Source organism: Cricetulus griseus, chromosome 5 (assembly GCF_003668045.3).
Source record: "Cricetulus griseus strain 17A/GY chromosome 5, alternate assembly CriGri-PICRH-1.0, whole genome shotgun sequence".
Taxonomy (NCBI): domain Eukaryota; kingdom Metazoa; phylum Chordata; class Mammalia; order Rodentia; family Cricetidae; genus Cricetulus; species Cricetulus griseus.
In genome coordinates this window covers 173,811,304-173,882,261 of record NC_048598.1, presented here as the reverse complement: position 1 = coordinate 173,882,261, position 70,958 = coordinate 173,811,304, and positions in this window count along the sequence as shown.

Sequence of the window (70,958 nt, the reverse complement as noted above, 5' to 3'; positions counted from 1 at the left end):
TGAGTGTCTCACGGTGGTTCTGTCATGTCACCTGAAAGGTATCTCTGGGTCTCTGTGATGTTAACTGAAGTGTCGATCTGTAGCTCTGAGATGTCACCTGAAGGGTCTCTCTGTGGCTCTGTGATGTCACCTGAAGGGTGGCTCTGTGGCTCTGTGATGTCACCTGAAGAGTCTCTCTATGGCTCTGTGATGTCACCAAAAGGGTCTCTCTGTGTCTCTGTGAGGTCAACTGAAGGGTCTAATTGTGCCTCTGTGATGTCACCTGAAGTGTCTTTGTGGCTCTGTGATGTCACCTAAGGGTCTGACTGTGGCTCTGTGATGTCAACTATAGGGTCTCTCTGTGGATATGTGATGTCCTCAGAAGGGCCTCTCTATGGTTCTGTGATGTCACCAGAAGGGTCTCTCTGTGTCTCTGTGATGTCACCTGAAGGGTCTCTCTGTGGCTCTGTGATGTCACCTGAAGTGTCTCACTGTGGCTCTGTGATGTTACCAAACATGTCTCTCTATGGATTAGTCATGTCTTCTGAAGGTTGATTCTGTGGTTCTGTTATGTCACCTGAATGATATCTCTGTGGCTCGGTGATGTCACCTAAGGGTCTCTCTGTGGCTCTTCGTTGTCACCTTAAGAGTCTCTCTGTGGCTTGTGATGTCAACTGAAGGGTCTATCTGTGGCTCTCTGATATCCCCTTAGTGTCTCTCTTGGCTCTGTCATGTCACCTGAAGGGTCTCTCTGTGTCTCTGTATGTTAACTGAAGGGTCTCTCTGTGGCTCTGTGATGAAACCTGAAGGGTCTCTGTGATGTCACCTGAAGGGTCTCACTGTGTCTCTGTGATGTCACCTGAAGTGCCTTTCTGTAGCTCTGTGATGTCACCTGAAGGGTCTCTATGTGGCTCTGTGATGTCACCTGAAGGATCTCTCTGTTTCTCTGTGATGTCACCTGATGGATCTATCTGTGGCTCTGTGATGTCACCTGAAATGTCTCTCTGTGGCTCTGTGATGTCACCTTAAATGTCTGTCTGTGGCTCTGTGATTTCACCTAAAGGGTCTCACTGTGTCTCTGTTTTGTCAACTGAAGAGTCTATCTGTGCCTTTGTGTTGTCACCTAAAGTTTGTCTGTGGCTCTGTGATGTCACATAAGGGTCTCACTGTGGCTCTGTGATGTCACCTGAAAGGTCTCTCAATGGATTAGTATGTCATCTGAAAGGTCACTCTGTGGTTCTGTGATGTCACCTGAAGGATCTCTCTGTGGCTCTGTGATGTCACATAATGTGTCTCTCTGTGTCTCTGTGATGTCACCTGAAGTGTCGCTCTGTGGCTCTGTGATGTAACCTGAAGGGTCTCATTTTGACTCTGTGATGATGTCACCTGAAGCGTCTCTCTGTGGCTCTGTGATGTCACCTGAAGGGGTTCTCTGTGGCTCTCTGATGTCACCTAAAGGGTCTCAATGTGTCTCTGTGTTGTCAACTGAAGAGTCTATCAGTGCCTCTGTAATGTCACATAAAGTGTATCTGTGGCTCTGTGATGTCACCAAGGGTCTGACTGTGGCTATGTGATGTCACCTGAAGGGTCTATGTGTGGAGTTGTGAAGTCCTCACATGGGCCTCTCTGTGCTTCTGTGATGAAACATGAACCATCTCACAGTGGATCTATGATGTCTCCTAAGTTTCTCTCTGTGGCTCTGTGATGTCACCTGAAGTGTCTCAATGTGACTCGGTGATGTCACCTGAAGGGTCTCTCTGTGTCTCTGTGATGTCACCAGAAGGGTCTCTCTGTGTCTCTGTGATGTCACCTGAAGGGTCTCTCTGTGGCTCTGTGATGTCACCTGAAGTGTCTCACTGTGGCTCTGTGATGTCACCTGACATGTCTCTCTATGGATTAGTCATGTCTTCTGAAGGTTGATTCTGTGGTTCTGTTATGTCACCTGAATGATGTCTCTGTGGCTCGGTGATGTCACCTAAGGGTCTCTCTGTGGCTCTTTGTTGTCACCTGAAGAGTCTCTCTGTGGCTTGTGATGTCACCGTAAGGGTCTCTCTGTGTCTCTGTGATGTCAACTGAAGGGTCTATCTGTGGCTCTCTGATGTCCCCTAAGTGTCTCTCTTGGCTCTGTCATGTCACCTGAAGGGTCTCTCTGTGGCTCTGTATGTTAACTGAAGGGTCTCTCTGTGGCTCTGTGATGAAACCTGAAGGGACTCTCTGTGTCTCTGTGATGTCACCTGAAGGTTCTCTCTGTGTCTCTGTGATGTCACCTGAAGTGTCTTTCTGTAGCTCTGTGATGTCAACTGAAGGGTCTCTCTGTGGCTCTGTGATGTCACCAGAAGTGTCTCACAGTGGCTCGGTGATGTCACCTGAAAGGTCTCTCTATGGATTAGTATGTCATCTGAGGGGTCACTCTGTGGTTCTGTGATGTCACCTGAAGGGTCTCTCTGTGGCTCTGTGATGTCATCTATGGGTCTCTCTGTGGTTCTGTAATGTCACTTAATGGGTCTCTCTGTGTCTCTGTGATGTCAACTGAAGGGTCTCTCTGTGGCTCTCTGATGTCACCTGAAGTTTCTCACTTTGGCTCTATGATGTCACCTGAAGTGTCTCTCTGAGGCTCTGTGATGTCACCTGATGGATCTATCTGTGGCTCTGTGATGTCACCTGAAATGTCTCTCTGTGGCTCTGTGATGTCACCTTAAATGTCTTCTGTGGCTCTGTGATGTCACCTGAAGTGTCTCACAGTGTCTTGGTGATGTCACCTGAAAGGTCTCTCTATGGATTAGTATGTCATCTGAGGGGTCACTCTGTGGTTCTGTGATGTCACCTGAAGGGTCTCCCTGTGGCTCTGTGATGTCATCTATGGGTCTCTCTGTGGTTCTGTAATGTCACCTAATGGGTCTCTCTGTGTCTCTGTGATGTCAACTGAAGGGTCTCTCTGTGGCTCTGTGATGTCACCTGAAGGGTCTCACTTTGGCTCTATGATGTCACCTGAAGTGTCTCTCTGTGGCTCTGTGATGTCACCTGAAGGGTCTATCTGTGTCTCTGTGATGTCACTTCAAGTGTCTCTGTGGCTCTTAATGTCACCTAAGTGTTGCCCTGTGGCTCTGTGATGTCACATGAAGGGTCTCTCTGTGGCTCTGTGATGTCAGCTTAAGGGTCTCATTGTGGCTTGCGATGTCAACTGAAAGGTCTCTCTGTAGATTTGTGATGTCATCTGTAGGGTCATTCTGTGGCTCTGTGATTTCATCTAAAGGGTCTCTCCGTGTCTCTGTGATGTCAACAGAAGGGTCTATCTGTGGCTCTCTGATGTCACCTAAGGTTCTCTCTGTGGCTCTGTCATGGCACCTGAAGGGTCTCTCTGTTGCTCTGTGATGTCATCTGAAGGGTATCACTGTGGTTCTGTGATGTCACCTAAAATGTCTCACTGTGTCGCTGTGATGTCACCTGAAGGGTCTCTTTGTTGCTCTGTGATGTCAAATGAAAGGTCTCTCTGTGGATTTGTGATGTCATATATAGGGTCATTCTGTGGCTCTGTGAATTCATCTAAAGGGTCTCTCTGTGTCTCTGTGAGATCAGCAGATGGGTCTATCTGTGGCTCTCTGATGTCACATAAGGGTCTCTCGGTGGCTCTGTCATGGCACCTGAAGGGTCTCTCTGTTGCTCTGTGATGTCATCTGAAGGGTCTCCCTGTGGTTCTCTGATGTCACCTAAAAGGTCTCACTGTGTCGCTGTGATGTCACCTGAAGGATCTATCAGTGGCTCTGTGATGTTACCTGAAGGGGCTCTCTTTGACTCTGTGATGTCACCTGAAGGGTATCATTGTTGCTCTGTGATGTCACCTGAGGGTCTCTTTGTTGCTCTGTGATGTCAACTGAAAAGTCTCTCTGTGGATTTGTGATGTCGTCTGAATGGTCATTCCATGTCTCTGTGGTATCACCTACAGTGTCTCTCTGTGTCTATGTGATGTCACCTGAAGGGTCTATCCGTGACTCTCTGATGTCACCTAAGTGTCTCTCTGTCGCTCTGTCATGTCCCCTTATGGTACTCTCTGAGTCTCTGTGATGTCAACTCAAGGGTCCATCTGTTGCTCTGTGATGTCACCTGAAGGGTCTCTCTCTGTCTCTGTGATGTCACCTAAGGGTCTGACTGTGGCTCTGTGATGTCACTGAAGGGTCGCTCTGTGGATTTGTGATGTCCTCAGAAGGGCCCCTCTGTGGTTCTGTGATGTCACCTCTAGAATATCTTTGTGGATCTGTGATGTCCCCTGAGTGTCTCACGGTAGCAGTGTGATGTCAACTGAATGATCTCTCTGTGATTATCTGATGTCATCTGAATGTTCTCTCTGTGGCTCTGTGATGTCACATGAAGTGTCCCCCTTGGTTCTGTGATGTCACTGGAATGGTCTCTCTGTGGCTCTGTGATATCAACTGAATGGTCTCTCTGTGGCTCTGTGTTGTCAACTGAAGGGTCTCTCTGTGACTCTGTGATGTCACCTGAAGTGTCTCTCTGTGGCTCTGTGATGTCACCTGAAGGGTCTCTCTGTTGCTCTGTGATGTCACATGAATGGTCTCTCTGTGGTTCTTTGATGTCACCTGAGTGGTCTCTGTTTGGCTCTGTGATGTCAACTGAATGGTCTCTCTTGGCTCTATGATGTCACCTGAATGGTCACTCTGAGGCTCTGTGATGTCACCTGAAGGATCTCTCTGTGGCTCTGATATGTCTCCTGAAGTTCTCTCTGTGATCTGTGATGTCAACGAAAGGGTCCCACTGTGGCTCTGTGATGTCACAAGAAGGTTCTCTCTGTGGTTCTTGATATCACCTGAATGGTCTCAATGTGGCTCTGTGATGTCTACTGAATGGTCTCTCTGTGGCTCTGTGATGCATATGAAGGGCCACTCTGTGGCTCTGTGAGATCACCTGAAGCGTCTCTCTGTGGCTCTGTGATGTCACCTGAAAAGTCTTTCCTGTTACTATGAGATGTCACCATTAGTGGCTTTCCGGTGCCTCTGTGACATCACCAGATTTGTCTATCATGCGCCTCTGTCATTTCACCAAAATTGTCATCCCTGTGGATCTGTGATGTCTCCTGGAGATTCACTCCTATGCCTCTGTGATGTCACCTGAAGGGTCTCTCTCTTTGTTCAGTGATATCACCTGACGAGTCTTGTAGTGGCTTTGTATAATCACCTGAATGGTCTCTCTGTAGTTCTGTGATGTCACCTGAATGGTCACTCTGTGGCTCTGTGACGTCACCTGAAGTGTCTCTCTGTGGCTTGTGATGTCACGTGAAGATATCTCTGTGATCTGTGATGTCACCTGAAGGGTCTCTCTGTGGAGGTGTTATGTCACCTTAAGGATCTCTCTGTGTCTCTGTGATGTCACATGTAGGGTCTTTATAGTGGCTCTGGGAGGTCACCTGAAGTGTCTTTCCTCTTGCTCTGTGATGTCACCAATAGTGCCTTTCCTGTCCCTCTGTGACCTCAACAGAAGGGACTATCATGCACTTCTGTGATATCACCAAAACTGTCATTCCTGTGTCTCTGTGATATCTCCTGGAGATTCACTCCTATGCCTCTGTGATGTCACCAGAAGGGTCTCTCTCTTGGTTCAGTGATGTCACCTGAAGAGTCTTGAAGTGGCTTTGTATTGTCACCTGAATGGTCTCTCTGTGGTTCTGTGATGTCACCTGAAAGGTCTCTCTGTGGCTCTGTGATGTCACCTGAAGTGTCTGTCTGTGGCTTGTGATATCACCTGAAGTTCTCTCTGGGATCTGTGATGTCAACTGAAGGGTCTCTCTGTGGCTCTGTGATGTCAAATGAAAGGTCTCTCTGTGGATCTCTGATGTCAAATGTAAGGTCTCTCTGTGGATCTGTGATATCAACTGAAAGGTCTCTCTTTGCCTCTGTGATGTCACGTGAATTGTCTCTCTGTGGCTCTGTGATGTCACATGAAGAGTCTCTCTTTGGTTCTGTGATGGCACACGAATGGTCTCTCTGTGGCTCTGTGATGTCACCTGAAGGGTCACTCTGTGGCTCTGTGATGTCACCTGAAGTTTCTCTCTATGGCTCTGATATGTCACCTGAAGTTCTCACTGTGATCTGAGATGTCACCTGAAGGGCCTCTCTGTGGCTCTGTGAGAACACCTGAAGGGTCTCTCTGTGGCTCTGTGATGTCACTGAAGGGTCTTTCCAGTGGCTCTGTGATTTCACCTGAAGTGTTTTTCCTGTTGCTCTGTGATGTCACCAATAGTGCCTTTCCTGAGGTTCTGTGACCTCACCAGAAGGGTCTATCATGCCCTTCTGTGATATCACCAAAATTGTCATTCCTGTGGCTCTGTGATATGTCTTGGAGATTCACTCCTATGCCTCTGTGATGTCAACAGAAGGGTCTCTCTTGATTTAGTGATGTCACCTGAAGAGTCACAAAGTGGTTTTGTATTGTCACCGGAATGGTCTCTCTGTGGTTCTGTGATGTCACCTGAAAGGTCTCTCTGTGGATCTGTGATGTCACAAGAAGGGTCTCTCTGTGGCTCTGTGATGTCACCTGATGGGTCTCGCTGTGGCTCTGTTATAACACCTGAAGTTCTCACTGTGATCTGTGATGTCAACTGAAGGGTCTCACTCTGGCTCTGTGATGTCACAAGAAGGGTCTCTCTGTGATTCTTGACGTCAGCTGAATGGTGTCTCTGTGGCTCTGTGATGTCAACTGAATGGTCTCTCTGTGGCTCTGTGATGTCACCTGATGGGTCTCGCTGTGGCTCTGTGAGATCACCAGAAGGGTCTGTCTGTGGCTCTGTGATATCAATGAAGGGTCTCTCTGTGGCTCTGTGATGCCACTGAAGGGTCTCTCTTTGGATCTCAGATGTCAACTGAAGGGTCTCTCTGTGGTTCTGTGATGTCAACTGAAGGGTCTCCCTGTGGCTCTGTGATCTCACCTGAATTCTCTCTGTGGATGTGCTATGTCAACTGAAGGGTATCTCTGTGACTCTGTGATGTCACCTGAAGAGTCTCTCTGTGGTTCTGTGATGTCACCTGAAAAGACTCTCTGTGGCTCTGTGATGTCACTTGAAGGGTCTCTCTGTGGCTCTGTGATGTCACATGAATGGTCTCTCTGTTGTTTTGTGATGTCACCTGAATGGTCTCTTTGTGGCTCTGTTATGTCACCTGAATGGTCCCTCTGTGGCTCTGTGATGTCACCTGAAGGGTCACTCTGTGGCTCTGTGATGTCACAAGAAGGGGCTCTCTGTGGTTCTTGATATCACCTGAATAGTCTCTCTGTGGCTCTGTGATGTCAACTGAATGGTCTCTCTGTGGCTCTGTGATGTCACATGAAGTTATCTCTATGGATCTGTGGTGTCTACGGAATTGTCTCTGTGTGGCTCTATGATGTCACCTGAAGAGTCAATCTGTGGATCTGTGATGTCACCTGAAAATTCTGTCTGTGGCTGTGTGATGTCTCCTGATGTGTCTCCCTTGTCTGTGGGATCTCAATTGATGTGTTTTCTGTGGCTCTGTGATGTCATCTGAATGGTGTCTCTGTGGTTCTGTGATGTCACCTGAAGGGTCTCTCTGTGGTTCTGTGATATCACCTGTAGGAACTCTCTGTGGTACTGTGATGTCACCTATGGGACTGTCTGTGGCTCTGTGATATCATTAAAGCATCTCTCTCTGGTTCTGTGATGTCACCTGAAGGGTCTCTGTGTAGTTCTGTGATATCACCTGAAAAGTCTCTCTGTGGCTCTGTGATGTCTCCTGGAGATTCACTCCTATACCTCTGTGATGTCACCTGAATGGTCTCTCTGTGGATCTCTGATTTCAACTGAACGTTCTCTCTGTGGCTCTGTGATATCAACTGAAGTGTTTCTATTTCTCTGTGTCTCTGTGATGTCTCCTGAAGTTCTCTCTGTGGTTCTGTGATGGAAACTGAAGTGTCTCTCTGTGTGTCTGTGATGTCACCAGAAGAGTCTCTCTGTGGTTCTGTGATGTCACCTGAGTGTCTCTCTGTTGCTCTGTGATGTCACCTGTAGAGTCTCTCTGTGGATCTTGATGTCAAAAGAAGGATGTCTCTGTGGTTCTGTGATGTCACCTGAATGGTCTCTCTGAGGCTCTGTGATGTCACTTGAAGCGTCTCTCTGTGGATCTTGAATTCAACTGAAGTATCTCTCTGTGGATCTTGATGACAACTGAAGGATCTGTCGGTGGTTCTGTGATATCACCTGAATGGTCTCTCTGTGGCTCTGTGAGATCAACTAAAGGGTCGGTCTGTGGCTCTGTGAAGTAATGAAGGGTCTCTCTGTGGCTCTGTGATGTCACAGAAGGGTCTCTCTGTGGATCTCTGATGTCAACATAAGGGTATCTCTGTGGTTCTGTGATGTCAACTGAAGGGTCTCTCTGTGGCTCTGTGATCTCACCTGAAGTTCTCTCTGTGGATCTGTGATGTCATCTGAAGGGTCTCTCTGTGACTCTGTGATGTCACCTGAAGAGACTCTCTGTGTCTCTGTGATGTCACCAATAGTGCCTTTCCTGTGGCTCTGTGACGTCAACAGAAGTGTCTATCATGCACTTCTCTGATATCACCAAAACTGTCCTTCCTGTGACTCTGTGATATCTCCTGGAGATTCACTCCTATGCCTCTGTGATGTCACCAGAAGGGTCTCTCTCTTGGTTCAGGGATGTCACCAGAAGAGTCTTGAAGTGGCTTTGTATTGTCACCTAAATGGTCTCTCTGTGGTTCTGTGATGTCACCTGAAAGGTCTCTCTGTGGCTCTGTGATTTCACCTGAAGTGTCTCTCTGTGGCTTGTGATGTCACCTGAAGTTCTCTCTGGGATCTGTGATGTCAACTGAAGGATCTCTCTGTGATTCTTGACGTCAGCTGAATGGTGTCTTTGACTCTGTGATGTTACCTGAAGGGTCTCTCTGTGGCTCTGTGAGATCACCAGAAGGGTCTGTCTGTGGCTCTGTGATGTCACTTCAGGGTCTCGCTGTGGCTCTGTGATGTCACTGAAGGGTCTCTCTTTGGATCTCTGATGTCAACTGAAGGGTCTCTCTGTGGTTCTGTGATGTCACCTGAAGTGTCTCTCTGTGGCTCTGTGATCTCACCTGAATTCTCTCTGTGGATCTGTGATGTCAACTGAAGGGTATCTCTGTGTCTGTGATGTTACCTGAAGAGTCTCTCTGTGGTTCAGTGATGTCAACTGATGGGACTGTCTGTGGCTCTGTGATATCACTGAAGGTTCTCTCTGTGGTTCTGTGATGTCACCTGAAGGGTCTCTTTGTGTTTCTCTGATATCACCTGAAAAGTCTCTCTGTGGCTCTGTGATGTCTCCTGGAGATTCACTCCTATACCTCTGTGATGTCACCTGAAGGGACCTTTTGCGCATCTCTGATGTCAACTGAAAGTCTCTCTGGGGCTCTGTGATATCAAATGAAGTGTTTCTGTTTCACTGTGGCTCTGTGATGTCTCCTGAAGTTCTCTCTGTGGCTCTGTGATGGCAACTGAAGTGTCTCTCTGTGTCTCTGTGATGTCACCAGAAGAGTCTCTCTGTGGTTCTGTGATGTCACCTGAGTGTCTCTCTGTTGCTTTGTGATGTCACCTGAATGGGTCTCTCTGTGGATGTTGATGTCAACTGAAGGATCTCTCTTTGGTTCTGTGATATCACTTGAAGGGTCTCTCTCTGGTTCTTGATATCACCTGAATGGTCTCTCTGTGGCGCTGTGATGTCAATTGAAGGATCACTCTGTGCATCTGTGAGATCACCTGAAGTGTCTTTCCAGTGGCGCTGTGATGTCACCTGAAAAGTCTTTCCTGTTGCTCTGAGATGTCACCAATAGTGGCTTTCCCGTGCCTCTGTGACATCACCAGATCTGGCTATCATTTGCCTCTGTGATATCACCAAAATTGTCATTCCTGGAGCTCTGTGATGTCTCCTGGAGATTCACTCCTCTACCTCTGTGATGTCACCAGAAGGGTCTCTCTCTTGGTTCAGTGATGTCACCTGAAGTGTCTCTCTGTGGATCTTGAAGTCAACTGAAGGATCTCTCTGTGGATCTGTGATGTCAACTGAAGGGTCTCTCTGTGACTCTGTGATGTCACCTGAAGAGTCTCTCTGTGGCTCTGTGATGTCACCTGAAGGTCTCTCTGTGGAGGTGTTATGTCACCTTAAGGATCTCTCTGTGTCTCTGTGATGTCACATGTAGGGTCTTTCCAGTGGCTCTGGGAGGTCACCTGAAGTGTCTTTCCACTTGCTCTGTGATGTCACCAATAGTGCCTTTCCTGTGTCTCTGTGACCTCAACAGAAGGGACTATCATGCACTTCTGTGATATCACCAAAACTGTCATTCCTGTGGCTCTGTGATATCTCCTGGAGATTCACTCCTATGCCTCTGTGATGTCACCAGAAGGGTCTCTCTCTTGGTTCAGTGATGTCACCTGAAGAGTCTTGAAGTGGCTTTGTATAGTCACCTGAATGGTCTGTCTGTGGTTCTGTGATGTCACCTGAACGGTCTCTCTGTGGCTCTGTGATGTCACCTGAAGTGTCTCTCTGTGGCTTGTGATGTCACCTGAAGTTCTCTCTGTGGCTCTGTGATGTCAACTGAAGGGTCTCTCTGTGGCTCTCTGATGTCAACTGAAAGGTCTCTCTATGGATCTGTGAAATCAACTGAAGGGTCTCTCTTTGGCTCTGTGATGTCACCTGAATGGTCTCTCTGTGGCTCTGTGATGTCACATGAAGTGTCTCTCTTTGGTTCTGTGATGTCACCGGAATGGTCTCTCTGAGGCTCTATGATGTCAAATGAATGGTCTCTCAGCGTCTATGTGATGTCACCTGAATGGTCTCTCTGTGGCTCTGTGATGTCACCTGAAGGGTAACTCTGTGGCTCTGTGATGTCACCTGAAGTTTCTCTCTATGGCTCTGATATGTCACCTGAAGTTCTCACTGTGATCTGTGATGTCACCTGAAGGGCCTCTCTGTGGCTCTGTTAGATCACCTGAAGGGTCTCTCTGTGGATCTGTCATGTGACTGAAGTGTCTTTCCAGTGGCTCTGCGATGACACCTGAAGTGTCTTTCCTGTTGCTCTGTGATGTCACCAATATTGCCTTTCCTGTGGCTCTGTGATATCTCCTGGAGATTCACTCCTATGCCTCTGTGATGAAACCAGAAGGGTCTCTCTTTGGATCTCAGATGTCAACTGAAGGGTCTCTCTGTGGTTATGTGATGTCACTTAAGTGTCTCTCTGTGGCCCTGTTATGTCATCTGATTGGTCTCTCTGTGGCTCTGTGATGTCATCTGAAGGGCCTCTCTGTGGCTCTTTGAGATCAACTGAAGTGTCTCTCTTTGGCTCTGTGATGTCACTGAAGGGTCTCTCTGTGGATCTTTTATTTCTCCTGAAGTTCTCTCTGTGGATCTGTGATGGAAACTGAAGTGTCTCTCTGTGTGTCTGTGATGTCACCAGAAGAGTCTCTCTGTGGTTCTGTGATGTCACCTGAGTGTCTCTCTGTTGTTCTGTGATGTCACCTGAAGGGTCTCTCTGTGGATCTTGATGTCAAATGAAGGATGTTTCTTTGGTTCTGTGATGTCACCTGAATGGTCTCTCTGAGGCTCTGTGATGTCACTTGAAGCGTCTCTCTGTGGATCTTGAATTCAACTGAAGTATCTCTCTGTGGATCTTGATGACAACTGAAGGATCTGTCTGTGGTTCTGTGATGTCACCTGAATGGTCTCTCTGTGGCTCTGTGAGATCACCTGAAGGGTCGGTCTGTGGCTCTGTGATGTAATGAAGGGTCTCTCTGTGGCTCTGTGATGTCACTGAAGGGTCTCTCTGTGGATCTCTGATGTAAACTGAAGGGTATCTCTGTGGTTCTGTGATGTCAACTGAAGGGTCTCTCTGTGGCCCTGTGATCTAACCTGAAGTTCTCTAGGTGGATCTGTGATGTCAACTGAAGGATCACTCTGTGCATCTGTGAGGTCACCTGAAGTGTCTTTCAAGTGGCTTTGTGATGTCACCTGAAAAGTCGTTCCTGTTGCTCTGAGATGTCACCAATTGTGGCTTTCCTGTGCCTTTGTGACAACACCAGATGTGTCCTCATGTGCCTCTGTGATAAAACCAAAATTGGCATTCTTGTGGCTCTCTGATGTCTACTGGAGATTCACTCCTCTACCTATGTATTGTCACCAGAAGGGTCTCTCTCTTGGTTCAGTGATGTCACCTGAAGTGTCTCTCTGTGGATCATGAAGTCAACTGAAGAATCTCTCTGTGGATCTGTGATGTCAACTGAAGGGTCTCTCTGTGACTCTGTGATGTCACCTGAAGGGTCTCTCTGTAGCTCTGTGATGTCACATGAATGGTCTCTCTGTGGTTCTGTGATGTCACCTGAATGGTCTCTTTTTGCTCTTTGATGTCAACTGAATGGTCTCTCTTGGCTCTATGATGTCACCTGAAGGGTCACTCTGAGGCTCTATGAGATCACCTGAAGGGCTCTCTGTCTCTGTGATGTCACCTGAAACGTCTTTCCTGTTGCTCTGAGATGTCACCATTAGTGGATTTCCTGTGCCTCAGTGACATCACCAGATTTGTCTATAATGTGCCTCTGTGATATCACCAAAATTGTCATTCCTGTGGCTCTGTGATGTCTCCTGGAGAATCACTCCTATGCCTCTGGTTTGTCACATGAAGGATCTCTCTCTTGGTTCAGTGATATCACCTGAAGTGTCTTGTAGAGGCTTTGTATAGTCACCTGAATGGTCTCTCTGTGGTTCTGTGATGTCACGTGAAAGGTCACTCTGTGGCTCTGTGATGTCACCTGAAGTGTCTCTCAGTGGCTTCTGATGAAAGGTGAAGATCTCTCTGTGATCTGTGATGTCACCTGAAGGGTCTCTCTGTGGCTGTGTTATGTCACCTTAAGGATCTCTCTGTGTCTCTGTGATGTCACATGAAGGGTCTTTCCAGTGGCTCTGTTATGTCACATGAATTTCTTTCCTGTCGCTCGGTGATGTCACCAATAGTGCCTTTACAGTGGCTCTGTGACCTCACCAGAAGGGACTATCATGAACTTCTGTGATATCAGCAAAACTGTCATTCCTGTGACTCTGTGATATCTCCTGGAGATTCACTCTTATGCCTCTATGATGTCACCAGAAGGGTCTGTCTCTTGGTTGAGTGATGTCACCTGAAGAGTCTCCAAGTGGTTTGTATTATCTCCTGAATGGTATCTCTGTGGTTCTGTGATGTCACCTGAAATGTTTCTCTGTGGATCTGTGATGTCACCTGAAGTGTCTCTCTGTGGCTTGTGATGTCACCTGAATTTCTCTCTGGGATCTGTGATGTCAACTAAAGGGTCTCTCTGTGGCTCTGTGATGTCACCTGAAGGGCCTCTCTGTGGCTCTCTAATGTCAACTGAAGGTTCTCTCTGTGGTTGTGTGATATCAACTGAAGAGTCTCTCTGTGGCTCTGTGATGTCACATGAATGGTCTCTCTGTGGTTCTGTGATGTCACCTGAAAAGACTCTCTGTGGCTCTGTGATGTCACCTGAAGGGTCTCTCTGTGGCTCTGTGATGTCAACTGAATGGTCTCTCTGTGGCTCTGTTATATCATCTGAAGGGCCTCTCTGTGGCTCTGTGAGATCACCTGAAGTGTCTCTCTTTGGCTCTGTGATGTCACTGAAGGGTCTCTCTGTGGCTCTGTGATGTCACATTATGTTATCTCTGTGGATCTGTTGTCAACTGAATTGTCTCTGTGTGGCTCTATGATGTCACCTGAAGAGTCAATCTGTGGTTCTGTGATGTCACCTGAATGGTCTCTTTGTGGCTCTGTAATGTCAACTGTATTGTCTCTTTGTGGCTCTGTGATGTCACCTGAAGGGCCTCTCTGTGGCTCTGTGAGACCACCAGAAGGGTCTCTCTGTGGCTCTGTGATGTCACTGAATGTTCGTTCCAGTGGCTCTGTGATGTCACCTGAAGTGTCTTTCCTGTTGCTCTGTGATGTCACCAATAGAGCCTTTCCTGTGGCTCTGTGACTTCACCTGAAGGGTCTATCATGCACTTCTGTGATATCACCAAAATTGTCATTCCTGTGGCTCTGTGATATCAACTGAAGGGTCTCTCTTTGGCTCTGTGATGTCACCTGAATGGTCTCTCTGTGGCTCTGTGATGTCACATGAAGTGTCTCTCTTTGGTTCTGTGATGTCACCGGAATGGTCTCTCTGTGGCTCTGAGATGTCAACGGAATGGTCTCTCTGCGTCTCTGTGATATCACCTGAATCATCTCTCTGTGGCTCTGTGATGTCACCTGAAGTTTCTCTCTGTGGCTCTGATATGTCACCTGAAGTTCTCACTGTGATTTGTGATGTAAGCTGAAGAGTCTCTCTGTGGCTCTGTGATGTCACAAGAAGGGTCTCTCTGTGGTTCTTGACCTCAGCTGAATGGTGTCTCTGTGGCTCTGTGATGTCAACTGAATGGTCTCTCTGTGGCTCTGTGATGTCAACTGAAGGGTGTCTCTGTGGCTCTGTGATCTCACCTGAAGTTCTCTCTGTGGATCTGTGATGTCAACTGATGGGTATCTCTGTGACTCTGTGATGTCACCTGAAGAGTCTCTCTGTGGCTCTCTGATGTCACATGAATGGTCTCTCTGTGGTTCGGGGATGTCACCTGAATTGTCTCTTTGTGGCTTTGTCAGGTCACCTGAATGGTCTCTCTGTGGTTCTGTGATGTCACCTGAAGGGACACTCTGTGGCCCTGTGATGTCACCTGAAGGTTCTCTCTGTGGCAATGATATGTCACCTGAAGTTCTCACTGTGATCTGTAAGGTCATCAGAAGGGTCTCACTGTGGCTCTCTGATGTCACAAGAAGGGCCTCTCTGTGGTTCTTGATATCACCTGAATGGTCTCTCTGTGGCTCTGTGATGTCAACTGAATGGTCTCTCTGTGGCTCTGTTATGTCATCTGAAGGGACTCTCTGTGGCTCTGTGAGATCACCTGAATGGTCTCTCTGTGGCTCTGTGATGTCACTGAAGGGTCTCTCTTTGACTCTGTGATGTCACATGATGTTATCTCTGTGGTTCTGTGGTGTCAACTGAATTGTCTCTGTGTGGCTCTATGATGTCACCTGAAGAGTCAATCTGTGGTTCTGTGATGTCACCTGAATGGTCTCTTTGTGGCTCTGTAATGTCAACTGTATTGTCTCTCTGTGGCTCTGTGATTTCACCTGAAGGGCCTCTCTGAGGCTCTGTGAGACCCCTGAAGGTTCTCTCTGTGGCTCTGTGATGTCACTGAATGTTCGTTCCAGTGGCTCTGTGATGTCACCTGAAGTGTCTTTCCTGTTGCTCTGTGATGTCACCAATAGAGCCTTTCCTGTGGCTCTGTGACTTCACCTGAAGGGTCTATCATGCACTTCTGTGATATCACCAAAATTGTCATTCCTGTGGCTCTGTGATATCAACTGAAGGGTCTCTCCTTGGCTCTGTGATGTCACCTGAATGGTCTCTCTGTGGCTCTGTGATGTCAACTGTATTGTCTCTCTGTGGCTCTGTGATTTCACCTGAAGGGCCTCTCTGAGGCTCTGTGAGACCCCTGAAGGTTCTCTCTGTGGCTCTGTGATGTCACTGAATGTTCGTTCCAGTGGCTCTGTGATGTCACCTGAATGGTCTCTCTGTGGCTCTGTGATGTCACCTGAATGGTCTCTCTATGGCTCTGTAATGTCAACTGTATTGTCTCTCTGTGGCTCTGTGATTTCACCTGAAGGGCCTCTCTGAGGCTCTGTGAGACCCCTGAATGTTCTCTCTGTGGCTCTGTGATGTCACTGAATGTTCGTTCCAGTGGCTCTGTGATGTCACCTGAATGGTCTCTCTGTGGCTCTGTGATGTCACATGAAGTGTCTCTCTTTGGTTCTGTGATGTAACCGGAAAGGTCTCTCTGTGGCTCTGAGATGTCAACTGAATGGTCTCTCTGCGTCTCTGTGATGTCACCTGAATCATCTCTCTGTGGCTCTGTGATGTCACCTGAAGCATCACTCTGTGGATCTGTGATGTCACCTGAAGTTTCTCTCTGTGGCTCTGATATGTCACCTGAAGTTCTCACTGTGATTTGTGATGTAAACTGAAGAGTCTCACTGTGGCTCTGTGATGTCATAAGAAGGGTCTCTCTGTGGTTCTTGACGTCAGCTGAATGGTGTCTCTGTGGCTCTGTGATGTCAACTCAATGGTCTCTCTGTGGCTCTGTGATGTCACCTGAAGGGTCTCTCTGTGGCTCTCTGATGTCACATGAATGGTCTCTCTGTGGTTCGGGGATGTCACCTGAATTTTCTCTTTGTGGCTTTGTCAGGTCACCTGAATGGTCTCTCTGTGGCTCTGTGATGTCACCTGAAGGGACACTCTGTGGCCCTGTGATGTCACCTGAAGGTTCTTTCTGTGGCTCTGATATGTCACCTGAAGTTCTCACTGTGATCTGTAAGGTCATCAGAAGGGTCTCACTGTGGCTCTCTGATGTCACAAGAAGGGCCTCTCTGTGGTTCTTGATATCACCTGAATGGTCTCTTTGTGGCTCTGTGATGTCAACTGAATGGTCTCTCTGTGGCTCTGTTATGTCATCTGAAGGGACTCTCTGTGGCTCTGTGAGATCACCTGAATGGTCTCTCTGTGGCTCTGTGATGTCACTGAAGGGTCTCTCTTTGACTCTGTGATGTCACATGATGTTATCTCTGTGGTTCTGTGGTGTCAACTGAATTGTCTCTGTGTGGCTCTATGATGTCACCTGAAGAGTCAATCTGTGGTTCTGTGATGTCACCTGAATGGTCTCTTTGTGGCTCTGTGATGTCAACTGTATTGTCTCTCTGTGGCTCTGTGATGTCACCTCAAGTGCCTCTCTGAGGCTCTGTGAGACCCCTGAAGGTTCTCTCTGTGGCTCTGTGATGTCACTGAATGTTCGTTCCAGTGGCTCTGTGATGTCACCTGAAGTGTCTTTCCTGTTGCTCTGTGATGTCACCAATAGAGCCTTTCCTGTGGCTCTGTGACTTCACCTGAAGGGTCTATCATGCACTTCTGTGATATCACCAAAATTGTCATTCCTGTGGCTCTGTGATATCAACTGAAAGGTATCTCTTTGGCTCTGTGATGTCACCTGAATGGTCTCTCTGTTGCTCTGTGATGTCACATGAAGTGTCTCTCTTTGTTTCTGTCATGTCACCGGAATGGTCTCTCTATGGCTCTGTGTTGTCAACTGAATGGTTTCTCTGTGGCTGTGTGAGATCACCTGAAGGGTCTGTCTGTGGCTCTGTGATGTAATGAAGGGTCTCTCTGTGTCTCTGTGAGGTCACTGAAGGGTCTCTCTGTGGATCTCTGATGTCAACTGAAGGGTCTCTCGGTGGATCTGTGATGTCATCTGAAGGGTCTCTCGGTGGATCTGTGATGTCATCTGAAGGGTCTCTCGGTTACTCTGTGATGTCACCTGAAGAGTCTCTCTGTGTCTCTGTGATGTCACATGTAGGGTCTTTCCATTTGCTCTGGGATGTCACCTGAAGTGTCTTTCCTCTTGCTCTGTGATCTCACCAATAGTGCCATTCCTGTAGCTCTGTGACCTCAACAGAAGGGTCGATCATGCACTTCTGTGATATCACCAAATCTGTCATTCCTCTGGCTCTGTGATATCTCCTGGAGATTCACTCCTATGCCTCTGTGATGTCACCAGAAGGTTCTCTCTTGGTTCAGTGATGTCACCTGAGGGGTCCCGAAGTGGCTTTGTATAGTCACCTGAATGTTCTCTCTGTGGTTCTGTGATGTCACCTGAAAAGTCTCTCTGTGGCTCTGTGATGTCTCCTGATGTGTATCCCTTGGCTCTGCGATCTCAATTGATGTGTTTTCTGTGGCTCTGTGATGTCATCTGAAGAGTCTCTCTGTGGTTGTGATGTAACCTGAAAAGTCTCTTTGTGTCTCTGTGATGTCTCCTGGAGATTCATTCCTATGCCTCTGTGATGTAACCTGAAGGGTCTCTCTGTGTCTCTGTGATGTCAACAGAAGAGTCTCTCTGTGGTTCGGTGATGTCACCTGAGTGTCTCTCTGTGGCTCTGTGATATCACCAGAAGAGTCTCTCTGTGGTTCTGTGATGTCACCTGAGTGTTTCTCTGTGGGTCTGTGATGTCACCTGAAGAGTCTCTGTGGATCTTGATGTCAAATGAAGGATCTCTCTTTGGTTCTGTGATGTCACCTGAATGTTCTCTCTGTGGCTCTGTGATGTCACTTTAAGCATCTCTCTGTGGATCTTGAAGTCAACTGAAGGATCTCTCTGTGGATCTTGATGATAACTGAAGGATCCCTCTGTGGTTCTGTGATGTCACCTGAATGATCTCTCTGTGGCTGTGTAGGATCACCTGGAGGGTCTGTCTGTGACTCTGTGATGTAATGAAGGGTCTCTCTGTGTCTCTGTGATGTCACTGAAGGGTCTCTCTGTGGATCTCTGATGTCTAATGAAGGGTCTCTCTGTTGATCTGTGATGTCATCTCAAGGGTCTCTCGGTGAATCTGTGATGTCACCTGAAGTGTCTCTCTGTGTCTCTGTGATGTCACATGTAGGGTCTTTCCAGTGGCTCTGGGATGTCACCTGAAGTGTCTTCCTCTTGCTCTGAGATGTCACCAATAGTGCCTTTCCTGTAGCTCTGTGACCTCACCAGAAGGGTCTATCATGCAATTCTGTGATATCACCAAAACTGTCATTCCTGTGGCGCTGTGATATCTCCTGGAGCTTCAATCCTATGCCTCTGTGATGTCAACAGAAGGGTCTCTCTCTTGGTTCAGTGATGTCACCTGAGGAGTCTCGAAGAGGCTATGTATTGTCACCTGAATGGTCTCTATGTGGTTCTGTAATTTCACCAGAAATGTCTCTCTGTGGCTCTGTGATGTCACCTGAAGTTCTCTCTCGGATATGTGATGTCAAATGAAGGGTCTCTCTGTGGCTCTGTGATATCAACTGAAGGGTCTGTATTTGGCTCTGTGATGTTACCTGAATAGTCTCTCTGTGGCTCTGTGAGATCACCTGAAGTGTCTCTCTTTGGTTCTGTGATGTCACCGGAATGGTTTCTCTGTGGCTCTGTGATGTCTAATGAATATTCTCTCTGCGGCTCTGTGATGTCACCTGAATAGTCTCTCTGTGGCTCTGTGATGTCACCAGAAAGGTCACACTGTGGCTCTGTGATGTCACCTGAAGGTTCTCTCTGTGGCTCTGATATGTCACCTGAAGTTCTCACTGTGATCTGTGATGTCAACTTAATTGTCTCTGTGTGGCTCTGTGATGTCACCTGAAGAGTCAATCTGTGGTTCTGTGATGTCACCTGAAAAGTCTCTCTGTGGCTCTGTGATGTCTCCTGATGTGTCTCCCTTGGCTCTGGGATGTCAATTGATGTGTTTTCTGTGGCGCTGTGATGTCCCCTGAATGGTCTCTCTGTGGTTCTGTGATGTCATCTGAAGGATCTCTGTGTAGTTCTGTGATATCACCTGCAGGTTCTCTCTGTGGTTCTGTGATGTCACCTGATGGGACTCTCTGTGGCTCTGTGATATCACTGAAGGGTCTCTCTGTGGTTCTGTGATGTCACCTGAAGGGTCTTTGTGTGTTTCTCTGATATCAACTGAAAAGTCTCTCTGTGGATCTGTGATGTCTCCTGGAGATTCACTCCTAAGCCTCTGTAATGTCACCTGAAGGGTCTCTCTGTGGATCTCTGATGTCAACTGTAGGGTCTCTCTGTGGCTCTGTGATATCAACTAAAGGGGTTTCTCTGTGGTTCTGTGATGTCACCTGAAGTTCTCTCTGTGGCTCTGTGATGGCACCTGAAGTGTCTCTCTGTGTCTCTGTGATGTCACCAGAAGAGTCTTTCTGTGGTTCTGTGGTGTCACCTGAGTGTCTCTCTGTTGCTCGGTGATGTCACCTGAAGTGTCTTTCTGTGGATCTTGATGTCAAATGAAGGATCTCTCTTTGGTTCTGTGATGTCAACTTAATGGTCTCTCTGTGGCTCTGTGATGTCACTTGAAGCATCTCTCTGTGGATCTTGTAGTCAACTGAAGGATCTCTCTGTGGATCTTGATATCCACTGAAGGATCTGTCTGTGGTTCTGTGATGTCACCTGAATAGTCTCTCTGTGGCTCTGTGAGATCACCTGAAGGGTCTGTCTGTGGCTCTGTGATGTAATGAAGGGTATCTCTGGCTCTGTGATGTCACTGAAGGGTCTCTCTGTGGATCTGTGATGTCAACTGCAGGGTCTCTGTGGTTCTGTGATGTCAACTGAAGGGTCTCTCTATGGCTCTGTGATCTAACCTGAAGTTCTCTCTGTGGATCTGTGATGTCATCTGAAGTGTCTCTCTGTGACTCTGTGTTATCATCTAAAGAGTCTCTCTGTGGTTCTGTGATGTCAACTGAATTGTCTCTCAGGGGCTCTGTGATGTCATCTGGAGTGCCTCTCTGTGGCTCTGTGATATCACTGAAGTTTCTTTCTGTGGCACTGTGATGCCACATGAAGGTATCTCTGTGGATCTGTGGTGTCAATTGAATTGTCTCTGTGTGGCTCTGTGATGTCACCTTAAGAGTCAATCGGTTGTTCTGTGATGTCACCTGAAAAGTCTCTCTGTGGCTCTGTGATGTCTCCTGATGTGTCTCCCTTGGCTCTGGGATGTCAATTGATGTGTTTTCTGTGGCGCTGTGATGTCCCCTGAATGGTCTCTCTGTGGTTCTGTGATGTCACCTGAAGGGTCTCTGTGTAGTTCTGTGATATCACCTGTAGGTTCTCTCTGTGGTTCTGTGATGTCACCTGATGGGACTCTCTGTGGTTCTGTGATATCACTGAAGGGTCTCTCTGTGGTTCTGTGATGTCACCTGAAGGGTCTCTGTGTGTTTCTCTGATATCAACTGAAAAGTCTCTCTGTGGCTCTGTGATGTCTCCTGGATATTCACTCCTAGGCCTCTGTAATGTCACCTGAAGGGTCTCTCTGTGGATCTCTGATGTCAACTGAAGGGTTTCTCTGTGGCTCTGTGATGTCACCTGAAGTTCTCTCTGTGGCTCTGTGATGGCACCTGAAGTGTCTCTCTGTGTCTCTGTGATGTAACCAGAAGAGTCTTTCTGTGGTTCTGTGGTGTCACCTGAGTGTCTCTCTGTTGCTCGGTGATGTCACCTGAAGTGTCTCTCTGTGGATCTTGATGTCAAATGAAGGATCTCTCTTTGGTTCTGTGATGTCAACTTAATGGTCTCTCTGTGGCTCTGTGATGTCACTTGAAGCATCTCTCTGTGGATCTTGCAGTCAACTGAAGGATCTCTCTGTGGATCTTGATGTCAAATGAAGGATCTCTCTGTGGTTCTGTGATGTCACCTGAATAGTCTCTCTGTGGCTCTGTGAGATCACTTGAAGGGTCTGTCTGTGGCTCTGTGATGTAAGGAAGGGTATCTCTGGCTCTGTGATGTCACTGATGGGTCTCTCTGTGGATCTGTGATGTCAACTGCAGGGTCTCTGTGGTTCTGTGATGTCAACTGAAGGGTCTCTCTGTGTCTCTGTGATCTAACCTGAAGTTCTCTCTGTGGATCTGTGATGTCATCTGAAGTGTCTCTCTGTGACTCTGTGATATCATCTAAAGAGTCTCTCTGTGGTTCTGTGATGTCAACTGAATGGTCTCTCAGGGGCTCTGTGATTTCATCTGAAGTGCCTCTCTGTGGCTCTGTGATATCACTGAAGTTTCTTTCTATGGCACTGTAATGTCACATGAAGTTATCTCTGTGGATCTGTGGTGTCAATTGAATTGTCTCAGTGTGGCTCTGTGATGTCACCTGAAGAGTCAATCGGTTGTTCTGTGATGTCACCTGAAAAGTCTCTCTGTGGCTCTGTGATGTCTCCTGATGTGTCTCCCTTGGCTCTCGGATCTCAATTGATGTGTTTTCTGTGGCTCGGTGATGTCATCTGAAGGGTATCTGTGGTTCTGTGATGTCACCTGAAGGGTCTCTGTGTGGTTCTGTGATATCAACTGAAAAGTCTCTCTGTGGCTCTGTGATGTCTCCTGTAGATTCACTCCTATGCCTCTCTGATGTCACCTGAAGGGCCTCTCTGTGGATCTCTGATGTCAACTGAAGTGTCTCTCTGTTGCTCTGTGATGTCACCTGAAGGGTCTCTCTGTGGATCTTGATGTCAAATGAAGGATCTCTCTTTGGTTCTGTGATGTCAACTTAATGGTCTCTCTGTGGCTCTGTGATGTCACTTGAAGCATCTCTCTATGGAACTTGAAGTCAACTGAAGGATCTCTCTGTGGATCTTGATGATAACTGAAGGATCTCTCTGTGGTTCTGTGATGTCACCTGAATAGTCTCACTGTGGCTGTGTGAGATCACCTGAAGTGTGTGTCTGTGGCTCTGTGATGTAATGAAGGGTCTCTCTGTGTCTCTGTAATGTCACTGAAGGGTCTCTCTGTGGATCTCTGATGTTAACTGAAGCATCTCTCTGTGGATCTGTGATGTCATCTGAAGGGTCTTTCAGTGACTCTGTGATGTCACCTGAAGAGTCTCTCAGTGGATCTTGATGTCAAATGAAGGATCTCTCTTTGAATCTGTGATGTCACCTGAATGTTCTCTCTTTGGCTCTGAGATGTCACTTGAAGCGTCTCTCTGTGGATCTTGCAGTCAACTGAAGGATCTCTCTGTGGATCTTCATGTCACCTGATGGGACTCTCTGTGGCTCTGTGATATCACTGAAGGGTCTCTCTGTGGTTCTGTGATGTCACCTGAAGTGTCTCTGTGTGTTTCTCTGATATCAACTGAAAAGTCTCTCTGTGGCTCTGTGATGTCTCCTGGAGATTCACTCCTAAGCCTCTGTAATGACACCTGAAGAGTCTCTCTGTGGATCTCTGATGTCAACTGAAGGGTCTCTCTGTGGATCTGTGATGTCAACTGCAGGGTCTCTGTGGTTCTGTGATGTCAACTGATGGGTCTCTCTGTGGCTCTGTGATCTAACCTGAAGTTCTCTCTGTGGATCTGTGATGTCATCTGAAGGGTCTCTCTGTGACTCTGTGATATCATCTGAAGAGTCTCTCTGTGGTTCTGTGATGTCAACTGAAAAGACTCTCTGTGGCTCTGTGATGTCACCTGAATGGTCTCTCAGAGGCTCTGTGATGTCATCTGAAGGGCCTCGCTGTGGCTCTGTGAGATGACCTGAAGGGTCTGTCTGTGGCTCTGTGATGTCACTGAAGGGTCTTTCTGTGGCTCTATGATGACACATGAAGTTATCTCTGTGGATCTGTGGTGTCATTTGAATTGTCTCTGTGTGGCTCTGTGATGTCAACTGAAGAGTCAATCGGTGGTTCTGTGATGTCACCTGAAAAGTCTCTCTGTGGCTCTGTGATATCTCCTGATGTGTCTCCCTTGACTCTGGGATCTCAATTGATGTGTTTTCTGTGGATCGGTGATGTCATCTGAAGGGTCTCTCGGTGGTTCTGTGATGTCACCTGAAGGGTCTCTGTGTGGTTCTGTGATATCACCTGAAAAGTCTCTTTGTGGCTCTGGGATGTCTCCTGGAGATTCACTCCTATGCCTCTGTGATGTAACCTGAAGTGTCTCTCTGTGGATCTCTGATGTCAACTGAAGGGTCTCTCTGTGGCTCTGTGATATCAACTGAAGGGTTTCCCTCTGGCTCTGTGATGTCACCTGAAGTTCTCTCTGTGGATCTGTGATGGCAACTGAAGTGTCTCTCTGTGTCTCTGTGATGTCACCAGAAGAGTCTCTCTGTGGGTCTGTGATGTCACATGAGTGTCTCTCTGTTGATCTGTGATGTCACCTGAAGAGTCTCCCTGTGGATCTTGATGTCAAATTAAGGATCTCTCTTTGGTTCTATGATGTCACCTGAATGTTCTCTCTGTGGCACTGTGATGTCACTTGAAGCGTCTCTCTGTGGATCTTGAAGTCAACTGAAGGATCTCTCTGTGAATCTTGATATCAAATGAAGGATCTATCTGTGGTTCTGTGATGTCACCTGAATGGTGTCTCTGTGGCTCTGTGAGATCACCTGAAGGGTCTCTCTGTGTTCTGTGATGTCAACTGAAGGGTGTCTCTGTGGCTCTGTGATCTCACCTGAAGTTCTCTCTGTGGATCTGTGATGTCAACTGAAGGATATCTCTGTGAATCTCTGATGTCACCTGAAGAGTCTCTCTGTGGTTCTGTGATGTCTCCTGAAAGACTCTCTGTAGCTCTGTGATGTCACCTGAAGGGTCTCTCTGTGGCTCTGTGATGTCACCTGAATTGTCTCTTTTTGGTTCTGTGATGTCACCTGAATTGTCTCTCTGTGGCTCTGTGATGTCACCTGAAGGGTCACACTGTGGCTCTGTGATGTCACCTGAAGGTTCTCTCTATGGCTCTGATATGTCACCTGAAGTTCTCACTGTGATCTGTGATGTCAACAGAAGGGTCTCACTGTGGCTCTGTGATGTCACAAGAAGGGTCTCTCTGAGGTTCTTGACGTCAGCTGAATGGTGTCTCTGTGGCTCTGTGATGTCAACTGGATGGTCTCTCTGTGGCTCTGTTATGTCATCTGAAGGGCCCTCTGTGGGTCTGTGAGATCACGTGAAGTGTCTCTCTTTGGCTCTGTGATGTCACTGAAGGGTCTCTCTGTGTCTCTGTGATGTCATATGAAGTTTTCTCTGAGGATCTGTGGTGTCAACTGAATTGTCTCTGTTGGCTCTATGATGTCACCTGAAGCGTCAATCTGTGATTCTGTGATGTCACCTGAAAAGTCTATCTGTGGCTCTGTGATGTCTCCTGATGTGTCTCCCTTGGCTGTGGGATGTCAATTGAGGTGTTTTCTGTGGCTCTGTGATGTCATCTGAAGGGTCTCCCTCTGGTTTTGTGATGTCACCAGAAGGGTCTCTGTGTGGTTCTGTGATATCACCTGTAGGATCTCTCTGTGGCTCTGTGATGTCACCTGAAGTGTCCCTCTGTGGCTTGTGATGTCACCTGAAGTTCTCTCTGGGATCTGTGATGTCAAATGAAGGTTCTCTCTGTGGCTCTCTGATGTCTCCTGAAGGGTCTCTCTGTGGCTCTCTGATGTCAACTGAAAGTTCTCTCTGTGGCTCTGTGATATCAACTGAAGGGTCTCTCTTTGGCTATGTGATGTTACCTGAATGGTCTCTCTGTGGCTCTGTGATGTCACATGAAGTGTCTCTATTTGGTTCTGTGATGTCACCGGAATGGACTCTCTGTGGCTCTGTGATGTCAACTGAATATTTCCCTGCGGCTCTGTGATGTCACCTGAAGTTCTCTCTGTGGATCTGTGATGGCAACTGAAGTGTCTCTCTGTGTCTCTGTGATGTCACCAAAAGAGTCTCTCTGTGGTTCGGTGGTGTCACCTGAGTGTCTTTCTTTTGCTCGGTGATGTCACCTGATGTGTCTCTCTGTGGATCTTGATGTCAAATGAAGGATCTCTCTTTGGTTCTGTGATGTCACATTAATGGTCTCTCTGTGGCTCTGTGATGTCACTTGTAGCGTCTCTCTGTGGATCTTGAAGTCAACTGAAGGATTTCTCTGTGGATCTTGATGTCAACTGAAGGATTTCTCTCTGGTTCTGGGATGTCACCTGAATAGTCTCACTGTGATTCTGTGAGATCACCTGAAGGGTCTGTCTGTGGCTCTGTGATGTAATGAAGGGATTCTCTATGGCTCTGTGATGTCACTGAAGGGTCTCTCTGTGGATCTGTGATGTCAACTGCAGGGTCTCTGTGGTTCTGTGATGTCAACTGATGGGTCTCTCTGTGGCTCTGTGATCTAACCTGAAGTTCTCTCTGTGGATCTGTGATGTCATCTGAAGGGTCTCTCTGTGACTCTGTGATATCATCTGAAGAGTCTCTCTGTGGTTCTGTGATGTCAACTGAAAAGACTCTCTGTGGCTCTGTGATGTCACCTGAATGGTCTCTCAGAGGCTCTGTGATGTCATCTGAAGGGCCTCGCTGTGGCTCTGTGAGATGACCTGAAGGGTCTGTCTGTGGCTCTGTGATGTCACTGAAGGGTCTTTCTGTGGCTCTATGATGTCACATGAAGTTATCTCTGTGGATCTGTGGTGTCAATTGAATTGTCTCTGTGTGGCTCTGTGATGTCAACTGAAGAGTCAATCGGTGGTTCTGTGATGTCACCTGAAAAGTCTCTCTGTGTCTCTGTGATGTTTCCTGATGTGTCTCCCTTGGCTCTGGGATCTCAGAGCCAAGATGTGTTTTCTGTGGTTCGGTGATGTCATCTGAAAGGTCTCTCTGTGGTTCTGTGATGTCACCTGAAGGGTCTCTGTGTGGTTCTGAGATATCACCTGAAAAGTTTCTTTGTGGCTCTGTGATCTAACCTGAAGTTCTCTCTGTGGATCTGTGATGTCATCTGAAGGGTCTCTCTGTGACTCTGTGATGTCACCTGGATAGTATCTCTGTGTCTCTGTGAAGTTACATGTAGGGTCTTTCCAGTGGCTCTGGGATGTCACCTGATGTGTCTTTCCTGTTTCTCTGTGATGTCACCAATAGTGCCTTTCCTGTGGCTCTGTGACCTCACCTGAAGGGTCTATCATGCAGTTCTGTGATATCACAAAAACTGACATTCCTGTGTCTCTGTGATATCTCCTGGAGATTCACTCCTATGCCTCTGTGATGTCAGCGGAAGAGTCACGAAGTGGCTTTGTATCGTCACCTGAATGGTCTCTCTGTGGTTCTGTGATGTCACCCGAAAAGTGTCTCTGTGGATCTGTGATGTCACCTGAAGTGTCTCTCTGTGGCTTGTGATGTCACCTAAAGTTCTCTCTGGGATCTGTGATATCAACGGAAGGGTCTGTCTGAGGCTCTGTGATGTAACCTGAAGGGTCTCACTGTGGCCCTGTGAGATCACCAGAAGGGTCTGTCTGTGGCTCTGTGATGTCACTGAAGTGTCTCTCTGTGCCTCTGTGATGTCACTGAAGGGTCTCTCTGTGGCTCTGTGATGTCACCTGAAGGGTCTCTCTGTGGTTCTGTGATATCAATTGAAGTGTCTCTTAGTGGCTCTCTGATCTCAATTGAAGATCTCTCTTTGGATCTGTGATGTCAACTGAAGGGTATCTCTGTGACTCTGTGATGTCACCTGAAGAGTCTCTCTGTGGTTCTGTGATGTCACCTGAAAAGACTCTCTGTGGCGCTGTGATGTCACCTGAAGGGTCTCTCTGTGGCTCTGTGATGTCACATGAATGGTCTCTCTGTGGTTCTGTGATGTCACATTAATTGTCTCTTTGTGGCTCTGTGATGTCAACTGAATGGTCTCTCTGTGGCTCTGTGATGTCACCTGAAGAGCCTCTCTGTGGCTCTGTGAGATCACCTGAAGTGTCTCTCTGGGGCTCTGTGATGTCACTGAAGGGTCTCTCTGTGGCTCTGTGATGTCAACTGAGGGGTCTGTCTGTGGCTCAGTGATGTCACTGAAAGGTCTCTCTGTGGATCTCTGATGTCAACTGAATTGTCTCTGTGTGGCTCTGTGATGTCACCTGAAGAGTCAATCTGTGGTTCTGTGATGTCACCTGAAAAGTCTCCCTATGGCTCTGTGATGTCTCCTGATGTGTCTCCCTTGTCCTGGGATGTCAATTGATGTGTTTTCTGTGGCTCTGTGATGTCACCTGAAGGGTCTCTCTGTGGTTCTGTGATGTCACCTGAAGGGTCTCTGTGTGGATCTGTGATATCATCGGAGGATCTCTCTGTGGTTCTGTGATGTCACCTCATAGGACTCTCTGTGGCTCTGTGATATCACTGAAAAGTCTCTCTGTGGTTCTGCGATGTCATATGAGGGGTCTCTGTGGGGTTCTCTGATATCACCTGAAATGTCTTTCTGTGTCTCTGTGTTGTCTCCTGGAGATTCACTCATATGCCTCTGTAATGTCACCTGAAGTGTCTCTCTGTTGTTCTGTGATGTCACCTGAAAAGAATCTCTGTGTCTCTGTGATGTCACCTGAAGTTCTCTCTGTGGATCTGAAATGTCATCTGAAGGGTCTCTCTGTGACTCTGTGATGTCACCTGAAGAGTCTCTCTCTGGATCACTGATGTCAACTGAAGGGTCTCTATGATTCTGTGATGTCAACTGAAGGGTCTCTCTGTGGTCTGTGGTCTCACCTGAAGTTCTCTCTGTGGATCTGTTATGTCATCTGAAGCGTCTCTCTGTGACTCTGTGAGGTCACCGGAAGAGTCTCTCTGTGGATCTGTGATGTCAGCTGAAAAGACTCTCTGTGGCTCTGTGATGTCACCTGAAGGGTCTCTCTGTGGCTCTGTGATGTCACATAATTGGTCTCTCTGTGGTTCTGTGATGTCACCTGAATGGTCTCTTTGTGGCTCTGTGATGTCAACTGAATGGTCTCTCTTGGCTCTGTGATGTTACCTGAAGGGTCACTCTGTGGCTCTATGATGTCACCTGAAGGTTCTCTCTGTGCCTCTGATATGTCACCTGAAGTTCTCTGTGTGACTTGTGATGTCAACGGAAGGGTCTCACTGTGGCTCTGTGATGTCAACTGAATGGTCTCTCTTTGGCTCTGTGATATCAATTGAAGTGTCTCTTAGTGGCTCTCTGATCTCAATTGAAGATCCCTCTTTGGATCTGTGATATCAACTGAAGGGTATCTCTGTGACTCTGTGATGTCACCTGAAGAGTCTCTCTGTGGTTCTGTGATGTCACCTGAAAAGACTCTCTGTGGCGCTGTGATGTCACCTGAAGGGTCTCTCTGTGGTTCTGTGATGTCACATTAATTGTCTCTTTGTGGCTCTGTGATGTCACCTGAATGGTCCCTTTGTGGCTCTGTGATATCAACTGAATGGTCTCTCTTGGCTCTGTGATGTTACCTGAAGGGTCACTCTGTGGCTCTGTGATGTCACATGAAGAGTCTCTCTGTGGTTCTGTGATGTCACCTGAAAAGACTCTCTGTGGCGCTGTGATGTCACCTGAAGGGTCTCTCTGTGGCTCTGTGATGTCACATGAATGGTCTCTCTGTGGTTCTGTGATGTCACATTAATTGTCTCTTTGTGGCTCTGTGATGTCAACTGAATGGTCTCTCTGTGGCTCTGTGATGTCACCTGAAGAGCCTCTCTGTGGCTCTGTGAGATCACCTGAAGTGTCTCTCTGGGGCTCTGTGATGTCACTGAAGGGTCTCTCTGTGGCTCTGTGATGTCAACTGAGGGGTCTGTCTGTGGCTCTGTGATGTCACTGAAAGGTCTCTCTGTGGATCTCTGATGTCAACTGAATTGTCTCTGTGTGGCTCTGTGATGTCACCTGAAGAGTCAATCTGTGGTTCTGTGATGTCACCTGAAAAGTCTCCCTATGGCTCTGTGATGTCTCCTGATGTGTCTCCCTTGTCCTGGGATGTCAATTGATGTGTTTTCTGTGGCTCTGTGATGTCACCTGAAGGGTCTCTCTGTGGTTCTGTGATGTCACCTGAAGGGTCTCTGTGTGGATCTGTGATATCATCTGGAGGATCTCTCTGTGGTTCTGTGATGTCACCTCATAGGACTCTCTGTGGCTCTGTGATATCACTGAACAGTCTCTCTGTGTTTCTGCGATGTCATATGAAGGGTCTCTGTGGGGTTCTCTGATATTACCTGAAAAGCCTTTCTGTGTCTCTGTGTTGTCTCCTGGAGATTCACTCATATGCCTCTGTAATGTCACCTGAAGTGTCTCTCTGTGGTTCTGTGATGTCACCTGAAAAGAATCTCTGTGTCTCTGTGATGTCACCTGAAGTTCTCTCTGTGGATCTGAAATGTCATCTGAAGGGTCTCTCTGTGACTCTGTGATGTCACCTGAAGAGTCTCTCTCTGGATCACTGATGTCAACTGAAGGGTCTCTATGGTTCTGTGATGTCAACTGAAGGGTCTATCTGTGGTCTGTGATCTCACCTGAAGTTCTCTCTGTGGATCTGTTATGTCATCTGAAGCGTCTCTCTGTGACTCTGTGAGGTCACCTGAAGAGTCTCTCTGTGGATCTGTGATGTCACCTGAAAAGACTCTCTGTGGCTCTGTGATGTCACCTGAAGGGTCTCTCTGTGGCTCTGTGATGTCACATAAATGGTCTCTCTGTGGTTCTGTGATGTCACCTGAATGGTCTCTTTGTGGCTCTGTGATGTCAACTGAATGGTCTCTCTTGGCTCTGTGATGTTACCTGAAGGGTCACTCTGTGGCTCTATGATGTCACCTGAAGATTCTCTATGTGGCTCTGATATGTCACCTGAAGTTCTCTGTGTGATCTGTGATGTCAACGGAAGGGTCTCACTGTGGCTCTGTGATGTCAACTGAATGGTCTCTCTGTGGCTCTATGATGTTATCTGAAGGTCTTCTCTGTGGATTGTGAGATCACCTGATGGGTCTCTCTGTGGCTCTGTGATGTCACTGAAGGGTCTCTCTGTGGCTCTGTCATGTCACATGAAGTTATCTCTGTGGATCTGTGGTGTCAACTGAATTGTCTCTGTGTGGCTCTGTGATGTCACCTGAAGAGTCAATCTGTGGTTCTGTGATGTCACCTGAAGGTTCTCTCTGTGGCTCTGATATGTCACCTGACGTTTTCTCTGTGGATTTGTGATGTCAACTGAAGGGTATCTCTGTGACTCTGTATGTCACCTGAAGAGTCTCTCTGTGGTTCTCTGATGTCACCTGAAAAGACTCTCTGTGGCTCTGTGATGTCACCTGAAGGGTCTCTCTGTGGCTCTGTGATGTCACATGAATGGTCTCTCTGTGGTTCTGTGATGTCACCTGAATGGTCTCTCTGTGACTCTGTGATGTCACCTGAAGGGCCTCTCTGAGGCTCTGTGAGATCACCTGAAGTGTCTCTCTGTGGCTCTGTGATGTCACTGAAGGGTCTCTCTGTGGCTCTGTGATGTCAACTGAAGGGTCTCTCTGTGGCTCTGTGATGTCACTGAAAGGTCTCTCTGTGGGTCTCTGATGTCAACTGAATTGTCTCTGTGTGACTCTGTGATTTCACCTGAAGAGTCAATCTGTGGTTCTGTGATTCACCTGAAAAGTCTCCCTATGGCTCTGTGATGTCTCCTGGTGTGTCTCCCGTGGCTCTGGGATGTCAATTGATGTCTTTTGTGTGGCTCTGTGATGTCACCTGAATGGTTTCTCTGTGGTTCTGTGATGTCACCTGAAGGTTCTCTTTGTGGCTCTGTGATATCAACTGAATAGTCTCTCTGTGGCTTAGTGATGTCACTGCAGTGTCTCTCTGTGGCTCTGTGAGGTCAACTGAAGGGTCTCCTGTGGCTCTGTGTGGTCACTGAATGGTCTCTCAGTGGCTCTGTGATTTCAACTGAAGGGTCTCCTGTGGCTCTGTGAGGTCACTGAAAGGTCTCTCTGTGGATATCTGAAGTCAACTGAAGGGTCTCTGTGTGTTTCTCTGATATCACCTGAAAAGTCTCTCTGTGGCTCTGTGATGTCTCCTGGAGATTCACTCCTATGCCTCTGTAATGTCACCTGAAGTGTCTCTCTGTTGATCTCTGATGTCAACTGAAGGGTCTCTCTGTGGCTCTGTGATGTCAACTGAAGGGTCTCTCTGTGGCTCTGTGATATCAACTGAAGTGGTTTTACTGTGGCTCTATTATGTCAACTGAAGTTCTCTTTGTGGCTCTGTTTTGTCAATTGAATCGTCTCTCTGTGGATCTTGAAGTCAACTGAAGGATCTCTCTGTGGATCTTGATGTCAACTGAAGATTCTCTGTGGTTCTGTGATGTCACCTGAATAGCCTCTATGGCTCTGTGAGATCACCTGAAGGCTCTCTCTATGGCTCTGTGATATCAATTGAAGGGATTCTCTGAGGCTCTGTGATGTCACCTGAAGTTCTCTCTGTGGTTCTGTTATGTCACCTGAGTGCCTCTCTGTTGCTCTGTGATGTCACCTGAAGGGTCTCACTGTGGATCTTGATGTCAAATGAAGATCTGTCTTTGGTTCTGTGAAGTCAACGGAATGGTCTCTCTGTGGTTCTGTGATGTCACTTGAAATGTCTCTCTGTGGATCTTGAAGAAACTGAAGGATCTCTCTGTGGATCTTTATGGCAACTGAAGGATCTCTCTGTGGTTCTGTGATGTCACCTGAATGGTCTCTCTGTGGCTCTGTGAGATCACCTGAAGGGTCTGTCTTTGGCTCAGTGATGTAATGAAGGGTCTCTCTGTGGCTCTGTGATGTCAAAGTAGGGTCTCTCTGTGGATCATTGATGTCAACTGAATGGTTTCTCTGAGGCTCTCTGATATCACCTGAATGGTCTCTCTGTGGCTCTGTGATGTCACATGAAGTGTCTCTTTTTGGTTCTGTGATGTCAACGGAATGGTCTCTCTGTGGCTCTGTGATGTCAACTGAATGGTCTCTCTGCGGCTCTGTGATGTCACCTGAATGGTCTCTCTGTGGCTCTGTGATGTCACCTGAAGGGTCACTCTGTGGCTCTGTGATGTCACCTGAAAGGTCTCTCTGTGGCTCTGTGATGTCACTGAAGGGTCTTTCTATGGCTATGTGATGTCACCTGAAGGGTCTCTCTGTGGTTCTGTGATATCAACTGAAGTGTCTCTCAGTGGCTCTGTGATCTCACCTGTAGTTCTCTCTGTTGATCTGTGATGTCAACTGAAGTGTATCTCTGTGACTCTGTATGTTACCTGAAGAGTCTCTCTGTGGTTCTGTGATGTCACATGAAAAGACTCTCTGTGGCTCTGTGATGTCACCTGAAGTGTCTCTCTGTGGCTCTGTGATGTCACTGAAGGGTCTCTCTGTGGCTCTGTGATGTCAACTGAAGGGTCTCTGTGGCTCTGTGATGTCACTGAAAGGTCTCTCTGTGGATCTCTGATGTCAACTGAATTGTCTCTGTGTGACTCTGTGATGTCACCTGAAGAGTCAATATGTGGTTCTGTGATTCACCTGAAAAGTCTCCCTATGGCTCTGTGATGTCACCTGAAGGGTCTCTCTGTGGTTTTGTGATGTCACCTGAAGGTTCTCTTTGTGGCTCTGTGATATCAACTGAATAGTCTCATTGTGGCTCAGTGATGTCACTGAAGTGTCTCTCTGTGGCTCTGTGAGGTCAACTGAAGGGTCTCCTGTGGCTCTGTGAGGTCACTGAAAGGTCTCTCTGTGGCTCTGTGATGTCAACTGAAGGGTCTCCTGTGGCTCTGTGAGGTCACTGAAAGGTCTCTCTGTGGATCTCTGAAGTCAACTGAAGGGTCTCTGTGTGTTTCTCTGATATCACATGAAAAGTCTCTCTGTGGCTCTGTGATGTCTCCTGGAGATTCACTCCTATGCCTCTGTAATGTCACCTGAAGTTTCTCTCTGTGGCTCTGTGATGTCAACTGAAGTGTCTCTCTGTGGCTCTGTGATGTCAACTGAAGGGTCTCCTGTGGCTCTGTGAGGTCACTTAAAGGTCTCTCTGTGGATCTCTGATGTCAACTGAAGGGTCTCTGTGTGTTTCTCTGATATCACCTGAAAAGTCTCTCTGTGGCTCTGTGATGTCTCCTGGAGATTCACTCCTATGCCTCTGTAATGTCACCTGAAGTGTCTCTCTGTTGATCTCTGATGTAAACTGAAGGGTCTCTCTGTGTTTCTGTGATGTCAACAGAATAGTCTCTCTGTGGTTCTGTGATGTCACCTGAGTGTCTCTCTGTTGCTCTGTGATGTCACCTGAATGGTCTATCTGTGGATCTTGATGTCAAATGAAGGATCTCTCTTTGGTTCTGTGATGTCACCTGAATAGCCTCTTTGGCTTTGTGAGATCACCTGAAGGGTCTGTATGTGGCTCTGTGTTGTAATGAAGGTTCCCTCTGTGGCTCTGTGATGTCACTGAAGGGTCTCTCTGTGGATCTCTGATGTCAACTGAAGGGTCTCTCTGTGTTTCTGTGATGTCAACAGAATAGTCTCTCTGTGGTTCTGTGATGTCACCTGAGTGTCTCTCTGTTGCTCTGTGATGTCACCTGAATGGTCTATCTGTGGATCTTGATGTCAAATGAAGGATCTCTCTTTGGTTCTGTGATGTCACCTGAATAGCCTCTTTGGCTTTGTGAGATCACCTGAAGGGTCTGTATGTGGCTCTGTGTTGTAATGAAGGTTCCCTCTGTGGCTCTGTGATGTCACTGAAGGGTCTCTCTGTGGATCTCTGATGTCAACTGAAGGGTCTCTCTGTGGTTCGGTGAGGTCAACTGAAGGGTCTCTCTGTGGCTCTGTGATCTCACCTGACTTTCTCTCTGTGGATCTGTGATGTCATCTGATGGGTCTCTCTGTGACTCTGTGATGTCACCTGAAGAGTCTCTCGGTGGTTCTGTGATGTCACCTGAAAAGACTCTCTGTGGCTCTGTGATTTCACATGAATGGTCTCTCTGTGGCTCTGTGATGTCTCCTGGAGATTCACTCCTATGGCTCTCTGATGTCACCTGAAGGGTCTCTCTGTGGCTCTGTGATGTCAACTGAAGGGTCTCTCTGTAGCTCTGTGATATCAACTGAAGGGTTTCTCTGTGGCTCTGTGATGTCACCTGAAGTTCTCTCTGTGGATCTGTGATGTCAACTGAAGTGTCTCACTGTGTCTCAGTGATGTCACCAGAAGAGTCTCTCTGTGGTTCTGTGATGTCACCTGAGTGTCGCTCTGTTGCTCTGTGATGTCACCTGAAGGGTCTCTCTGTGGATCTTTATGTCAAATGAAGGATCTCTCTTTGGTTCTGTGATGTCACCTGAATGTTCTCTCTGTGCCTCTGTGATGTCATTGAAGCGTCTCTCTGTGGAACTTGAAGTCAACTGAAGGATCTCTCTGTGGATCTTGATGTCAACTGAAGGATCTCTCTGTGGTTCTGTGATGTCACCTGAATGGTCTCTCTGTGGCTCTGTGAGATCACCTGAAGGGTCTGTCTGTGGCTCTGTGGTGTAATTAAGGGTCTCTCTGTTGCTCTATGATGTCACTGAAGGGTCTCTCTGTGGATCTCTGATGTCAACTGAAGGGTCTCTCTGTGGCTCTGTTATCTCACCTGAAGGGTCTCTCTGTGGTTCTGTGATGTCAACTGAAGGGTCTTCCATTGTCTCTGGGATGTCACCTGACGTGTCTTTCCTGTTGCTCTGTGATGTCACCAATAGTGCCTTTCCTGTGGCTCTGTGACCTCACCAGAAGCGTCTATCATGCAGTTCTGTGATATCACAAAAACTGACATTCCTGTGTCTCTGTGATATCTCCTGGAGATTCACTCCTATGCCTCTGTGATGTCAGCAGAATGGTCTCTCTCTTAGTTCAGTGATGTCACCTGAAGAGTCTCGAAGTGGCTTTGTATTGTCACCTGAATGATCTCTCTGTGGTGCTGTGATGTCACCTGAAAGGTCTCTCTGTGGATCTGTGATGTCACCTGAAGTGTCTCTCTGTGGCTTTTGATGTCACCTGAAGTTCTCTCTGGATCTGTGATGTGAACTGAAGGGTCTGTCTGTGCCTCTGTGATGTCACCTAAATGGTCTCTCTGTGGCTCTCTGATGACACCTGAAGGGTCTCTCTGTGGCTCTGTGATATCAAATGAAGGGTCTCTCTGTGGCTCTGTGATGTCACCTGAATGGTCTCTCTGTGGCTCTGTGATGTCACATGAAATGTCTCTCTTTGGTTCTGTGATGTCACCAGAATGGTCTCTCTGTGGCTCTGTGAGGTCACTGAAAGGTCTCTCTGTGGATCTCTGATGTCAACTGAAGGGTCTCTGTGTGTTTCTCTGATATCACCTGAAAAGTCTCTCTGTGGCTCTCTGATGTCTCCTGGAGATTCACTCCTATGCCTCTGTAATGTCACCTGAAGGGTCTCTCTGTTGATCTCTGATGTCAACTGAAGGGTCTCTCTGTGTTTCTGTGATGTCAACAGAATAGTCTCTGTGTGGTTCTGTGATGTCACCTGAGTGTCTCTCTGTTGCTCGGTGATGTCACCTGAAGGGTCTATCTGTGGATCTTGATGTCAAATGAAGGATCTCTCTTTGGTTCTGTGATGTCACCTGAATAGCCTCTTTGGCTTTGTGAGATCACCTGAAGGGTCTGTATGTGGCTCTGTGTTGTAATGAAGGGTCCCTCTGTGGCTCTGTGATGTCACTGAAGGGTCTCTCTGTGGATCTCTGATGTCAACTGAAGGGTCTCTCTGTGGTTCGGTGAGGTCAACTGAAGGGTCTCTCTGTGGCTCTGTGATCTCACCTGACTTTCTCTCTGTGGATCTGTGATGTCATCTGATGGGTCTCTCTGTGATTCTGTGATGTCACCTGAAGAGTCTCTCGGTGGTTCTGTGATGTCACCTGAAAAGACTCTCTGTGGCTCTGTGATTTCACATGAATGGTCTCTCTGTGGCTCTGTGATGTCTCCTGGAGATTCACTCCTATGACTCTCTGATGTCACCTGACGGTTCTCTCTGTGGCTCTGTGATATCAAATGAAGGGTCTCTCTGTGGCTCTGTGATGTCACCTGACGAGACTCGTAGTGGCTTTGTATTGTCACCTAAATGGTCTCTCTGTGGCTCTGTGATGTCTCCTGAGTGTCTCATTGTGGCTCTGTGATGTCACCTGAAGGATCTCTCTGTGGATCTGTGATTTCAACTGAAGGATCTCTCTGTGGTACTGTGATGAAACCTGAATGGTCTCTCTGTGGCTCTGTGATTTCACCTGAATGGTCTCTCTGTGGCTCTGTGATGTCAACTGAAGTGTCTCTCTGTGGCTTGTGATGTCACCTGAAGTTCTCTCTGTGGCTCTGTGATGTCAACTGAAGGGTCTCTTTGTGGCTATGTGATGTCACTGAAGGGTCTCTCTGTGGATCTCTGATGTCAACTGAAGGTTCTCTCTGTGGCTCTGTGATGTCAACTAAAGGTTCTCTCTGTGTCTCTGTGATATCACATGAATTTATCTCTGTGGTTCTGTGGTGTCAACTGAATTGTCTCTGTGTGGCTCTGTGATGTCACCTGAAGAATCACTCTGTGGTTCTGTGATATCACCTAAAAAGTCTCTCTGTGTCTCTGTGATGTCACCTGATGTGTCTCCCTTGGCTCTGTGATGTTAACTGAAGTGTTTCTCTGTGGCTCTGTGATGTCACCTGAAGCGTCAATCTGTGGTTCTGTGATGTCCCTGAAGGGTCTCTGTGTGGTTCTGTGATATCACCTGTAAGATCTCTCTGTGGTTCTGTGATGTCACCTGAAGAGTCTTTTAGTGGCCATGTGACGTAACCTGAAGGGACTCTCTGTGGCTCTGTGATGTCAAATTAAGCATTGCTCTGTGGCCCTGTGATGTCTCCTGAATGTCTCATTGTTGCTCTGTGTTGTCACCAGAAGGGTCTCTCTGTGGATCTGTGATTTCAACTGAAGGATCTCTCTGTGGTACTGTGATGTCACCTGAAAGGTCTCTCTGTGGCTCTGTGATATCACTGAAGTGTCTCTGTGGTGTTGTGTTGTCATATGAAGGGTCTCTGTGTGGTTCTCTGATATCACCTGAAAAGTCTTTCTGTGTCTCTGTGATGTCTCCTGGAGATTCACTCCTATGCCTCTGTAATGTCACCTGAAATGTCTCTCTGTGGATTGATGTCATCTGAAGGGTCGCTCTGTGACTCTGTGATGTCACCTGAAGAGTCTCTCTCTGGATCTCTGATATCAACGGAAGTGTCTCTAAGGTTCTGTGATATCAAGTGAAGGGTCTCTCTGTGGCTCTGTGATCTCACCTGAAGTTCTATCTGTGGATCTGTGATGTCATCTGAAGGGTCTCTCTGTGACTCTGTGAGGTCACCTGAAGAGTCTCTCTGTGGATCTGTGACGTCACCTGAAAAGACTCTCTGTGGCTCTGTGATGTCACCTGAAGGGTCTCTCTGTGGCTCTGTGATGTCACATGATTTGTCTCTTTGTGGTTCTGTGATGTCACCTGAATGGTCCCTTTGTGGCTCTGTGATATCAACTGAATGGTCTCTCTTGGCTCTGTGATGTTACCTGAAGGGTCACTCTGTGGCTCTATGATGTCACCTGAAGGTTCTCTCTGTGGCTCTGATATGTCACCTGAAGTTCTCTCTGTTGTCTGTGATGTCAACGGAAGGGTCTCACTGTGGCTCTGTGATGTCACAAGAAGCGTCTCTCTGTGGTTCTTGATATCACCTGAATGGTCTCTCTGTGGCTCTGTGATGTCAACTGAATGGTCTCTCTGTGGCTCTGTGATGTCATCTGAAGGGCCTCTCTGTGGCTCTGTGATGTCTCCTGATGTGTCTCACTTTGCTTGGGATGTCAATTGATGTGTTTCTCTGGGGCTCTGTGATGTCATTTGAAAGGTCTCTCTGTGGTTCTGTGATGTCAGCTGAAGGGTCTCTGTGTGGTTCTGTTATAACATCACCTGTAGAATCTCAGTCGTTCTGTCATGTCACCTGATGGACTCTCTGTGGCTCTGTGATATCACTGAGGGTCTCTCTGTGGATCACTGATGTCAACTGAAGGGTCTCTTTGTGGCTCTGTGATGTCACATGAAGTTATATTTGTGGAGCTCTGGTGTCAATTGAATTGTCTCTGTGTGGCTCTGTGATGTCACCTGAAGAGTCACTCTTTTGTTCTGTGATATCCCCTGAAATGTCTCTCTGTGGATCTGTAATGTATCCTGGAGTTTCACTCCTATGCCTCTGTGATGTCAACAGAAGTGTCTCTCTCTTGGTTCAGTGATGTAACCTGAAGAGTCTCTCTGTGGTTCTGTGATGTCACCTGAAATGTCTCTCTGTGGCTATGTGAGGTCACCTGAAGTGTCTCTCTGTGGCTTGTGATGTCACCTGAAGTTCCCTCTGGGATCTGTGATGTCAACTGAAGGGTCTCTCTGTGGCTCTGTGATGTCTCCTGAAGAGTCTCTCTGTGGCTCTGTGATATCAACAGAAGGGTCTCTCTGTGGCTCTGTGATGTCACCTGAAGTTCTCTCTGTGGATCTGTGATGTCACCTGAAGTTTCTCTCTGTGGCTCTGTGATGTCACCTTAAGACTCTCTCTGTGGTTCTGTGATGTCACCTGAGTGTCTCTCTGTTGCTCTGTGTGTCACCTGAAGTGTCTCTCTGTGGATCTTGATGTCAACTGAAGGATCTCTCTTTGGTTCTGTGATGTCACTTGAATGGTCTCTCTTTAGCTCTGTGATGTCACCTGAAGTGTCTCTCTGTTGCTTGTGATGTCACCTGAAGTTCTCTCTGGTAACTGTTTTGTCAACTGAAGGGTCTCTCTGTGGATCTCTGATGTCAACTGAAGGGTCTCTCTGTGGGAGTGTGATACCAACTGAAGGGTCTCTCTGGGGCTCTGTGATGTCACCTGAATGGTCTCTCTGTGGCTCTGTGATGTCACATGAAGTGTCTTTCTGTTTTTCTGTGATGTCACCTGAATGGTCTCTCTGTGGCTCTGTGATTTCAATTGAATGGTCTCTCAGTGGCTCTGTGATGTCACCTGAATGGTCTCTCTGTGGCTCTGTGATGTCACCTGAATGGTCTCTGTGTGGCTCTGTGATGTCATCTGAATGGCTCTCTGTGGCTCTGTGAGATCTCCTGAAGTGTCTCTCTGTGGCTCTGTGATGTCAATGAAGGGTCTTTCTGTGGCTCTGTGATGTCACATGAAGTGTCTCTCTGTGTTTCTGTGATGTCACCTGAATGGTCTCTCTGTGGATCTGTGATTTCAATTGAATGGTCTCTCTGTGGCTCTGTGATGTCACCTGAATGGTCACTCTGTGGCTCTGTGATGTCACCTGAATGGTCTCTGCGTGCCTCTGTGATGTCATCTGAATGGCTCTCTGTGGCTCTGTGAGATCTCCTGAAGTGTCTCTCTGTGGCTCTGTGATGTCAATGAAGGGTCTTTCTGTGGCTTTGTGATGTCAACTGAAGGGTCGTTCTGTGGCTCTGTGATGTCAACTGAAGGGTCTCACTGTGGCTCTGTGATGTCAGTGAGGGTCTCTCTGTTGCTCTGTGATGTCAACTGAATGGTCTCTCTGAGGCTCTGTGATGTCATCTGAATGGCTCTCTGTGGCTCTGTGAGATCTCCTGAAGTGTCTCTCTGTGGCTCTGTGATGTCAATGTAGGGTCTTTCTGTGGCTCTGTGATATCAACTGAAGGGTCTCTCTGTGGCTCTGAGATGTCACATGAAGTTATCTCTGTGGATATGTGGTGTAAACTTAATTGTCGCTCTTTGGCTCTGTGATGTCACCTGAAGAGCCAATCTATGGTTCTGTGATGTCACCTGATAAGTCTATCTGTGACCCTGTGATGTATCCTGATGTGTCTCCCTTGGCTCCGGGATGTCAATTGATATGTTTCTCTGTGTCTCTGTTATGTCACCTGAAGGGTCTCTCTGTGGTTCTGTGATGTCACATGAAGGGTCTCTGTGTGGTTCTGTGATATCACCGGTAGGGTCTCTCTGTGGTTCTCTTATGTCAACTGATGGGACTCTCTGTGGCTCTGTGATGTCACTGAAAAGTGTCTCTGTGGATCTCTGATGTCAACTGAAGGGTCAATCTGTGAATCTCTGATGTCAACTGAAGGGTCTATCTGTGGCTCTGTGATGTAAAATGAAGGGAATCTCTGTGACTCTGTGATGTCACCTGAAGTGTCTCTCTGTGGTTCTGTGATGTCACCTGAAGGGTCTCTTTGTGGCTCTGTGATATCAACTGAATAGTCTCTCTGTGGCTCAGTGATGTCACCTGAAGGGCCTCTCTGTGGCTGTGTGAGATCACCTGAAGGTTCTCTCTGTGGCTCTGTGATGTCACTGAAGTGTCTCTCTGTGGCTCTGTGATGTCAACTGAAGGGTCTCCTGTGGCTCTGTGAGGTCACTGAAAGGTCTCTATGTGGATCTCTGATGTCAACTGAAGGGTCTCTGTGTGTTTCTCTGATATCACCTGAAAAATCTCTCTGTGGCTCTGTGATGTCTCCTGGTGATTCACTCCTATGCCTCTGTAATGTCACCTGAAGGGTCTCTCTGTGGATCTCTGATGTTAATTGAAGGGTCTCTCTGTGGTTCTGTGATATAAACTGAGGTGGTTTCTCTGTGGCTCTATTATGTCACCTGAAGTTCTCTCTGTGGCTCTGTGATGTCACCAGAAGAGTCTCTCTGTGGTTCTGTGGTGTCACCTGAGTGTCTCTCTGTTGCTCGGTGATGTCACCTGAAGTGTCTCTCTGTGGATCTTGATGTCAAATGAAGGATCTCTCTTTGGTTCTGTGATGTCACCTCAATGTTCTCTCTGTGGCTCTGTGATGTCACTTGAATCGTCTCTCTGTGGATCTTGAAGTCAACTGAAGGATCTCTCTGTGGATCTTGATGTCAACTGAAGATTCTCTCTGTGGCTCTGTGATGTCACTGAAGGCTCTCTCTATGGCTATGTGATGTCACCTGAAGGGTCTCTCTGTGGTTCTGTGATATCAACTGAAGTGTCTCTCAGTGGCTCTGTGATCTCACCTGAAGGTCTCTCTGTGGATCTGTGATGTCAAGAAAGGTCTCTCTGTGAATCTCTGATGTCAACTGAATTGTCTCTGTGTGACTCTGTGATGTCACCTGAAGAGTCAATCTGTGGTTCTGTGATGTCACCTGAAAAGTCTCCCTATGGCTCTGTGATGTCTCCTGATGTGTCTCGCGTGGCTCTGGGATGTCAATTGGTGTGTTTTCTGTGGCTCTGTGATGTCACCTGAAGGGTCTCTCTGTGGTTCTGTGATGTCACCTGAAGTTTCTCTTTGTGTTTATGTGATGTCAACAGAATAGTCTCTCTGTGGTTCTGTGATGTCACCTGAGTGTCTCTCTGTTGCTCTGTGATGTCACCTGAATGGTCTATCTGTGGATCTTGATGTCAAATGAAGGATCTCTCTTTGGTTCTGTGATGTCACCTGAATAGCCTCTTTGGCTTTGTGAGATCACCTGAAGGGTCTGTATGTGGCTCTGTGTTGTAATGAAGGGTCCCTCTGTGGCTCTGTGATGTCACTGAAGGGTCTCTCTGTGGATCTCTGATGTCAACTGAAGGGTCTCTCTGTGGTTCGGTGAGGTCAACTGAAGGGTCTCTCTGTGGCTCTGTGATCTCACCTGACTTTCTCTCTGTGGATCTGTGATGTCATCTGATGGGTCTCTCTGTGACTCTGTGATGTCACCTGAAGAGTCTCTCGGTGGTTCTGTGATGTCACCTGAAAAGACTCTCTGTGGCTCTGTGATTTCACATGAATGGTCTCTCTGTGGCTCTGTGATGTCTCCTGGAGATTCACTCCTATGGCTCTCTGATGTCACCTGAAAGGTCTCTCTGTGGCTCTCTGATGTCAACTGAAGGGTCTCTCTGTGACTCTGTGATATCAACTGAAGGGTTTCTCTGTGGCTCTGTGATGTCACCTGAAGTTCTCTCTGTGGATCTGTGATGGCAATTGAATTGTCTCTCTGTGTCTCAGTGATGTCACCAGAAGAGTCTCTCTGTGGTTCTGTGATGTCACCTGAGTGTCGCTCTGTTGCTCTGTGATGTCACCTGAAGGGTCTCTCTGTGGATCTTTATGTCAAATGAAGGATCTCTCTTTGGTTCTGTGATGTCACCTGAATGTTCTCTCTGTGCCTCTGTGATGTCATTGAAGCGTCTCTCTGTGGATCTTGAAGTCAACTGAAGGATCTCTCTGTGGATCTTTATGTCAAATGAAGGATCTCTCTGTGGTTGTGTGATGTCACCTGAATGGTCTCTCTGTGGCTCTGTGAGATCACCTGAAGGGTCTGTCTGTGGCTCTGTGGTGTAATGAAGGGTCTCTCTGTGGCTCTGTGATGTCACTGAAGGGTCTCTCTGTGGCTCTTTGATCTCACCTGAAGTTCTCTCTGTGGATCTGTGGATGTCAACAGAATAGTCTCTCTGTGGCTCTGGGATGTCACCTGACATGTCTTTCCTGTTGCTCTGTGATGTCACCAATAGTGCCTTTCCTGTGGCTCTGTGACCTCACCAGAAGGGTCTGTCATGCAGTTCTGTGATATCACAAAAACTGACATTCCTGTGTCTCTGTGATATCTCCTGGAGATTCACTCCTATGCCTCGGTGATGTCAGCAGAAGGGTCTCTCTCTTTGTTCAGTGATGTCACCTGAAGAGTCTCGAAGTGGCTTTGTATTGTCACCTGAATGATCTCTCTGTGGTTCTGTGATGTCACCTGAAAGGTCTCTCTGTGGATCTGTGATGTCACATGAAGTGTCTCTGTGTGGTTCTCTAATATCACCGGTAGGGTCTCTCTGTGGTTCTGTTTTGTCAACTGATGGACTCTCTGTGGCTCTGTGATGTCACTGAAAGGTGTCTCTGTGGATCTCTGATGTCAACTGAAAGGTCTATCTGTAGATCTCTGATGTCAACTGAAGGGTCTATATGTGGCTGTGTGATGTCAACTGATGGGTATCTCTGTGAATCTGTGATGTCACCTGAAGAGTCTCTCTGTGGCTTGTGATGTCACCTGAAGTTCTCTCTGGGATCTGTGATGTGAACTGAAGGGTCTGTCTGTGGCTCTGTGATGTCACCTAAAGGGTCTCTCTGTGGCTCTCTGATGACAACTGAAGGGTCTCTCCGTGGCTCTGTGATGTCACCTGAATGGTCTCTCTGTGGCTCTGTGATGTCACATGAAATGTCTCTCTTTGGTTCTGTGATGTCACCGGAATGGTCTCTCTGTGGCTCTGTGATGTCAACTGAATGGTCCCTCTGCGGCTCTGTGATGTCACCTGAATGGTCTCTCTGTGGCTCTGTAATGTCACATGAAGTGTCTCTGTTTGGTTCTGTGATGTCACCAGAATGGTCTCTCTGTGGCTCTGTGATGTCAACTGAATGGTCTCTCTGCGGCTCTGTGACTTCACCTGAATTGTCTCTCTGTGGCTCTGTGATGTCACCTGAAGGGTCATTCTGTGGCTCTGTGATATCACCTGAAGGTTCTCTCAGTGGCCCTTATATGTCACCTGAAGTTCCCACTGTGATCTGTGATGTCACCTGAAGGATCTCACTGTGGCTCTGTGATGTCACCAGAAGGGTCTCTCTGTGGCTCTGTGAGATCACCAGAAGGGACTGTCTGTGGCTCTGTGATGTCACTGAAGGTTCTCTCTGTGGCTCTGTGATGTCACCAGAAATGTCTCTCTCTTGGTTCGGTGATGTCACCTGATGAGACTCGTAGTGGCTTTGTATTGTCACCTGAATGGTCTCTCTTTGGCTCTGTGATGTCTCCTGAGTGTCTCATTGTGGCTCTGTGATGTCACCTGAAGGATCTCTCTGTGGATCTGTGATTTCAACTGAAGGATCTCTCTGTGGTACTGTGATGAAACCTGAATGGTCTCTCTGTGACTCTGTGATGTCACCTGAAGGGTCTCTCTGTGGCTATGTGATGTCAACTGAAGGGTCTCTCTGTGGCTATGTGATGTCACTGAAGGGTCTCTCTGTGGCTCTGTGATGTCAACTGAAGGTTCTCTCTGTGGCTCTGTGATGTCAAATAAAGGGTCTCTCTGTGTCTCTGTGATGTCACATGAATTTTTCTCTGTGGATCTGTGGTGTCAACTGAATTGTCTCTGTGTGGCTCTGTGATGTTACCTGAAGAATCACTCTGTGGTTCTGTGATATCACCTAAAAAGTCTCTCTGTGTCTCTGTGATGTCACCCGACGTGTCTCCCTTGGCTCTGTGATGTTAACTGAAGTGTTTCTCTGTGGCTCTGTGATGTCACCTGAAGCGTCGCTCTGTGCTTCTGTGATGTCTCCTGAAGGGTCTCTGAGTGGTTCTGTGATATCACCTGAAAGATCTCTCTGTGGTTCTGTGATGTCACCTGAAGAGTCTTTTAGTGGCCCTGTGACGTAACCTGAAGGGAATCTCTGGGGCTCTGATGTCAACTTAAGCATCGCTCTGTGGCCCTGTGATGTCTCCTGAATGTCTCATTGTTGCTCTGTGTTGTCACCAGAAGGGTCTCTCTGTGGATCTGTGATTTCACCTGAAGGATCTCTCTGTGGTACTGTGATGTCACCTGAAAGGTCTCTCTGTGTCTCTGTGATATCACAGAAGGGTCTCTGTGGTTCTGTGATGTCATATGAAGGGTCTCTGTGTGGTTCTCTGATATCACCTGAAAAGTCTTTCTGTGTCTCCTGGAGAGTCACTCCTATGCCTCTGTAATATCACCTGAAAAGTCTCTCTGTGGTTCTGTGATGTCACCTGAAAAGACTCTCTGTGTCTCTGTGATGTCACCTGAAGTTCTCTCTGTGGATCTGTGATGTCATCTGAAGGGTCTCTCTGTGACTCTCTGATGTCACCTGAAGAGTCTCTCTCTGGATCTCTTATATCAACGGAAGGGTCTCTAAGGTTCTGTGATGTCAACTGAAGGGTCTCTCTGTGGCTCTGTGATCTCACCTGAAGTTCTCTCGGTGGATCTGTGATGTCATCTTAAGGGTCTCTCTGTGACTCTGTGAGGTCACCTGAAGAGTCTCTCTGTGGATCTGTGATGTCACCTGAAAAGACTCTCTGTGGCTCTGTGATGTCACCTGAAGGGTCTCTCTGTGGCTCTGTAATGTCACATGATTGGTCTCTTTGTGGTTCTGTGATGTCACCTGAATGGTCTCTTTGTGGCTCTGTGATGTCAATGAAGGGTCTCTCTTGGCTCTATGATGTTACCTGAAGGGCCACACTGTGGCTCTATGATGTCACCTGAAGGATCTCTCTGTGGCTCTGATATGTCACCTGAAGTTCTCTCTGTTGTCTGTGATGTCAACGGAAGGGTCTCACTGTGGCTTTGTGATGTCACAAGAAGGGTCACTCTGTGGTTCTTGATATCACCTGAATGGTCTCTCTGTGGCTCTGTGATGTCAACTGAAGGGTCACTCTGTGGCTCTGTGATCTCACCTGAAGTTCTCTCGGTGGATCTGTGATGTCATCTTAAGGGTCTCTCTGTGACTCTGTGAGGTCACCTGAAGAGTCTCTCTGTGGATCTGTGATGTCACCTGAAAAGACTCTCTGTGGCTCTGTGAGATCACCTGAAGGGTCTCTCTGTGGCTCTGTGATGTCACATGAAGTTATCTCTGTGGATCTGTGGTGTCAGCTGAATTGTCTCTGTGTGGCTCTATTATATCACCTGAAGAGTCAATCTGTGGTTCTGTGATGTCACCTGAAAAGTCTCTCTGTGGCTGTGTGATGTCCTGATGTGTCTCAATTGGCTCTGGGATGTCAACTGAAGTGTTTCTCTGTGGCTCTTTGATGTCAATGAAGGGTCTCTTTGTGACTCTGTGATGTCAACTGAAGTTCTCTCTGTGATCTGTGATGTCAACAGAAGGGTCACTCTGTGGATCTGTGATGTCACCTGAAGGTTCTCTCTGTCACTCTGATATGTCACCTGAAAGGTCTCTCTGTGACCTGTGATGTCAACTGAAGCGTCTCACTGAGGCTCTGTGATGTCACATGAAGAGTCTCTCTGTGGTTTTTGATATCACCTAAATTGTCTCTCTGTGGCTCTGTGATGTCAACAGAATGGTCTCTCTGTGGCTCTGTGATGTCATCTGAAGGGTCTCTCTGTGGCTCTGTGATGTCACTGAACGGTCTCTCTGTGGCTCTGTGATGTCAACTGAATGGTCTCTCTTTGGCTCTGTGAGATCACCTGAAGGGTGTCTCTGTGGCTCCGTGATGTCCCTGAAGGGTCTCTCTGTGGCTCTGTGATGTCAACTTAAGCATTGCTCTGTCGCTCTGTGATGTCACTGAAGGGTCTCTCTGTGGATCTCTGATGTCAACTGAAGGTTCTCTCTGTGGATCTGTGATGTTAAATGAAGGGTCTCTCTGTTGCTCTGTGTTGTCACATGAAGTTATCTCTGTGGATCTTGGTGTCAACTGAATTGTCTCTGTGTGGCTCTGTGATGTAACCTGAAGAGTCACTCTGTGGTTCTGTGATATCACCTGAAAAGTGTCTCTGTGTCTCTGTGATGTCACCTGAAGTGTCTTGCTTGGCTCTGGGATGTCAAATGAAGTGTTTCTCTGTGGCTCTGTGATGTCACCTCAAGGGTCTGTCTGTGGTTCTGTGATGTCAACTGAAGGGTCTCTGTGTGGTTCTGTGATATCACCTGTAGGATCTCTCTGTGATTCTGTGATGTCACCTGAAAAATCTCTCTGTGGCTGCGTGATGTCCTGAAGTATCTCCCTTGGCTCTGGGATGTCAACTGAAGTGTATCTCTGTGGCTCTGTGATATCACGTGAAGGGTATCTCTGTGGTTCTGTGATGTCGTCTGAAGGGTCTCTGTGTGGTTCTGTGATGTCAAATGTCGGATCTCTCTGTGGTTCTGTGATGTCACCTGAAGGGACTCTCTTTGGCTGTGTAATTTCTCCTGAAGGTTCTCTCTGTGGCTCTGTGATGTCACATGAATGTATCTCTGTGGCTCTGTGATGTCAACTGTAGATTCTCTCTTTGGCTCTGTTATGTCAACTGAAGGATCACTCTGTGCCTCTGTGATGTCAACTGAAAGGTCTTTCCAGTGGATCTGTGATGTCACCTGAAGTCTCTTTCCTGTTGCTCTGTGATGTTACCAATAGTGTCTTTCTTGTGGCTCTGTGACCTCACCAGAAGGGTCTATCATGCGCCTCTGTGATATCAAGAAGAGTGTCAATTTGTGGCTCTGTGATGTGTCATGAAGATTCTCTGCGTTTGATTTTTGATGTCACCAGAAAGGTCTCTTCTTGGTACTGTTATTTCAAATGAAGAGTCTTTTAGTGGCCAGGTGATGTCACCTGAAGTGTCTCTCTGTTGCTCTGTGATGTCAACTTAAGCATCTCTCTGTGCCTCTGTGATGTCTCCTAAGTGTCTCATTGTGGCTCTGTGATATCACCTGAAGGGTCTCTCTGTGGATCTGTGATTTCAAATGAAGGATCTCTCAGTGGTACTGTGATGTCACCTGAATGGTCTCTCTGTGGCTCTGTGATGTCACCACAGGGGTCTCTCTGTGGATCATTGATGTCAACCGAACGTGTTCTGATCCTCTGTCAAGTCACCTGAAGGTTTTTCTGGGGCTCTGTTATGTAAAATGAAGGATCTTTCTGTGCATCTCTGATGTCACCTGAAGTGTCTTTCCAGTGGCTCTGGGATGTCACTTGAAAAGTCTTTCCTGTTTCTCTGTGTTGTCACCAATAGTGGCTTTCCTGTGCCTCTGTGACATCACCAGATGGCTCTATCATGCGCCTCTGTGATATCAGCAAAATTGTCATTCCTGTGGCTCTGTCATGTCTACTGGAGATTCACTCCTATGCCACTGTGATTTCACCAGAAGGGTCTCTCTCTTGGTTCTGTGATGTCACCTGAAGAGTCTCTCAGTGGCTTTGTATTTTCACTTGAATGGTCTCTTTGTGGTTATGTGATGACACTTGAAGTGTCTCTCTGTGGCTCTGTGATGTCACATGAATTGTCTCTCTGTGGCTCTGTGATGTCACTGAAGGGTCTCTTTGTGGCTCTGTGATGTCAACTGAAGTTCTCTCTGTGATCTGTGATGTCAACTGAAGGGTCACTCTGTGGCTCTGTGATGTCACCTGAAGGGTCTCTCTGTGGCTCTGATATGTCACTTGAAGTTCTCTCTGTGATCTGTGATGTCAACGGAAGGGTCTCACTGTGGCTCTGTGATGTCACAAGAATTTTCTCTCTGTGGCTCTGTGATGTCATTGAAGGGTCTCTCTGTGGCTCTGTGATGTCAATGGAGGTGGCTCTCTCAGGTTCTAAGATGTCACTGAAGTGTCTCTCTGTGGATCTCTGATGTCAACTGAATGGTCTCTCTGTGGCTCTGTGCTGTCACCTGAAGAGTCTCTCTGTGGTTCTGTGATGTCACGTGAAAAGTCTCTCTGTGGCTCTGTGATGTCACCTGAAGGGTCTGTGTGTGCTTCTGTGATGTCAACTGTAGGATCTCTCTGTGATTCTGTGATGTTACCTGAAGGGACTCTCTGTGGCTGTGTGATGTCACCTGAAGGGTCTCTCTGTGGCTTTGTGATGTCACATGAAGTTCTCTCTATGGCTCTGTGATGTCACCTGTAGATTCTCTCTGTGGCTCTGTTATGTCATCTAAAGAGTCAATCTGTGGTTCTGTGATGTCACCTGAAAAGTCTTTCTGTGGCTCTGTGATGTCCGGAAGTGTCTCCCTTGGCTCTGGGATTTCAACTGAAGTGTTTCTCTGTTGCTCTGTGATGTCACCTGATGGGTATCTCTGTGGTTCTGTGATGTCAACTGAAGGGTCTCTGTGTGGTTCTGTGATGTCAAATGTAGTACTCTCTGTGGTTCTGTGATGACTCCTGAAGGGACTCTCTGTGGCTCTGTGATTTCTCCTGAAGGGTCTCTCTGTGGCTCTGTGATGTCACCTGAAGGTCTCTCTGTGGCTCTGTGATGTCAGCTGTAGATTCTCTCTTTGGCTCTTTTATGTCACCTGAAGGATCTCTCTGTGCCTCTGTGATGTCAACTGAAATGTCTTTCCAGTGGATCTGTGATGTGACCTGAAGTCTCTTTCCTGTTGCTCTGTGATGTTACCAATAGTACTTTCTTGTGGCTCTGTGATCTCACCAGAAGGGTCTATCATGTGACTCTGTGATATCAACAAAAGTGTCAATTTGTGACTCTATGATGTGTCATGAAGACTCTATCTGTTTGCTTTGTGATGTCACCAGAAAGGTCTCTTCTTGGTTCTGTGATGTCACCTGAAGAGTCTTTTAGTGGCTAGCTGACATAACCAGAGAGTCTCTCTGTGGCTCTGTGATGTCAACTTAAGCTTCTCTCTGTGCCTCTGTGAGTCTCCTAAGTGTCTCATTGTGGCTCTGTGATGTCACCTGAAGGGTCTCTCTGTGGATCTGTGATTTCAAATGAAGGATCTCTCTGTGGTACTGTGATGTCACCTGAATGGTCTCTCTGTGGCTCTCTGATGTCACCTCAAGGGTCTCTCTGTGGATCTGTGATGTCTACTGAATTTGTTCTGTGCCTCTGTGATGTCACCTGAAGGTTTTCTCTGTGGCTCTGTTATGTCAAATGAAGGATCTCTCTGTGCATCTCTGATGTCACCTGAAGTGTCTTTCCAGTGGCTCTGTGAGGTCACTTGAAAAGTCTTTCTTGTTGCTCTGTGTTGTCACCAATAGTGGCTTTCCTGTGCCTCTGTGACATCACCAGATTGGTCTATGATGCGCCTCTGTTATATCATCAAAATTGTCATTCCTGTGGCTCTGTCATGTCTACTGGAGATTCACTCATATTCCACCTTGATGTCACCAGAAGGGTCTCTCTCTTGGTTCTGTGATGTCACCAGAAGAGTCTCTTAGTGGCTTTGCATTGTCACTTGAATGGTCTCTCTGTGGTTATGTGATGTCACCTGAAGGGTCTCTCTGTGGCTCTGTGATGTCACCTTAATGGTCTCTTTGTGGTTATCTGATGTAAACTGAATGGTCTCTAGGTAGCTCTATGATGTCACATGAAGGGTCACTCTGTGGCTCTGTGATGTCAACTGAAGGTTCTCTCTGTGACTCTGATATGTCACCTGAAGTGTCTCTCTGTGATCTGTGATGTCAACTGAAGGGTCTCTCTGTGATCTGTGATGTCACAAGAAGGGTCTCCCTGTGGTTATTGATATCACCTAAATGGTCTCTCTGTGGCTCTGTGATTTCAACTGAATGGTCTCTCTGTGTCTTGTGATGTCATCTGAATAGTCTCACTGTGGCTCTGTGAGATCACCAGAAGGGTCTCTCTATGGCTCTGTGATATCACTGAAGGGTCTCTCTGTGGCTCTGTGACGTCACTGAAGCGTCTCTCTGTGGATCTCTGATGTCAACTGAGGGTTTTCTCTGTTTCTCTGTGATGTCAACTGAAGGTTCTCTCTGTGGCTCTGTGATGACACATGAAGTTCTCTCTGTGGATCTGTGGTGTCAACTGAATTGTCTCTGGGTGACTCTGTGATGTCACCTGAAGAGTCACTCTGTGGTTCTGTGATATCACCTGAAAAGTCTCTCTGTGTCTCTGTGATGTCACCTGAAGTGTCTCCCTTGGCTCTGGGATGTCAACTGAAGAGTTTCCTGTGGCTCTGTGATGTCACCTGAAGGGTCAGTCTGTGGTTCTGTGATGTAACCTGAAGGGTCTCTGTGTGGTTCTGTGATATCACCTGTAGTATCTCTGTGGTTCTGTGATATCACCTGAAGGATCTCTCTGTGGTTCTGTGATGTCACCTGAAGGGACTCTCTTTTGCTCTGTGATGTCACCAAAAGGGTCTCTCTGTGGCTCTGTGATGTCACCTGCAGGGTCTATCTGTGGCTCTGATATGTCACCTGAAGTTCTATCTGTGATCTGTGATGTCAAATGAAGGGTCTCACTGTGGCTCTGTGATGTTGTGAATGTGTTCTGTGCCTCTGTGTTGTCACCTGAAGGGTTTATCTGTGTCTCTGTTATGTCAAATGAAGGATCTCTCTGTGCATCTGTGATGTCACATGAAGTGTCTTTCCAGTGGCTCTGTGAGGTCACATGAAAAGTCTTTCCTGTTGCTCTGTGATGTCACCAATAGTGGCTTTCCTGTGCCTCTCTGACTACAGAGGATGGTTCTATCAAGGGCCTCTGTGATATCACAATTTGTCATTCCTGTGGCTCTGTGATGTCTACTGGAGATTCTCTCCTATGCCACTGTGATGTCACCAGAAGGGTCTCTCTCTTGGTTCTGTAATGTCACCTGAAGAGTCTCTTAGTGGCTCTGTATTGTCACTTGAATGGTCTCTTTGTGGTTCTGTGATGTCACCTGAAGGGACTCTCTTTCACTCTGTGATGTCACCAAACGGGTCTCTCTGTGGCTCTGTGATGTCACCTGCAAGGTCTATCTGTGGCTCTGTGATGTCAACTGAATGGTCTCTCTGTGGCTCTGTGAGATCACCTGAAGGGTCTCTCTGTGGCTCTGTGATGTCACTGAAAGGTCTCTCTGTGGCTCTGTGATGTCAACTGATGGTCTCTCTGTGGCACTGTCATGTCACTGAAGGGTCTCTCTGTGGATCTCTGATGTCAACTGAAGGTTCTCTCTGTGCCTCTGTGATGTCAACTGAAGGGACTCTCTTTGGCTGTGTAATTTCTCCTGAAGGTTCTCTCTGTGGCTCTGTGATGTCACATGAATGTATCTCTGTGGCTCTGTGATGTCAACTGTAGATTCTCTCTTTGGCTCTGTTATGTCAACTGAAGGATCACTCTGTGCCTCTGTGATGTCAACTGAAAGGTCTTTCCAGTGGATCTGTGATGTCACCTGAAGTCTCTTTCCTGTTGCTCTGTGATGTTACCAATAGTGTCTTTCTTGTGGCTCTGTGACCTCACCAGAAGGGTCTATCATGCGCCTCTGTGATATCAGGAAGAGTGTCAATTTGTGGCTCTGTGATGTGTCATGAAGATTCTCTGCGTTTGATTTGTGATGTCACCAGAAAGGTCTCTTCTCAGTTCTGTGATGTCACATGAAGAGTCTTTTAGTGGCCAGGTGACGTCACCTGAAGGGTCTCTCTGTGGCTCTGTGATGTCAACTTAAGCATCTCTCTGTGCCTCTGTGATGTCTCCTAAGTGTCTCATTGTGTCTCTGTGATGTCACAAGAAGGGTCTCTCTGTGGATCTGCGATTTCAACTGAAGGATGTCTCTGTGGTACTGTGATGTCACTTGAATGGTCTCTCTGTGGCTCTCTGATGTCAACTCAAGGGTCTCTCTGTGGATCTGTGATGTCAACTGAATGTGTTCTGTGCCTCTGTGATGTCACCTGAAGGTTTTCTCTGTGGCTCTGTTATGTCAAATGAAGGATCTCTCTGTGCATCTCTGATGTCACCTGAAGTATCTTTCCAGTGGCTCTGTGAGGTCACTTGAAAAGTCTTTCCTGTTGCTCTGTGTTGTCACCTATAGTGGCTTTCCTGTGCCTCTGTGACTTCACCAGATGGCTCTATCATGCGCCTCTGTGATATCAGCAAAATTGTCATGCCTGTGGCTCTGTCATGTCTACTGGAGATTCACTCCTATGCCACTGTGATTTCACCAGAAGGGTCTCTTTCTTGGCTCTGTGATGTCACCTGAAGAGTCTCTTAGTGGCTTTGTATTGTCACTTGAATGGTCTCTCTGTGGTTATGTGATGTCACCTGAAGGGTCTCTCTGGGGCTCTGTGATGTCACCTTAATGGTCTCTTTGTGGTTATCGGAATTAAACTGAATGGTCTCTAGGTGGCTCTGTGATGTCACTTGAAGGGTCACTCTGTGGCTCTGTAATGTCAACTGAAGGGTCACTCTGTGGCTCTGTGATGTCACCTGAAGGTTCTCTCTGTGACTCTGATATGTCACCTGAAGGGTCTCTCTGTGATCGGTGATGTCAACTGATTGGTCTCACTGTGGCTCTGTGATGTCACAAGAAGGGTCTCTCTGTGGTTATTGATATCACGAAATGGTCTCTCTATGGCTCTGTGATGTCAACTGAATGGTCTCTCTGTGTCTTGTGATGTCATCTGAATTATCTCTTAGTGGCTCTGTGATGTCACCTGAAGAGTCACTCTATGGTTCTGTGATATCACATGAAAAGTCTCTCTGTGTCTCTGTGATGTCACCTGAAGTGTCCCCTTTCGCTCTGGGATGTCAACTGAAGTGTTTCTCTGTGACTCTGTGATGTCACCTGAAGGGTCACTCTGTGGTTCTGTGATGTAACCTGTAGGGTCTCTGTGTGGTTCCGTGATATCACCTGTAGGATCTCTGTGGTTCTGTGATATCACCTGAAGGATCTCTCTGTGGTTCTGTGATGTCACCTGAAGGGAGTCTCTTTGGCTCTGATGTCACCTGAAGGGTCTCTCTGTGGCTCTGTGATGTCAACTGAAGTTCTCTCTGTGATCTGGGATGTCAACTGAAGGGTCTCACTGTGGCTCTGTGATGTCACCTGAAGAGTCTCTTAGTGGCTTTGTATTTTCACTTGTATGGTCTCTGTGTGGTTATGTGATGACACCTGAAGGGTTGCTGTGGCAATGTGATATCACAAGAAGGGTCTCTCTGTGGTTATTGATATCACGAAATGGTCTCTCTATGGCTCTGTGATGTCAACTGAATGGTCTCTCTGTGTCTTGTGATGTCATCTGAATTATCTCTTAGTGGCTCTGTGATGTCACCTGAAGAGTCACTCTATGGTTCTGTGATATCACATGAAAAGTCTCTCTGTGTCTCTGTGATGTCACCTGAAGTGTCCCCTTTCGCTCTGGGATGTCAACTGAAGTGTTTCTCTGTGACTCTGTGATGTCACCTGAAGGGTCACTCTGTGGTTCTGTGATGTAACCTGTAGGGTCTCTGTGTGGTTCCGTGATATCACCTGTAGGATCTCTGTGGTTCTGTGATATCACCTGAAGGATCTCTCTGTGGTTCTGTGATGTCACCTGAAGGGAGTCTCTTTGGCTCTGATGTCACCTGAAGGGTCTCTCTGTGGCTCTGTGATGTCAACTGAAGTTCTCTCTGTGATCTGGGATGTCAACTGAAGGGTCTCACTGTGGCTCTGTGATGTCACCTGAAGAGTCTCTTAGTGGCTTTGTATTTTCACTTGTATGGTCTCTGTGTGGTTATGTGATGACACCTGAAGGGTTGCTGTGGCAATGTGATATCACATGAATGGTTTCTCTGTGGCTCTGTGATGTCACTGAATGGTCTCATTGTGGCTCTGTGATGTCAATTGAAGTTCTCTCTGTGATCTGTGATGTCAACTGAAGGGTCACTCTGTGGCTCTGTGATGTCACCTGAAGGTTCTCTCTGTGGCTCTGATATGTCACCTGAACTGTCTCTCTGTGATCTGTGATGTCACCTGAAAAGTCTCTCTGTGGCTGTGTGATGTCCTGATGTGTCTCCCTTGGCTCTGGGATGTCAACTGAAGTGTTTCTCTGTGGCTTCGTGATGTCACATGAAGGGTCTCTCTGTGGTTCGGTGATGTCACCTGAAGGGTCTCTGTGTGGTTTGTGATATCACCTGTAATATATCTCCGTGGTTCTGTGATGTCACCTGAAGGGACTCTCTGTGGCTCTGTGATGTCACTGAAGGGTCTCTCTGTGGATCTCTGATGTCAACTGGAGGGTCTCTCTGTGGCTCTGTGATGTCAACTGAATGGTCTCTCTGTGGCTATGTGATGTCACCTGAAAAGTCTCTCTGTGGCTCTGTGATGTCACCTGAAGTGTCTCCCTTGGCTCTGTGATGTCAACTGAAGTGTTTCTCTGTGGCTCTGTGATGTCACCTGAAGGGTCTCTCTGTTGTTCTGTGATGTCATCTGAAGTGTCTCTGTGTGGTTCTGTGATGTCAACTGTAGGATATCTCTGTAGTTTTCTGATGTCACCTGAAGGGACTCTCTGTGGCTCAGTGATGTAACCTGAAGGTTCTCTCTTGGCTCTGTGATGTTACATGAAGATATCTCTGTGGCTCTGTGATGTCACCTGTAGATTCTCTCTGTGGTTCTTTTATGTCACCTGAAGGATCTCTCTGTGCCACTGTGATGTCAACTGAAGTTTCTTTCCAGTGGATATGTGATGTCACCTGAAGTCTCCTTTCTGTGATGTTACTAATAGTGTCTTTCTTGTGGCTCTGTGACATCAACAGAAGTGTCTGTCATGCGCCTCTGTGATATCAACAAAGTGTCAATTTGTGGCTCTGTGATGTGTCCTAAAGATTCTCTCTGTTGGCTTTGTGATGTCACCTGAAAGGTCTCTTCTTGGTTCTGCGATGTCACCTGAAGAGTCTTTTAGTGGCCAGGTGATGTCACCTGAAGGGTCTCTCTGTGGCTCTGTGATATCAACTGATGAGTGTCTCTGTGGCTCTGTGATGTCACTGAAGGGTCTATCTGAGGATCTCTGATGTCAACTTAAGGTTCTTGCTGTGCCTCTGTGATGTCAACTGAAGGGTCTTTCCAGTGGATATGTGATGTCACCTGAAATCTCTTTCCTGTTGCTCTGTGATGTTACCAATAGTGTCTTTCTTGTGGCTCTGTGACCTCTCCTGAAGGGTCTATCATGCGACTCTGTGGTATCAACAAATGTGTCAATTTGTGGCTCTGTGATGTGTCCTGAAAATTCTCTCAGTTGGCTCTGTGATGTCACCAGAAGGGTCTCTTCTTGGTTCTGTGATGTCACCTGAAGAGTCTTTTAGTGGCCATGTGTCGTCACCTTAAGGATCTCTCTGTGGCTCTGTGATGTCACCTGAAGTGTCTCCATTGGCTCTGTGATGTCACCTATAGGGTCTCTCTGTGGCTCTCTTATGGCACCAGATGGATCACTCTGTGCCTCTGTGATGTGAACTGAAGGGTCTTTCCAGTGGATTTGTGATGTCACCTGAAGGGTCTTTCCTGTTGCTCTGTGATGGTAACAATAGTGTCTTTCTGGTGCTCTGTGACCTCACCAGAAGGGTCTATCATTCACCTCTGTGATATCAACAAAAGTGTCAATTTGTGGCTATGTGATGTGTCCTGAAGATTCTCTCCAATGACTCTGTGATGTCACCAGAAGGGTCTCTTCTTGGTTCTTTGAGGTCACCTGAAGAGGCATTTAGTGGCCATGTGACATCAAAAGAAGGGTCTCTCTGTGGCTCTTTGATGTCACCTGAGTGTCTCTCTGTGGCTCTGTGATGTCACCTGAAGTGTCTCTCTGTGGATCTGTGATGTCACCTGAAGGGTCTCTCTATGGATCTGTGATGTCAACTGAAGGAACTCTCTGGCTCTGTGATATCACCTGAAGGGTCACTCTGTGGTTATGTGATGTAACCTGAAGGGTCTCTCTGTGGCTCTGTGATATCAAATAAAGGGTCTCTTTGGCTATGTGTTGTGACCTGTAGAGTCTCTCTGTGGATCTATGATGTATCCTGAAGTATATCTCTGTGGTTAAGTGATGTCAACTGAAGGGTCTCTCTGTTGCTGTGATATGTCACCTGAAGGGTCTCTCTGTGGCTCTGTGATGTCAACTGAAGGGTCTCTCTGTGGCTCTGTGATGCCGCCTGAAATGTTTCTCTGTGACTCTGTGATGTCAAATGAATTGCTCTCTGTGGTTCAGTGATGTCACGTGAAGGGTCACTCTGTTGCTCTGTGATGTCACATGAAGGGTCTCTATGTGGCTCTGTGATGTCACCTGAAGTGTCTCTCTGTGGCTCTGTGATGTCACCTGAAGTGTCTCTCTGTGGTGCTCTGATGTCACATGAAGTGTCTCTGTGGCTCTGTGAGATCACCTAAAGTGTCTCTCTGTGGCTCTGTGATGTCACCTCAAAGGTCTCTCTGTGGCTCTGTGATGTCACCTGAAGGTCTCTCTGTGGCTCTGTGATGTCAGCTGTAGATTCTCTCTTTGGCTCTTTTATGTCACCTGAAGGATCTCTCTGTGCCTCTGTGATGTCAACTGAAATGTCTTTCCAGTGGATCTGTGATGTGACCTGAAGTCTCTTTCCTGTTGCTCTGTGATGTTACCAATAGTACTTTCTTGTGGCTCTGTGATCTCACCAGAAGGGTCTATCATGTGACTCTGTGATATCAACAAAAGTGTCAATTTGTGACTCTATGATGTGTCATGAAGACTCTATCTGTTTGCTTTGTGATGTCACCAGAAAGGTCTCTTCTTGGTTCTGTGATGTCACCTGAAGAGTCTTTTAGTGGCTAGCTGACATAACCAGAGAGTCTCTCTGTGGCTCTGTGATGTCAACTTAAGCTTCTCTCTGTGCCTCTGTGAGTCTCCTAAGTGTCTCATTGTGGCTCTGTGATGTCACCTGAAGGGTCTCTCTGTGGATCTGTGATTTCAAATGAAGGATCTCTCTGTGGTACTGTGATGTCACCTGAATGGTCTCTCTGTGGCTCTCTGATGTCACCTCAAGGGTCTCTCTGTGGATCTGTGATGTCTACTGAATTTGTTCTGTGCCTCTGTGATGTCACCTGAAGGTTTTCTCTGTGGCTCTGTTATGTCAAATGAAGGATCTCTCTGTGCATCTCTGATGTCACCTGAAGTGTCTTTCCAGTGGCTCTGTGAGGTCACTTGAAAAGTCTTTCTTGTTGCTCTGTGTTGTCACCAATAGTGGCTTTCCTGTGCCTCTGTGACATCACCAGATTGGTCTATGATGCGCCTCTGTTATATCATCAAAATTGTCATTCCTGTGGCTCTGTCATGTCTACTGGAGATTCACTCATATTCCACCTTGATGTCACCAGAAGGGTCTCTCTCTTGGTTCTGTGATGTCACCAGAAGAGTCTCTTAGTGGCTTTGCATTGTCACTTGAATGGTCTCTCTGTGGTTATGTGATGTCACCTGAAGGGTCTCTCTGTGGCTCTGTGATGTCACCTTAATGGTCTCTTTGTGGTTATCTGATGTAAACTGAATGGTCTCTAGGTAGCTCTATGATGTCACATGAAGGGTCACTCTGTGGCTCTGTGATGTCAACTGAAGGTTCTCTCTGTGACTCTGATATGTCACCTGAAGTGTCTCTCTGTGATCTGTGATGTCAACTGAAGGGTCTCTCTGTGATCTGTGATGTCACAAGAAGGGTCTCCCTGTGGTTATTGATATCACCTAAATGGTCTCTCTGTGGCTCTGTGATTTCAACTGAATGGTCTCTCTGTGTCTTGTGATGTCATCTGAATAGTCTCACTGTGGCTCTGTGAGATCACCAGAAGGGTCTCTCTATGGCTCTGTGATATCACTGAAGGGTCTCTCTGTGGCTCTGTGACGTCACTGAAGCGTCTCTCTGTGGATCTCTGATGTCAACTGAGGGTTTTCTCTGTTTCTCTGTGATGTCAACTGAAGGTTCTCTCTGTGGCTCTGTGATGACACATGAAGTTCTCTCTGTGGATCTGTGGTGTCAACTGAATTGTCTCTGGGTGACTCTGTGATGTCACCTGAAGAGTCACTCTGTGGTTCTGTGATATCACCTGAAAAGTCTCTCTGTGTCTCTGTGATGTCACCTGAAGTGTCTCCCTTGGCTCTGGGATGTCAACTGAAGAGTTTCCTGTGGCTCTGTGATGTCACCTGAAGGGTCAGTCTGTGGTTCTGTGATGTAACCTGAAGGGTCTCTGTGTGGTTCTGTGATATCACCTGTAGTATCTCTGTGGTTCTGTGATATCACCTGAAGGATCTCTCTGTGGTTCTGTGATGTCACCTGAAGGGACTCTCTTTTGCTCTGTGATGTCACCAAAAGGGTCTCTCTGTGGCTCTGTGATGTCACCTGCAGGGTCTATCTGTGGCTCTGATATGTCACCTGAAGTTCTATCTGTGATCTGTGATGTCAAATGAAGGGTCTCACTGTGGCTCTGTGATGTTGTGAATGTGTTCTGTGCCTCTGTGTTGTCACCTGAAGGGTTTATCTGTGTCTCTGTTATGTCAAATGAAGGATCTCTCTGTGCATCTGTGATGTCACATGAAGTGTCTTTCCAGTGGCTCTGTGAGGTCACATGAAAAGTCTTTCCTGTTGCTCTGTGATGTCACCAATAGTGGCTTTCCTGTGCCTCTCTGACTACAGAGGATGGTTCTATCAAGGGCCTCTGTGATATCACAATTTGTCATTCCTGTGGCTCTGTGATGTCTACTGGAGATTCTCTCCTATGCCACTGTGATGTCACCAGAAGGGTCTCTCTCTTGGTTCTGTAATGTCACCTGAAGAGTCTCTTAGTGGCTCTGTATTGTCACTTGAATGGTCTCTTTGTGGTTCTGTGATGTCACCTGAAGGGACTCTCTTTCACTCTGTGATGTCACCAAACGGGTCTCTCTGTGGCTCTGTGATGTCACCTGCAAGGTCTATCTGTGGCTCTGTGATGTCAACTGAATGGTCTCTCTGTGGCTCTGTGAGATCACCTGAAGGGTCTCTCTGTGGCTCTGTGATGTCACTGAAAGGTCTCTCTGTGGCTCTGTGATGTCAACTGATGGTCTCTCTGTGGCACTGTCATGTCACTGAAGGGTCTCTCTGTGGATCTCTGATGTCAACTGAAGGTTCTCTCTGTGCCTCTGTGATGTCAACTGAAGGGACTCTCTTTGGCTGTGTAATTTCTCCTGAAGGTTCTCTCTGTGGCTCTGTGATGTCACATGAATGTATCTCTGTGGCTCTGTGATGTCAACTGTAGATTCTCTCTTTGGCTCTGTTATGTCAACTGAAGGATCACTCTGTGCCTCTGTGATGTCAACTGAAAGGTCTTTCCAGTGGATCTGTGATGTCACCTGAAGTCTCTTTCCTGTTGCTCTGTGATGTTACCAATAGTGTCTTTCTTGTGGCTCTGTGACCTCACCAGAAGGGTCTATCATGCGCCTCTGTGATATCAGGAAGAGTGTCAATTTGTGGCTCTGTGATGTGTCATGAAGATTCTCTGCGTTTGATTTGTGATGTCACCAGAAAGGTCTCTTCTCAGTTCTGTGATGTCACATGAAGAGTCTTTTAGTGGCCAGGTGACGTCACCTGAAGGGTCTCTCTGTGGCTCTGTGATGTCAACTTAAGCATCTCTCTGTGCCTCTGTGATGTCTCCTAAGTGTCTCATTGTGTCTCTGTGATGTCACAAGAAGGGTCTCTCTGTGGATCTGCGATTTCAACTGAAGGATGTCTCTGTGGTACTGTGATGTCACTTGAATGGTCTCTCTGTGGCTCTCTGATGTCAACTCAAGGGTCTCTCTGTGGATCTGTGATGTCAACTGAATGTGTTCTGTGCCTCTGTGATGTCACCTGAAGGTTTTCTCTGTGGCTCTGTTATGTCAAATGAAGGATCTCTCTGTGCATCTCTGATGTCACCTGAAGTATCTTTCCAGTGGCTCTGTGAGGTCACTTGAAAAGTCTTTCCTGTTGCTCTGTGTTGTCACCTATAGTGGCTTTCCTGTGCCTCTGTGACTTCACCAGATGGCTCTATCATGCGCCTCTGTGATATCAGCAAAATTGTCATGCCTGTGGCTCTGTCATGTCTACTGGAGATTCACTCCTATGCCACTGTGATTTCACCAGAAGGGTCTCTTTCTTGGCTCTGTGATGTCACCTGAAGAGTCTCTTAGTGGCTTTGTATTGTCACTTGAATGGTCTCTCTGTGGTTATGTGATGTCACCTGAAGGGTCTCTCTGGGGCTCTGTGATGTCACCTTAATGGTCTCTTTGTGGTTATCGGAATTAAACTGAATGGTCTCTAGGTGGCTCTGTGATGTCACTTGAAGGGTCACTCTGTGGCTCTGTAATGTCAACTGAAGGGTCACTCTGTGGCTCTGTGATGTCACCTGAAGGTTCTCTCTGTGACTCTGATATGTCACCTGAAGGGTCTCTCTGTGATCGGTGATGTCAACTGATTGGTCTCACTGTGGCTCTGTGATGTCACAAGAAGGGTCTCTCTGTGGTTCTGTGATGTCACCTGAAGGGAGTCTCTTTGGCTCTGATGTCACCTGAAGGGTCTCTCTGTGGCTCTGTGATGTCAACTGAAGTTCTCTCTGTGATCTGGGATGTCAACTGAAGGGTCTCACTGTGGCTCTGTGATGTCACCTGAAGAGTCTCTTAGTGGCTTTGTATTTTCACTTGTATGGTCTCTGTGTGGTTATGTGATGACACCTGAAGGGTTGCTGTGGCAATGTGTGATGTCACAAGAAGGGTCTCTCTGTGGTTATTGATATCACGAAATGGTCTCTCTATGGCTCTGTGATGTCAACTGAATGGTCTCTCTGTGTCTTGTGATGTCATCTGAATTATCTCTTAGTGGCTCTGTGATGTCACCTGAAGAGTCACTCTATGGTTCTGTGATATCACATGAAAAGTCTCTCTGTGTCTCTGTGATGTCACCTGAAGTGTCCCCTTTCGCTCTGGGATGTCAACTGAAGTGTTTCTCTGTGACTCTGTGATGTCACCTGAAGGGTCACTCTGTGGTTCTGTGATGTAACCTGTAGGGTCTCTGTGTGGTTCCGTGATATCACCTGTAGGATCTCTGTGGTTCTGTGATATCACCTGAAGGATCTCTCTGTGGTTCTGTGATGTCACCTGAAGGGAGTCTCTTTGGCTCTGATGTCACCTGAAGGGTCTCTCTGTGGCTCTGTGATGTCAACTGAAGTTCTCTCTGTGATCTGGGATGTCAACTGAAGGGTCTCACTGTGGCTCTGTGATGTCACCTGAAGAGTCTCTTAGTGGCTTTGTATTTTCACTTGTATGGTCTCTGTGTGGTTATGTGATGACACCTGAAGGGTTGCTGTGGCAATGTGATGTCACAAGAAGGGTCTCTCTGTGGTTATTGATATCACGAAATGGTCTCTCTATGGCTCTGTGATGTCAACTGAATGGTCTCTCTGTGTCTTGTGATGTCATCTGAATTATCTCTTAGTGGCTCTGTGATGTCACCTGAAGAGTCACTCTATGGTTCTGTGATATCACATGAAAAGTCTCTCTGTGTCTCTGTGATGTCACCTGAAGTGTCCCCTTTCGCTCTGGGATGTCAACTGAAGTGTTTCTCTGTGACTCTGTGATGTCACCTGAAGGGTCACTCTGTGGTTCTGTGATGTAACCTGTAGGGTCTCTGTGTGGTTCCGTGATATCACCTGTAGGATCTCTGTGGTTCTGTGATATCACCTGAAGGATCTCTCTGTGGTTCTGTGATGTCACCTGAAGGGAGTCTCTTTGGCTCTGATGTCACCTGAAGGGTCTCTCTGTGGCTCTGTGATGTCAACTGAAGTTCTCTCTGTGATCTGGGATGTCAACTGAAGGGTCTCACTGTGGCTCTGTGATGTCACCTGAAGAGTCTCTTAGTGGCTTTGTATTTTCACTTGTATGGTCTCTGTGTGGTTATGTGATGACACCTGAAGGGTTGCTGTGGCAATGTGATATCACATGAATGGTTTCTCTGTGGCTCTGTGATGTCACTGAATGGTCTCATTGTGGCTCTGTGATGTCAATTGAAGTTCTCTCTGTGATCTGTGATGTCAACTGAAGGGTCACTCTGTGGCTCTGTGATGTCACCTGAAGGTTCTCTCTGTGGCTCTGATATGTCACCTGAACTGTCTCTCTGTGATCTGTGATGTCACCTGAAAAGTCTCTCTGTGGCTGTGTGATGTCCTGATGTGTCTCCCTTGGCTCTGGGATGTCAACTGAAGTGTTTCTCTGTGGCTTCGTGATGTCACATGAAGGGTCTCTCTGTGGTTCGGTGATGTCACCTGAAGGGTCTCTGTGTGGTTTGTGATATCACCTGTAATATATCTCCGTGGTTCTGTGATGTCACCTGAAGGGACTCTCTGTGGCTCTGTGATGTCACTGAAGGGTCTCTCTGTGGATCTCTGATGTCAACTGGAGGGTCTCTCTGTGGCTCTGTGATGTCAACTGAATGGTCTCTCTGTGGCTATGTGATGTCACCTGAAAAGTCTCTCTGTGGCTCTGTGATGTCACCTGAAGTGTCTCCCTTGGCTCTGTGATGTCAACTGAAGTGTTTCTCTGTGGCTCTGTGATGTCACCTGAAGGGTCTCTCTGTTGTTCTGTGATGTCATCTGAAGTGTCTCTGTGTGGTTCTGTGATGTCAACTGTAGGATATCTCTGTAGTTTTCTGATGTCACCTGAAGGGACTCTCTGTGGCTCAGTGATGTAACCTGAAGGTTCTCTCTTGGCTCTGTGATGTTACATGAAGATATCTCTGTGGCTCTGTGATGTCACCTGTAGATTCTCTCTGTGGTTCTTTTATGTCACCTGAAGGATCTCTCTGTGCCACTGTGATGTCAACTGAAGTTTCTTTCCAGTGGATATGTGATGTCACCTGAAGTCTCCTTTCTGTGATGTTACTAATAGTGTCTTTCTTGTGGCTCTGTGACATCAACAGAAGTGTCTGTCATGCGCCTCTGTGATATCAACAAAGTGTCAATTTGTGGCTCTGTGATGTGTCCTAAAGATTCTCTCTGTTGGCTTTGTGATGTCACCTGAAAGGTCTCTTCTTGGTTCTGCGATGTCACCTGAAGAGTCTTTTAGTGGCCAGGTGATGTCACCTGAAGGGTCTCTCTGTGGCTCTGTGATATCAACTGATGAGTGTCTCTGTGGCTCTGTGATGTCACTGAAGGGTCTATCTGAGGATCTCTGATGTCAACTTAAGGTTCTTGCTGTGCCTCTGTGATGTCAACTGAAGGGTCTTTCCAGTGGATATGTGATGTCACCTGAAATCTCTTTCCTGTTGCTCTGTGATGTTACCAATAGTGTCTTTCTTGTGGCTCTGTGACCTCTCCTGAAGGGTCTATCATGCGACTCTGTGGTATCAACAAATGTGTCAATTTGTGGCTCTGTGATGTGTCCTGAAAATTCTCTCAGTTGGCTCTGTGATGTCACCAGAAGGGTCTCTTCTTGGTTCTGTGATGTCACCTGAAGAGTCTTTTAGTGGCCATGTGTCGTCACCTTAAGGATCTCTCTGTGGCTCTGTGATGTCACCTGAAGTGTCTCCATTGGCTCTGTGATGTCACCTATAGGGTCTCTCTGTGGCTCTCTTATGGCACCAGATGGATCACTCTGTGCCTCTGTGATGTGAACTGAAGGGTCTTTCCAGTGGATTTGTGATGTCACCTGAAGGGTCTTTCCTGTTGCTCTGTGATGGTAACAATAGTGTCTTTCTGGTGCTCTGTGACCTCACCAGAAGGGTCTATCATTCACCTCTGTGATATCAACAAAAGTGTCAATTTGTGGCTATGTGATGTGTCCTGAAGATTCTCTCCAATGACTCTGTGATGTCACCAGAAGGGTCTCTTCTTGGTTCTTTGAGGTCACCTGAAGAGGCATTTAGTGGCCATGTGACATCAAAAGAAGGGTCTCTCTGTGGCTCTTTGATGTCACCTGAGTGTCTCTCTGTGGCTCTGTGATGTCACCTGAAGTGTCTCTCTGTGGATCTGTGATGTCACCTGAAGGGTCTCTCTATGGATCTGTGATGTCAACTGAAGGAACTCTCTGGCTCTGTGATATCACCTGAAGGGTCACTCTGTGGTTATGTGATGTAACCTGAAGGGTCTCTCTGTGGCTCTGTGATATCAAATAAAGGGTCTCTTTGGCTATGTGTTGTGACCTGTAGAGTCTCTCTGTGGATCTATGATGTATCCTGAAGTATATCTCTGTGGTTAAGTGATGTCAACTGAAGGGTCTCTCTGTTGCTGTGATATGTCACCTGAAGGGTCTCTCTGTGGCTCTGTGATGTCAACTGAAGGGTCTCTCTGTGGCTCTGTGATGCCGCCTGAAATGTTTCTCTGTGACTCTGTGATGTCAAATGAATTGCTCTCTGTGGTTCAGTGATGTCACGTGAAGGGTCACTCTGTTGCTCTGTGATGTCACATGAAGGGTCTCTATGTGGCTCTGTGATGTCACCTGAAGTGTCTCTCTGTGGCTCTGTGATGTCACCTGAAGTGTCTCTCTGTGGTGCTCTGATGTCACATGAAGTGTCTCTGTGGCTCTGTGAGATCACCTAAAGTGTCTCTCTGTGGCTCTGTGATGTCACCTCAAAGGTCTCTCTGTGGATCTGTGATGTCAACTGAATGGTCTCTCTGAGGCTCTGTGATGTCACCTCAAGGGTCTCTCTGTGGTTCTGTGCTGTCACGGAAGAATCTCTCTGATGCTTTGTGATGTCATCTGAATGTCTCTCTGTTGCTCTGTGATGTCAACTGAAGTGTCTCTCTGTTACTCTGAGATGTCACCTGAAGGATCTCTCTGTGGCTCTGTGATGTCACATGAAGTGTCTTTCTGTGGTTCTGTTATATCACCTGAAGTATCTCTCAGTGACTCTGTGATGTCACCTGAAGGGTCTCTCTGTAGCTCTGTGATGTCACCTGAAGGATCTCTCTGTGGCTCTGTGATGTCACATGAAGTGTCTTTCTGTGGTTCTGTGATATCACCCGAAGTATCTCTCAGTGACTCTGTGATGTCACCTGAAGGGTCTCTCTGTGGCTCTGTGATGTCACCAGAAGTGTCTTTCAGTGGCTATGTGATTTCACCTGAAGTGTCTTTCTGTGGCTTTGTGATGTCATCTGAAGGGTCTCTCTGTGGCTCTGTGATGTCACATGAAGTGTCTTTGTGTCATTCTGTGATGTCACCTGAAGTGACTCTCAGTGTCTCTGTGATGTAACCTGAAGGGTTTCTCTGTGGCTCTGTGATGTAACCTGATGTGTCGCGTTGTGGCTCAGTAATGGCACCTGAAGTGTCTCTCTGTGGCTTTGTGATGTCACGTGTAGGATCTCTCTGTGGCTCTGTTATGTCAACTGAAATATTTATCCTGTGGCTTGTGATATCACCTGAAGTGTCTTTCCTTTGGCTCTGTGATGTCACCATTAGTGTCTTTCCTATGGCTCTGTGATGTCAACTGAAGGGTCTCTCTGTAGCTCTGTGATGTCACCTGAAGGATCTCTCTGTGGCTCTGTGATGTCACATGAAGTGTCTTTCTGTGGTTCTGTGATATCACCCGAAGTATCTCTCTGTGGCTCTGTGATGTCACCAGAAGTGTCTTTCAGTGGCTATGTGATATCACCTGAAGTGTCTTTCCTATGGCTCTGTGATGTCACCATTAGTGTCTTTCCTATGGCTCTGTGATGTCACCTGACGGGTCTATCTTGTGGTTCTGTGATGTCACCAATGTCATTTGTATGGCTCTGTGATGACTCCTGAAGAATCTCTCCTGTGGCTCTGTGATGTCACCTGAGGGTCTCTCTCAAATTCTGTGATGTCACCTGATTTGGCTCTATGTGCCTGAGATATCACCTGAAGTATCTCCCTGTGGCTTGTGATGTCACCAGAAGTGTGTAACTGTGGGTCTATGATGTCCCCTCAATGATATCTTTGGCTCTGTGTTGTCACCTGAATGGTCTCTCTGTGGCTCTGTGACGTCACCTGAAACGTCTCTTAGTGGCTCTGTGATGTTCCAAGAATTGTCTCTCTGTGGCTCTGTGATGTCACCTGAAGTGTCTCTCTGTTGCTTTGTAACATCACCTGAAGGGTCTCATTGTGGCTCTGTGATGTCACATGAGGTTTGTTTCTATGGCTCTGTGATATCAACTGAAGTTTATCTGTGTGGCTTGTGATGTCACCTGAAGGGTCTCTCTGTGGATCTGTGATGTCAACTGAAGGATTCTTCTGTGGCTCTGTGTTGTCACATGAAGGGTCACTCTGTGGATCTGTGATGTCACCTGAATGGTCTCTCTTGGCTCTGTGATGTCATCTGAATGTATTCTGTGCCTCTGTGATGTCACCTGAAGTGTTTCTCTGTGGCTCTGTGATGTCAACTGAAGGGTCTCTCTGTGGCTGTGTGATGTCATCTTAAGGATCTCTCTGTGTCTCTGTGATGTCAAATAAAGGTCTTTCCAGTGGCTCTGTGGTGTCACCTGAAAAGTCATTCCTGTTGCTCTGAGATGTCACCAATAGTGGCTTACCTGTGCCTCTGTGACATCACCAGATGTGTCTATCATGGGCCTCTGTGATATCACCAAAATTGTCATTCCTGTGGCTCTGTGATGTCTCCGGGAGATTCACTCCTATGCCTCTTTGATGTCACCAGAAGGGTCTCTCTCTTGGTTCAGTGATGTCACTTGAAGAGGCTCCTAGTGGCTCTGTATTGTCACCTGAATGGTTTCTCCGTGTTTACATGATGTGCCTGAAGGGTCTCTCTGTGGCTCTGTGATTTCATCTGAAGGGTCTCTCTGTGGTTTTGTGATGTCACCTGAATGGTCTCTCTGTGGCTCTGTGATGTCAACTGAACGGTCTCTGTATGGCTCTGTGACATCACCTGAAGGGTGTGTCTGTGGTTTTTTGATGTCACCTGAAAAGTTTCTCTATGGTTCTGTGATGTCACCTGAAGTGTCTCCCTTGGCTCTGTGATGTCACCTGAAGTGTCTCTCGGTGGTTCTGTGATGTAACCTGAATGGTCTCTCTGTGACTCAGTGATGTCAAATAAAGTGTCTCTCTGTGGCTATGTGTTGTCAACTGAAGAGTCTCTCTGTGGATCTATGATGTCTCCTGAAGTATATCTCTGTGGCAAAGTGATGTCAACTGAAGGGTCTCTCTGTTGCTGTGATATGTCAACTGAAGGGTCTCTCTGTGGCTCTGTGATGTCAACTAAAGGGCATCTATGTGGCTCTGTGAGATCACCTAAAGTGTCTCTCAGTGGCTCTGTGATGTCACCTGAAGGGTCTCTCTGTGGCTCTGTGATGCCACCTGAAGTGTCTCTCTGTGGTTCTATGATGTCACCTGAAAGGTCTCTCTGTGGATCTGTGATGTCAACAGAAGGGTCTCTCTTAGGCTCTGTGATGTCACCTAAAGTGTCTCTGAGTGGCTCTGTGATGTCACCTGAAGGGTCTCTCTGTGGCTCTGTGATGCCACCTGAAGTGTATCGCTGTGGTTCTGTGATGTCACCTGAAAGGTCTCTCTGAGGATCTGTGATGTCAACAGAAGGGTCTCTCTTAGGCTCTGTGATGTCACCTGAAGGTTCTCTCTGTGTATCTGTGATGTCATCTGAATGTATTCTGTGCCTCTGTGATGTCACCTGAAAGGTTTCTCTGTGGCTCTGTGATGTCAACTGAAGGATCTCTCTGTGGCTCTGTGATGTCAACTGAAGGATCTCTCTGTGCATCTCTGATGTCACCAATAGTGGCTTTCCTGTACCTCTGTGACATCACCAGATGTGTCTATCATGGGCCTCTGTGATATCACAAAAATTGTAATTCCTGTGGCTCCGTGATGTCTCCTGGAGATTCACTCCTTTGCCTCTGTGATGTCACCAGAAGGGTCCCTCTCTTGGTGCAGTGATGTCACCTGAAGAGTCCCTTAGTGGCTCTGTATTGTCACCTGAATGGTTTTTCTGTGTTTATGTGATGTCCCCTGAAGGGTCTCTCTGTGGCTCTGTGATTTCATCTGAAGGGTCTCTCTGTGGTTCTGTGATGTCCTCTGAATGGTCTCTCTGTGGCTCTGTGATGTCATATGAAGGTTCCCTATGTCGCTCTGTGATGACACCTGAAGGTTCTCCCTGTGGCTCTGTGATGTCACATGAAATCCTCTCTTTGAATCTGTGAAGTCAACTGAACGGTCTCTGTGTTGCTCTGTGACGTCACCTGAAGTGTCTCTCTGTGGTTCTATGATGTCACCTGAAGTTCTCTCTGTGGCTCTGTGATGTCACCAGAAGTTTCGTTCGGTGGCTCTGTGATGTCACCTGAAGTGTCTTTCTGTGGCTTTGTTATGTCACCTGAAGGGTTTCTCTGTGGCTCTGTGATGTCAAAGACATGTCTTTGTGTCATTCTGTGATGTCACCTGAAGTGTCTGTCAGTGACTCTGTGATGTCACCTGAAGGGTTTTTCTGTGGCTCTGTGATGTAACCTGAAGTGTCGCATTGTGGCTCAGTAATGGCACCTGAAGTGTCTCTCTGTGGCTTTGTGATGTCACCTGTCGGATCTCTCTGTGCCTCTGTTGTGTCAACTGAAACGTTTATCCTGTGGCTTGTGATGTCACCTGAAGTGTCTTTCCTATGGCTCTGTGATGGCACCAATAGTGTCTTTCCTTTGGCTCTGTGATGTCCCCTGAAGGGTCTATCTTGTGGTTCTGTGATGTCACCAAGTGTAATTTCTGTGGCTCTGTGATGTCTCCTGATGATTCTCCCCTGTGGTTCTGTGATGTCACCTGAGGGTCTCTCTCTCATTCTGTGATGTCACCTGATGGGGCTCTCTGTGCCACTGAGATATCACCTGAGGTATCTCTCTGTGGGTTGTTATGTCACCTGAAGTGTCTATCTGTGGGTCTCTGATGTCCCCTCAATGATATCTTTGGCTATGTGATGTCACATGAAGTTCTATCTGTGGCTCTGTGATGTCACCTGAAGTGTCTCTAGTGGCTCTGTGGTGTACCAAGAATTGTCTCTCTGTGGCTCTGTGATGTCACCAGAAGTGTCTCTCTGTTGCTTTGTAACATCACCTGAAGGGTCTCATTGTGGCTCTGTGATGTCACATGAGGTTTGTTTCTATGGCTCTGTGATATCAACTGAAGTGTCTCTGTGTGGCTTGTGATGTCACCTGAAGGTTCTCTCTGTGGATCTGTGATGTCAACTGAAAGATCTCTCTGTGGCTCTGTGTTGTCACCTGTAGGGTCAATCTGTGGTTCTGTGATGTCACAGAAATGTCTCTCTATGGCTCTGTGATGTCAGCTGAAGGGTCTCTCTCTGCCTCTCTAATGTCACCAGAAGGTCTCTCTGTGGCTCTATGATGTCAGCCTAAGGGTCTCTCCGTGGCTGTGTGATGTTATCTTAAGGATCTCTCTGTGTCTCTGTGATGTCAACTAAAGGGTCTTTCCAGTGGCTCTGTGATGTCAACTGAAGTGTCTTTCCTGTTGCTCTGTGATGTCACCAATAGTGGCTTTCCTGTGGCACTTTGACCTCACCAGAAGGGTTTATCATGCACCTCTGTGATTTCACCAAAACTGTCATTCCTGTGACTCTGTAATTTCAACTGAAGATTCACTCCTCAGTCTCTGTGATGTCACAGAAAGGTCTCTTTCTTGGATCAGGTGATATAACCTTAAGAGTCTCTGAGTGGCTTTTGATGTCACCTGAATGGTCTCACTGTGGCTCTGTGATGTCACCAGAAGTGTCTCTCTGTGGCTCTGTGAAGTCGCTGAAGGGTCTTGCTTTGGCTTTGTGATGTCACCCGAATGGTCTCTCTATTGCTCTGTGATGTCACATAAAGGGTCTCTCTGTGGCTCTGTGAAGTCACCTGCAGCTCTCTCTGTGGCTTTGTGATGTCAACTCAAGTGACTCTCTGTGGCTTTTAGATGTCACCTGTAGGATCTCTCTGTGGCTCTGTTATGTCACCTGAAAGATCTTTCCTGTGGCTCTGTGATGTCACATGAAGTGTCTTTCCTGTGGCTCTGTGATGACACCAATAGTGTCTTTTCTATGGCTCTGTGATGTCACCTGAAGGGTCTATTTTGTGGTTCTGTGATGTCACCAAGTGTCATTTCTGTGGCTGTGAGATATCTCCTGAAGATTATCCCCTGTGGCTCTGTGATGTCACTTAGGGTCTCTCCCTTGTTCTTTTTGTCACCTGAAGGGGCTCTCTGTGGCTCTGAGATATCACCTGAAGTGTCTGTCTGTGGCTTGTTATGTCACCAGAAGTGTCTATCTGTGGGTCTGTGATGTCCCCTTAATGGTATCTTTGGCTCTGTGTTGTCACCTGAA